Source organism: Cryptomeria japonica, chromosome 4, assembly GCF_030272615.1.
Source record: "Cryptomeria japonica chromosome 4, Sugi_1.0, whole genome shotgun sequence".
Lineage (NCBI taxonomy): Eukaryota > Viridiplantae > Streptophyta > Pinopsida > Cupressales > Cupressaceae > Cryptomeria > Cryptomeria japonica.
The window spans coordinates 559,643,241-559,715,329 of NC_081408.1; positions in this window are offsets into that span (position 1 = coordinate 559,643,241).

Consider the following 72,089-nt stretch of genomic DNA (forward strand, 5'->3'; position numbering starts at 1 on the left):
TATACTAGTCTCTTGAATTAGGAATCTCCCAAGTTAGCCAAAAACAATTCACTGGAATACAATTTGGAATAGGTCTACACTAAACATTCCAATAGTGAAAAAGGAATGAGAAGTGGACCACACCACTGTTGACCCAGTTTGTCATTGCATCAAAAGATTGATCTGTCAACACTTGATATAAACTGTAAAGATATGGATCACACGGAAGGCGGTTAGTCCTTTGTCACGAATCTTAAGGGGAGTGTTGACCATTTTGCCAACAATCTCCCCCTTAGTGTTACCCAAGGGGATTCAAACCCATGACCCAATGCTCTGATACCATTTGTTGGCCCAGTTTGTCTTTGCATCAAAAGATCAATCTGTCAATGCCCGATACAAACTATAGAGATATGGATCACACAGGAGGCTATTAGTCCTTTGACATGAATACCGAGGGGAGCATTGACCATTTTTCCAACAGCCACAATGCACTACATCAATTAAAAACACATTATCCATATGCCACAATCACTAGAGAAAAAAACAAAGTATTCAAGGTCAACCGAACCTGGAATGAACATATCCACAACCATGACTCCAGAGCACAACTTTTGGAGCACCAAATAAATCATTGAAGCACAAAATCAATATGTTGACATAAATGGAAACCATAATGACACACCATCAACTTCACATTTTCAACAATCTTCCCCTTTGTCATTGATGGTATCATTCATAAATGAAAAACACAAATTTAGAATCATAACTCATCTCTCCCCCAAATATATCCAATTTATCCAATATCTCACCCTTTGACATCAAAGACAAAGGTGAGCAACAACTCAACCATCTTCTACTTTCACATAGCTCCCTGATAGGGAGGTAGGGCAAGGGGGTTGCCCAATTAGGCTTGTATTTTTACCAAGTGATAGGTCCTTAGCTAGTTTCAAGGTGTAGTCACCAAAATCAGAGTGCAAATGGCTTGTAGGCAACCTAGAAACTCTCCTTGATCCACCTCCCTAAGTCAAACACTCCCTGGTTGCTCAAGGGCTTCAACTCCATTGTTTTAGGCTTTGTGGTCTAAAACCTTACTCTCTCAATTGGGATTCATTTCCTCTGTCCCTGACCTATTCTATGACTGCACAAGGTCTCCTCTTGATTAATTACAAGTTTGTGTCAAGTTCTACCTCCTTGGGTGTCTTTGGTCTTCTATGGTTTGGAGCGTAGTAATCCTTCACAAGTGCTACAAACCGACTTAAGGACTCTAACTCACCAAATGTGTTAAATGCATGCAAGATCAACTTGTTTCAACTATATTTGATGGGTTTTAGGCTTTACAACCTTCCTTTGTGTACCTGATTTGACAAAAAACCATATTTTAGGCCTAAAACGGGCTACAAGGAATTAGCCCTCCTTTTGGGGTTTTGTGCTCATCCTGCTCCAACGATGGACTTCCAGACAAAAAGAACCACATATTCTGATACCCTTTTGGAAGTTATTGAGGATTTTCTAAGTTTTAGGATCCATTAGGCCTCCTCCATGACTGGCCCAAAAATGGGTGTAAAAAGAAGGGTTTGCTAGGGTTTTGATGGCAAGAATCAACTTTGCAAACTAGAAACCTTCAAAGTGAATCATGCAACCTTAGTTCTACCATGTCTCATACTACTTAGGCCAAAATGAATTAGTTTTACACCTTCAAAGATTAGAGAACAAGGTTTTACAAAAGATACTCATAAGGAGTGTGCAACATTGACAACTTTTCCTTTCTTGCTTTCCACAAACACATCATTGCATGAGTACCAATTACATTCAAAACATGTAAACATGTCTAACATTAGTGACAAAGGAGAACCACATTAGCCCTCACCAAAAGGCATTAGGCAATTACAAAACAAATGAATTATTCATTGTCAAAACTTGTTATCACTACACTTTTCCTCTTTCAGTGCATTTTTACTTCAACCTGCATTTACCACTAACTCCTTTTCAAAGGTTTGTCTGATGCTTTTAATCAATTCTTTTCCTTTTAATATTTGTTGACCTTCATACCTGCTATTTGGAAGATGAAGATTACAAAAATAAGTCAACTAAAATGCAAAAATCAGTCATAATTGACTGTTGCTGCCAGCTGGGAGTTACAACTTTGCCTAAGGTATCATTAATTGATCTTGGCAATCTCAAAACCCAAGGCCAGGGTCAAAAACAAATCCTTGTTCTTGTTTGAAAACAAATAGAAGGAGGTACAAGGCTTTACAAACTCCAATATATGGTGGAGAGTAAGCAAATGAATGGAAACCAACACCAAAACAGTGACTCACTATTTTTTTAACATTTTTTTCACAAACTAAAATATGCAACCCTCTTTATCATGGCTTAGAAAGCCTCTTTTCTTTCACATACAACTTGGACAACAAGACAGGTCTGTCCACTTGATGAATGCATTTTCTATGGAAGAGCAAAGCATCAAACCTCTTCAAAGACCCTAGCCAAATGACACACTTGCCTAGGGCTCCATGGCCACAAAACTTCTTGCACTTGCATTTTTGAAATCAAAAAATTTATTTACATATCTTACAAGTTGACCAACTAGTTCTTGGGAAGCCATGAACATTTAGGGCTTCAAGAAGCCAAGTTGGTCAAGCATCCTTGCCAAATTCCTAGACAAGGCAGTGAAACTGTCAAAACCAAATAATTTTGCTTAAAACTCAAAACTTAATGAAATTTGATGCCACCAAAGGGAAAAGATTCTAGAAGCATAAGAGAACTTGAAAATATAAGAATAGTATGGCCAAGTACAACAGGTGTACGGACTGCTGCTCACATGGAGTTAAAACTAGAGAAAAACAAGATAAAAACTAGTGCAAACTTTCAAAATGCTTCATATCTCCATGAAATCAACCCTTAAAATGGTTAGAGAAGGAGAATAAATACCTCTACAAGTCAGTTATCCTCCTGTATGGACAGGTACATGTCCAAGAGCACTCAAATTTGACATTTTCATGTCTAAAATGACAACTTTTAATGCCTAGATGATGCAAGGTTGACCTCAAAGAATACCAATCACCTAAAAACACTACTCACACCTAAAAACCAAACACAAAGCATGTCTAAAAACTTTTCAAAACAAAAACACATTGAAAACTCACTTTTCCCAATATTTTGCCAGGCAACTCCAAACTAGCAACTTTGAGCAAAAAGATGAAAACAGGAAACATGACCACACAATGAGTTCAAAACTCATCCAATCAACTTAGAACAACTCAAAAACATCTTAGACAAACTTTCCAACTCAAAACTAATAAAAATCAAACCTGCTATCAAACCTGTGATGAAATGAAGCTAGGTGCTCCTACACCACTCCCCCTAAGAGGAAGCCCCAATCATTAGTCTAGACTGAAATATATATATGAAGTTCCCTAGACTAATGCACTACTAAATGCACTAGTTCAAACTAGGAAGGGGTAATACCCCCAACTTCTGTCGGAGATAATCAAAACCATCTTTGCACAAAGCCTTTGTAAAAATATTTGCAACCTCCTCTTTTGTAGGAACATACTGAATTTTTACTTCATTGTCTAACACCTTCTCCCTTAAAAAGTGGCACCAAATAGAGATATGATTTATTTTGGAATGTAGTATCGAATTCTTAAAGATATTTATCACACTTTTATCATCACACATGATTGAGATCAGTTCATCAAACATCACACCAATGTCTTTTAATGTTTGTTTCATCCAAAGTATCTGAGTGCAACATGATGTGGTTGTAATGTATTCAAATTTTGTGGTTGATAAAGACACAAATTATCGCTTTTTACTTAACCACACAACTAACTGGGAGCCAAGGAAAAATGCTCCACCACTGATACTCTTTCTATCATCAACACTTCCTACCCAATTTGTATCAGTATAATCTTTTAGAGTAAAATATGATCCTCTAGGATACCACAGTTCAAAATCTTCTGTACCTTTTAGATATAAAAAAATTCTCTTTACTACAACAACATGTGACTCTTTTGGATCTTTCTAAAATCTTGTTGCAAAGCAAACAACATACATGGTAATTGATTTGGTAGCAATAAGGTATAATAGTCCTCCAATCATTGATCTAGACTTGCTTGCATTAGTCTTAGGAGATTTATCATCATTAGTCAACTTGCATCCAGTTGTCATAGGAGTACATACCGGTTTAGAATTCTCCAATCCAAACTTTTTCATAACTCTATAACATAGTTTGAATAAGAAATAAAAATACCTTTACTATTTTGATTCACTTGCAATCTAAGAAAGAAATTCAACTCACCAATCATAGACATTTCAAATTCTTTTTGAATTTCACTAGCAAACTTCTTAAACATGCCATCATCTCCTCCAAATATTATGACATCCACATATACAACAACAATTAGGATCTTATTTGACTCAACTTTAAAGTAAAGATTAGTGTTGGCAAACCCTTTTTGAAAACCTTGATTCAATAAGTACTTGTCTAGCCTTCCATACCAAGCTCTAGGTGCTTTCTTCAACCCATACAATGTCTTCTTCAATCTATAGAAAATATCTAGATCATCTGACAACTTAAATCCTTTCAATTTCTCAATGTAGACTTTATAGATGAGGAAAAATGGGTGTTAGTTTGAAAACCAAAATATGTATACAATATATTCAAGCTAATCACAGAAACTCAAATTACAAGCTAACTTTCCTAATCCCACCAACAAAGTAATTGAAACAAAACACAAAGTAAAAGTAAACCATCCATTGTGCTTCTTCAATTAGACCTTGATGCACATCCTTTCATCTGTAATGGAGATATATCGCTCTTGAGAGACTAGGTGCACCAAACAATGAAAGCGAAGGAGACGGTGTGCGAGACTTACTAGGAATATGTGATTAAATTATGATTTCTATTTACTAACTATTGATGATTATCTGGATAGAATAACATTACTAAATCTAGATGATTGCTTGAAAATGCACGATAGAATGAAAATACTCAAAAATTAGATGAAAATGTGACATAATAACAAGAAAAAGTTAGATGATTTGATTGAAGGGGAGTCCTCAATTTATAAAAAATTGGAGACTTGATGGATGAACAAGATCGAGAGGATTTTTAGTCAGGTGGATGGATGAGATCAAATGCACGATAGAACTGCCATTTAGGGAATGATGATGAAGATGAAGAAAAAAGTGATGAAAAAGAAAAAGAAATATTTTCGGGGATGCATACCTCATTTTCAAATTAAAAATTGAAAAATAATGAGATATTAAGACTTTCAAAAATCAAAGATGAATCTTGTAACAAAGTTGCCATTTTCAAAAACTAGGAGGATATTTTCAATTAAAAATTGAAAAAAAGTGTATCCTCATGCAAGAAGTTAATCAAGAAAAAATAAATAAATAAATATATCTATTTAATTCAAAGACATAGTTAGATAATTGAATAATGTAAATGAATTATTCAATTATAGGTTAAAATGAATGAACCTTTAATTAATCAATTAAGATTGTTTAATTAAAGGGGATAAATAAAAAGTAATCAAATAAATAAAAAGTAATCAAATAATACAATATTATTTAATTAATTTTAAAAGGGGAAGGAGTTTTGATGAAATGATGAAAGATTAGAGCAAAATAATTAGTAAAACAAAGGCTTAATTAATTAAAACTAACTGGGAAAATTAGTCAAATTGACATTCGAGGACCTTAAAGGGGTCAAATTAAGTCAATGTCAAAATAGATGAAATTGGAAATAACGAGAAAGTTTGGAGGGGAAATGAGACAATTCGAGTGAAAAACTACGAATTAGAGCAAACTCAATAAAATCGAGCAATATCGAGTAAACCAAGTCAAAGTGGGTTACCGGACGTGGAAGGGACAAATGAAATGCCATGGGACTATAAAAGAGGTCAAAATGAAACTTTTTCATATGGATAGGTAGGAGAGGGGATCCAACAAGATTGGAAACGGGAGGTGGGAAGCAACATAAACCCTAAAAAGCAGGCCAAAAAAACCTAAAATCGAGATAGAAAAATGGTCAAAATGGACACTATCGGAGTGAGAGGGGAAAAATCCAATGCAAGGGGGATGAAGTAGAGATTGAAATGCAACTTTCACACTAGGAGTGGGAATAGAGGGGAAGGATTTGGATAGGCATGGAAAAGGTTGAATAGGAGGACCGAATCGGGAGCAAAGAACCCTAATTAGGACGCAATCAGGCAAAACAACACTGCAAGAAAGACAAGGGAACAATATGATGCAAAAGGGATGATGTTAAGGCTAAAATGAAATCTAAAACCTTAAATAGGAAGGGAAGGGATCAATTTGGATAGGACAAGATCACATGAATAAAGAAGATTATATGTGTAAGGTTAAAAATGGAGAATGCAAGTGATGCAAATTTTAAGTGTCTAGATTTGCCCTTCTTTGAGACAATGTGATTTAGAGCATTGTTTTAAATAAAATTGAAAAAAAAAAAATCATGCCACAACAAACCAAGAGATGGAGATAAGAGGCCCTTGAGATATTTTTTGTGTATGAAAGAAATGAATGATCTCTCAAAAGAAGAGAAGAATGTTAGATGAAAGAGGAAAAAATGTTGAAAGATAAAAAAGTAAGTAATGAACAAAAAGACAGGGCAAGGGCCAAATATTAATGATGAGATCCTTGCTTTCATTCATGCACATTTAGTGATAGATAACTTTATTTAATGTGGCAAAATAGATACATCGCATCATAAGGTCAGAGCGAAATTGTGATCCTTTTGCAAATTGTATAGATACATTGTAGACATGGAATGTGTAATGCCCCTCGAGGAATCATATTTAAGATAGTTATGTTAGATGATAATGGAAATCATGTGTGTTTTTCATTTTCTTATTTATAATTTTTTTTTTAAGGCAAAGGTGGCAAGCCATTGTATATTAATATTAATATTACATTACAAAACCTAGTTCAGAGAGCATTGACCATGGATTGACATACTTTCTTTAAATATGAGATGTATCAAGTGTTTGATTTCATGTATGTATTTAATTTTGTATGGGGTGTGAGGGGATGATCTTTCGTCACTCACTTTGGAGAGACACAGAATGTCACGACTCCCTTTCACTGGTGTGCCTATAGTTGTTGAAAATATGTATGTATATTTTTCTTAGTGATGTTGGGTTGTAGGTACAAGAAATTGACTCCACCCGGTTTCTCGAGTTTGAGCGTGCTTACATAATCACCATGGAAGTTGTGGGAGATAGCATAAGGCCCATCTGTTTCTCTAACCCTAGCCTTTTCTCGACACCAAAGCAATTTCGCCTATCTAGTGTCTACCCAATTGGAAAGACACATAGGCAACAGTTCGATAACCCTAGGTATGTTGCGTGTGAGTATGTGTTGTGTTTCATTTGGGTTTATCGTCTTTGTGTTTTGGTAGATTTTTATTATAAGTTTTTATTATAAGGTTATTTGTGATGATTTAATTTATTACTTATGTTTGCATGCGCTAAAATTAAATAAAATAAATATGTATGTATGTTTGCATTATAGTGCCATATTAATTAATCAACAAATTAATATTAATGTTTAAATAATTAGAATATAAGCATGAATTATTAATAAATTAAGTTACTAATTAACATATAAATTGATTAAAGATTATTAAATAAACTTAATGAGTATTATTAGATAAATAAATTTAATGTTGGAAAGTTATTGATTAAATGTAATGGAAATTAATAATAGAAGTTATTAAATTGAAGTAATTAATGGAATGAGGAAGTTTCTTTTCTGGACAAGGAAAATTTGGAAGAACTTTTATGGGATCTTTTCCTTTTTCATGTTTTCTTTTTTTGGGGGGGGTTTTGGGGGGGATTCGATAGAGGAATGGGAATTGGATTTTGGGAGAGGATTTTGGTTGTGGGGTTTGAAAGGTGATTTGCGCATACCCAGGTGCTACAAGATTTGGGCGAATTCGGTGTGAAGCTCGTGCTTTCAATTGAATTTTAATATTTCCTCGATCGAAAATTTTCTGGTAGGGATTTGGAGGTAGGGTTTTATTTGTCATTGTTTTGTTTTCAAATGTGAATTATCTTTGCATTACAGATTATGGATTTCAAGTGATAATCTGTTTGTATTCAAATTATCAAATGAACCCATCTCACGGATTCACATGCATGGATCCATTCAATAATCTGAACGAATTTTCCGTGATTTACATATGTATGATTCATTTGGGGACATTTGTAATTTCTATAGATTATGTTGTTTAGATTTGTCTCCTGTGAATGTGAATTAAAATCATTTCAGCTTTCAACTATATATTTTTAATTCATAATTAAAATCTGTTACTTGAAGAATTTTAATAGAAATTGAATTTGTTATTTTTAATTATAAATTTGCATTATTATTAGATCATTGTAAATTTTTAATTTACAAATTTAATTATTAATTTTATTAATAAAATAATATAATATAATTATTTGATAATGTATTTAAATATTAATTTCCTTAATATATTTTTCTACTATGTTTTATTTCTGTGTAAAGGGGCGTTGCCACTTCCCACATCATGGGGAGGCTTAACCTCCACTCACAAATGTGGGGAGGTGTAGCTTCCACCCACACCGTGGGGCTACCACATGCTTGTTGAAAACTTTTAAAAAAAATACTCAATTCTTTTCTTTCAAATATCTCATTCCCCTAGGTTTTAATTTGTTTTGAATGAACTACTTTATTATAAAATTAGAAGTGTTTGAAATAATTTTTAAACATTATAGTATGGTGCATAAGAATGCCACGTGCAGCTACCCTTAAGGAAGGAAGCAAATAAACTAAATAAAGTAATTAAATTTTAAAATCTAAGGTGAGGATAGGTGGGGGCCACCAACTCCCATGAGAATGAAATCTAATTTTCTTAAAAGTTAGTTTTTTTTTTCCTCCCTCACCGAAGGTAAATATTTAAAATAAACAGATTAAATAAGAATTAAGGGTAAACACTTATTGGGGAAAATTTAGCATATTTAGTATAATATAGTTAATTTTTAATTTATAAAGATGTTTTTATGTAGAATTAATTTCAAATTTAGCTTATTAATTGGAATATTTATAAATATATATTTAATATTATTAATTTTGATTAAGTGAATTAACTATATAATAAATAATACAATAACTTGTTTTTTATATAGGTATCTTTTTGGAAAAGAATTTGTTATTTTAATATATATTTTTTAATGATATGAAGTTTATTATTATAATGGTTATACAAGTTGTTTAATATAATTTAAATGACCATGGTGGATAAAATCAATCACATTTATGTAACTTCATTTATAGGTTGTAAGTGATTATTATTTTTATTGGTTATCATACCTTTGAGTCATTAATGTCAATGGGAGTGTTGCTTGAAATTGAGGTTTTATTATTATTTGGAAATCAAACCCTTGACCCATAATGTTAAATTAGTTTGTATTAGTTGGTGTCAGGGCTTTCTCTTTCCTTGTTATTTTTGCCTGGGTGTCTTTTGGGGGCTCTAGAAGTTGGTCTTTGAGCTTAGTCTCTTTTGTCAATAAATCTATGTTCTTATTGTTCTGCGAGCTTTACTTATGGATGGCTATGGCAGTTTTTCAAGTCTCTTGGTATTTTTGCATTATTCTCCTTATGGGATTGAGCCATGTTGTTCTCTTTGTTGGAAGCTTCTGTAATTGATGTTTATGTGGTTGAGAAGCAATGTAATTCCAGATTTGGTTGGATCTTATTATTTGGTCTATGGGGCTTCCGATCTTTTTATGAGACTCATGAGATTATTTTATGATGATATTTTTGGTGATGGTTGGCTTTGAGTATGTTTGCATGATAAGGGGGAGTGGCTTCCAAGTGGGGTTCGGGGCCCAAAGTGGCTGCCAGGATAACACATTGGAAGTTTCCTTAATAAGTGATAACCTAATTAATGTATTAGGGGGTTGGGTAGTTAATCACATTAAACAAGATAATTAGATGCCCCGCTCATGGCTTGAGTGCTCGTCTAAGCTCAAGATGAGGTGTGGAAGGCTTGGAATGGAAAAACCAACTACCTTGTCCTTATGAAAGGTTTGGTGGGTCTGCATTAGTCTTGTATGGGGGCCATGGGTTGGGAGAGGCTGCTAGAATAACCCAGGATGGGGCCCGAGGCCTATGGAGATCTTCCAAGATAACCCTTATCAAGCTATGTGATGACACTCTTACCTTGTGAGCACTGGTGTTCTGCCTCTCTATTTGCAGCCTCTGGAGTACTCTTGTTTAGAGTTTTGTTTATGTGTATCTTGCTTGTGATTTACCCGATGGAAGTGTGTTTAGTCCATGTGTTGTGTTCCCTTGTTTGTTTTGATTGAGGGCCTTATGCCTATCTCCTAGCATGGGGGGTGGACCTTTTTGGATCCACATGGTTAGGTGGTAGTTGCCTTCTTCCATTGGGGATTTTGTACCGATTTTGCGTGGATTGGCTTCATACTTGTTCCATCTTGCTTCCTTGGATTTGGTTAGACTAGTTCTTTAGATGGCGACTTTATGTATCTGTCAATTGTACTTATGTGTATCAGATGAAACCTATGTTTATACATACCTTCATGGCAATGATGTAATCATGTTGTATTTATGATATAAACTTGATGTATATGGAATGAGTATTAGATGGTAAGTTCTATTTGTTGGATATTGTTGCTTCTAGGATATGTTGTTGTCATTGATGTCAACATATTCATGTGTTTTGGTGTTGTAGAGACTTGCTTTGATGATGTGGTGATTGCAGTGAGTTGATCTGGTTGGTTTATTTGTTTGCTATGCTGAATCAACTATAGATACTTCATTCTTTATTTATTTCATGATGCTATGTGGTGATTTGATCGAGTTGAGGATTCTGGTATGAAGATTGGTGTTTTAGTGTTCAATGTTGTAGTGTTCTGATGTTTGATCTGTTGTTCTCTGATATGTTCATATCTTTAGTTGCGGATTTGGGAGAATGTTTGAGATGTTCATGTGTATCTTCAATTTAGATGGTTCGTGATATGGTGCTCCGCAAGTTATCTTTCTTGTTTGAGTTGCTGTTGTTGAGTGTTCTTGAGTGTCAGCATGTTGATCGATGAATATCTGACTAGTGGTGTTGGTGCAGCTATTGCGGATGGTTTTAACAAGCTTATTGGTGTTTCCTAATTGTGTCCTATTTGTTTTGGTGGTCTGCATTGACCATTATACGCATTATTGAAGATCTTATGGGTCCGGTGATATTCTTCATATTTTCAGTGGTGTAATGTGTTGCGGTTGATCTTGGTGAGATTTCTGGTGGTGTTACGTGTTCGAGGAGTTGATTTGAGTTCATGTTGTCTATGGCATTGTATTGGTCCGATGGTTGATTTATATATCGTGTGATGTAATTTTGTAATTAAGTGTTGAGGATCGAGTCGACCTTGTAGTCAAGGTTGGTTATTTGTATAAATAGGTGTTATATTCATATAATTTGGGTATCGGTATTGTTCTTCATTATCAAAGAGTAGTATATGTGTGAACAAGCGAATTTATCTTTCAGTGTGGTGTATTGAGCAGAGAGTGTTGCAAGGTAGACAATTGTGCTTAATTAGAACTATCATTAGGCATTAGGAGATGTTATTCTTTTAGTTCATCTTGACCAGATTGCAGTCTGAATATCATTGTAAGGTAGTGAACCTTCCTTGAGGGTTGTAGCCTTTTGGGTCATTGTATTTTGAGCAGTGAGCTCTAGGCAGTATGCATGAATGTATGTGCATTCTCCATTGTAATATTTACACATACTACTGTAGAATATCATCTTATTGTGGGTAGGTTCCCACCATGGTTTTTCCCTTAACCAGATTTTCCACATCAAAATCTTGGTTATATGTGTGTTGTTGTTATTGTATTTATCTTTATTCTTGTTGCAGTTGATCAGATCTAAGATTGTTCTTAAATTGCCTAGTCTAGTGAAAATTGATTCACCCTGCCCTCTTAGTTTTCCTTCCTTGTTGTTGCCAACAATTGGTATCAGAGTTATATCCTTCAGAAGAAACTTTACCACTTGAGGAGATCCAAAATGACAACCTATGTGTTTAAGAAAGAGAGCCCAAGATTTGATGGAAATGATTACACTGTTTCGAAGGATCAGATGGAAGTTCACTTGAAGTGTCTTGGAGATGATTATTGGAAGATTACTAAGAATGTCTACAATGTTCTTCATAATGGACTGGTTACTGCTAATGAGATCAAGGACGTTGAACATAACATAAGAGCTAAGGAAGCATTGTTGAGTGCCTTGACCGATTCAGAGATGACTATTCTGATGGGTTTGCATACTGTACATGAGATCTGGAAAAAGTTAGAGACCTTGTATGAAGGAGATGCACAAGTTAAAGTTTCTAAGCTGTAGAGCTTGAAAGGAAAGTATGAGACATTGAAAATGGGAGAAGATGAGAATATAACACTCTTTATGGCTAAAGTGAATGAACTAGTTATGAACATCATGATGGACTTGTAAAGCACTGAGAGGGGGGGGCGGGTGAATCAGTGACACCAAAAACAAAACTACTTTAAACACTAATGAGTAGAAATACTTAATAAGTTTGTTAAAAAATATGCATGCAATCCAAAATGATATAATAACATCCACAATAAGTATAACATCCACCATTACACAAGTGTTTATATGTGGAAAACCCAAATAGGTAAAAACCACAGTGAGATGGGACTCACAAGTTAGCTATCTGTAGTAATAGATAACTGACCGGTTAAGGTCTACAAAGTGCTTTGCTAGGAGCGAATCCTGTTAAAGATCCCAAAGCTTAGTTAAAATCTATACCCTGTAAAAGGTAGTACCCTGTAAGGAGTAACCTTGGTGGAGGATTTCTGAATCCAAACTAATGGATCACCTGGTTAGAGGATTTGTATAATGAAGCTTGTTAGAGCTTACCCGGTTAGGGGATTTGACTGTTGTAGTGATTAGAAAACAACAGGTAGTGTGATCTAGTAGTAGCACAACTTGCTTGGATAGATCCTCGTCTGCTCACTCAACACTTCTTTACCATCATACTCTTCAACTTAATACTTTTTCCTTCGCACATAACATATCTCCTTCACTCATACAAAATAATTCATTGTGATGTCAATATATATACATTTAGATTTCATGTCGGCCTCTAGAAATCATATCACAATTACCTAGGTGTAGTGTATCTGGTCAAACAATCATAACGCATCACAAAAATACTGCCAAAACTTGTCGGTAAGGATAACTCATCACGACTAGTGATAACTCATCACATAATCAATGAATACTGGTTGGGACAATCAATATCGGTTGGAGTTAAACATATAAACCATTTATCTTTTGATTCTCCTTTGATAATCTCCACTAGATCTTCATGTTGATGTCAAGTTAAGTATAATCACTGGTTGTCTCCATGCATATACCGGTTGGCACCATGTACCCGTTAGATATAAACCTCTAGTATACTAGTTGTAATATAAATAACTTTGAAGTCACACCAGTAGACAATATGAACATATGTGTGTGTATGTGTTTCATCAATGACAACATATGATGAATTTAATCATTAAAATCATCATCAAGCCAATAATCTCCCCCTTTGGCATTGATGGCAACACTTAGAAAATTTTACAGTAATACCGCTAAGTGTGCTTACAATTTTTTTTTATACACATATACATATAATCCCCCTTACTTCATACATCATGTAAAATTTTCACAACACACATATATATTTCTACTCCCCCTTTGAAAACAATGCCAAATTGAAAAGAAATATATATATATATATATATATATATATATATATATATATATATATAAAAGTTTGTATCAAAATGGTTTACATATACAAAAACTTGAAAAACTGAATCAAGATTCATGCATTGCTAGTCTCATAAAAATATAATTAAAGTTTCTCTTCAACTAAGATAATGCATGTTCTCATGTCTCCAGCAAGTTCTCAGTGAACTCAAGTGTATACATAATCTAAGTATGGAACTCTTCCATTGAATCAAGTGTACAGGTTTCCAGAGTAGCCAAAATAGCTTCTGCATTCTTGTAGGCTCTTTTCAATATGTCCACTTGGGATGTGAGTAGACTCTTCAATTCCTTTAGTGACCAGAGTCTTTTTGCTTTTTCAAGATCATAGGTATCTAACCTGTTGTGCAAATCATCCACAGATTTTCTAAAAGGAAAAATAGAATCTTGAAGTGGTACATATGCATTGCATATCTTCTCTAGCTCTTGCTCTGTTTGAGTTTGCCCGGTATTGATATCAGAATAAAATAATGAAACATTAGAAGTAGAAGCAAGATATTTCCCTCTTGTTTCAATAGCTATTCTTAATAAATCTTTATTAAGAGATAGAGCAATTTTTCTTGTATCAATTTTTTTCATAAGCTTCTCTCCACACTTCTTCCTGTAACTCTTCTCAACATAAGTTTGCACTGCTTCTTCTAGGGACTTAATTTGGTCAAATGCATCAGCAACCAATTGACCAAGTTTTCTAATAGGTGTTGTCAAATGCCTTGTAGCAGTTTTCAGTAGTAGACTTATCAGAATATCCACAACATTCTGAATGGTTTCAGCTTCCATTCTCTGTTCTTTAAGTCTCTTCTTATGTGCCCTAGATTGCATGATAGTTGCAATCTTCAACATTTCATATGCACTCATATTATCAACAATTATAGGCCTTGATATGCCTAATGAGTTATCATCATCTTCATTAGTATACTGTAAAACTAATGATGTTACCGGTTCAGAAGATGTTACCTTAACAATCTCTTCTTTCTCCGTTTCCTGTTCAAAAATTTGTGTATCAACTTTTTCATCGGATTCCTTTTGAATGTCATGTGAAACCGGTAGCAGTTGGGGTTTCACTGGTGGTTCCTTTGCTGGTGGAATATCCACTCCTGGTTGAATTGCCGGTTTCATATCTGGTGGTTGCATATCTGGTGCAATAATGTCTCCAGATAGATCTATAGCATCCTCACTCTCATCAATAAGTATGACTCGTTGGACAATAGTGTCATCCTTCTTCTTGATAGGATAGACAACATCAACTTGCATAATTTCTTCCTCATCCATTTTAGGTCGATCAACAATATCTTTCTCATCCTTAGAGGAATGTATAAGATCTTCCATCTATTGGATATTACGAGCAATCTGAGGAGTTTCAGTCTCAACATGTTGCACCTTTCCACTAATCAGCTTCAATCTTCTTGTTTTGTAAACAAAATTAAATTTTTACTTATCAACCAATTCATTTAGCTCATCCTTTGACAACTCAGGAAAATATTATACAAATACATCATCTATGATTTCATTTTCTTTCTTTATTGCTTCCTCCCATTTATTCAAAAGAATAGTATACAAGGAATTAGAGATATCCTTTTCAAGATCATGAGGTAATCTATTATAATGGCACAAATAATTGATTACTTGTTGAATAATTTGTTCCTTTTCATCTTCATTGAATGAATCAAAATGATCTTTGACATTATCAAATTTGTTTCTTCCTAATGTCTTCATTGTTCTCTCAAAGGTAGTGTCAGGTTTGTAAGTTGAGATATCAAAAGGCATAGTTTCCTTTGGCACTTCCTTCACTTGCTTAGCTGCTTTACCAGTTGCTTTCATTTTCTTGGGTTCCTCCTCAGTATCAGTACCTTCAGATTCTACTTGGAGAATTAATTTCCAACCTCTTTTCTTTGATGCAGTCTCCTTCTTTGCATATACTTTAGGTACCGGTTCCTTTTTGGTTTGGACACTTCGTGCCACTCTTATACTTTTTATTACTAGAGGTGCTTGCTCAGCCTTCTTCTTCTTCTTACCTTTACCACTTATGGATGGAACACTACTGGTTTCAGCTATCGTAGTTTGAACTTCAACTATATTCAATCTTTCTTTCTTTTTGTCCACTGGAGATGCCAACAGGTTATTGGATAACCGATCAATAAGTCAGAGTTGACCTCATAACTCATTTCTTCCATTTCTTCTTCTCTAGGCTCAATAGCCTCCATCAAACAGAAATCAGTGGTAACTATGAAAATAACGTCCTTAGCGAAGTGTTTTACCACATCCTCAGGCAATCTTACTCTCATACTCATTTTCTTCTGAAATTCATTGAAATATTTATTCATGGCAGCAGAGAAGGTGTTCTTCATAGCTTTGATGTTGTTCTTAATCTGGGTGGATGTCGGTAGATCCTTAGACCATTCAAGATCACCTATTCCTGGTAGGAAATTTTGGAAATAAAAGAATAGACTGTTCAACAACTATCCAAATTTAAACTTTAGACTGTTATCCTTCTTGATAGACTAAAGATTAAACAATAATTGGCTCCTTATGGCCTCACATAGGTCATAATTAGCATTTTCAACTATCATCTTGTAAGCAGTATACACCGCTGCAGATGGAACACTATTCAATCTGCTAGAATAGAATACCCAGTAGCCTATAACCATAACTGCCAATTTTACCATTGGGTCCTTGATGTTATTGATAGAAAAAGAACGCCCATTAGAGGTTGATCCACTTAGAGTGTTTATTGTCTCTTTTGAAATACGCCTCAGCTTAGGTACTTCACTGCTTGAGTAAAAACTAGTTACAACTTGAATAGCTTCCTTGGTGTATGAGTCCTTTCTAAATACATGTTTTCCCCATGAACACGACTCAGAATAATTCAAAGATGTTCCTCTTCAAAATCTTCAAGAAAGTATGTTGCATTATGAAAACCTTTCTCATAAACCCTAATATATTCTAGTTGAATCTTTCTATTTTTATTGCAAAGGGATTTCAACTGAGAATATTTTGACAATGATACTAAATCCTCAATCTTGCAATCAATGTATCTAGACAAATCTCCTTTCACTATGACACCACTAGGAATTTGTGATAAGGAATTATAAGACACAATTTGTTCCACTTCTATAGCTTCCATAGGTTCAGATGTAATCAACAATTTCTCTACTAGTTTAGAAGATGATGCCATTTCAGATAAACTAGATTCGAAGAAGGATTTATCAAAGAAATACCTTATTTCACGTGCGCTACCTCATTTACCGGTTGAATACTCAAGTGCACACCAATTCAGTCTTCACAAACCTTCAAATTAGTTTGATTACTCAAATCACGATACAACTTCAACTAAAATCGGCTAACAATCCTTTCTTAGCTCTGCAAGCGCTCAAAAATTCTTTCTCATATGCATTAGGGTAAAAATAATAAAGTGAAACTCGTTTTTATCCTTTTTACCTACTGCATTAAATGCTCGCCCATTAGGGTTACAAACCCTAATTACACTGCTTAATAATACATACAATTTTGACGGATGTAAAACCGATTGGTAACCGATTGACATAAAGTTATCAAAATTTCATGCATTCAAATTCTCTTACCAATCATTCATCTCAAGGGATCCGGAAGTGGATTTACCATTAAGCTAACCTTAGCCATATTTGAAAAGGCTTAGTTCACCGGTGCAGGATTCTCCACACTGGGTGAAGGAATAGCTTCTTCTCTAGGTGAATCATCACTCTTCTTCTTCCATATTCGATTCATTTCTTCTCTGGTTTCTTCAATATTGACCTTCTTCTTTTCTTTCTGATCTTTAGAAGGATTGATTGGTTTTCTCTTTCTGGATCTACAAAAATTTTCCAAGTTCCTCGGTTTATGACAAAGATAGCAGACCATTCTAGATGATCTCCAAGGTCCTGCATTACCTCTCCTAGTTAATCTTCTGCAATTCATAGCCACATGCCTAAAGTTGTTATAGATGGTGCAAATGACATTTGTTACCTTTTCCATCTCAAATGGACTAAATCGGTTGTCATAGGGTCTTTGTCAGTTCATGCTACCCTAGTTATCATAGTTTCTCATCCAGCTACCATTTGGTCTTGGATGCATATGCAGTACAAGATTATTTGCTCCATATCTGCATTCAACTAATCTATGTCCATACATTTTGCATGTGAAGCAATGACCTTCAAATTTATTGGATACATACCTAGCATTTGTATTGTAGCTTGCATTTCCATTAGGTTTGTTTCTACAAACATTTGCACTATGACCAAGTTTATGGAAAACAAAATAAACAGGTTTAAAGACCTTCTTACCAGTAGGCTTTTTGGCCTTAGGAGCATATTTGTTCTTATGAGTGTTGCTCTTGGTACTGGAGGATTCTCCTTTTTTGGATGTGTGAAAGCCAAGTCCAAAGGTATCATTATTCATCCTTTGTGATTGAATTTGTTCTTCAAGCAAGGTAGAACTTTTGTTGAACTTTTCCAATTTCCCATTTGCTTCATTAAGTTGTTTGGTGGGATCTTCATTATGTTTTTCCAAGTTCTCTCTCAGAGATGATGCTAATTCAAGATCTAGCTACAATTTCTCTTTTTATTCTCTCTTTGCATTCAAATTCTCATGCAAAGTATCATTCTCTTGCTTGATCTTGGCAATCTCATTATCTCTTTCCTTGATGAGATCTTCAATAGTTCTCCTGGCTTCCAGTTCCTGATTCATGCAGATAGTAAGACCTTCTAGCTCTCTCCTCAGATTTAGCTTTTCACTATTTAGTTTTTCAACTTCCTTAGCTAAAGCATCAATATTGGCCTCATCTGAAGAACTATTATCAGATATTTCTAACAGTTGTTCAGTTAGCTCTCTTCTTTTGACTTGGGAAGCTTTTAGTTTAACCCTTAGGGTTTCAAGCTCATTCCTACTAGCCTCAATCTCTCTAGCCATCTCAAAGTAGCTCATATCCCCCATGGTAGATTTAGGGTTTCCTTCCAAGTGATTAGGATTTAAAGAAGTTAGGCTTTGATACCAATTGATGGACTTGTAAAGAATTGAGAGGGAGTGGGTGAATCAGTGACACCAAAAATAAAACTACTTTAAACACAGACCGGTAGAAATACTTAATAAGTTTGTTAAACAATATGCATGCAATCCAAAATGATATAACAACATCCACAATAAGTATAGCATCCACCATAACACAAGTGTTTATACGTGGAAAACCCAAATAGGTAAAAACCACAGTGAGATGGGACCCACAAGTTAACTATCTGTAGTAATAGATAACTGACCGGTTAAGGTCTACAAAGTGTTTTGCTAGGAGTGAATCCTATTAAAGATCCCAAAGATTAGTTAAAAGCCATACCCTGTAAAAGGTAGTACCCTGTAAGGAGTAACCTCGATGGAGGATTTTTGAATCCAAACTAATGGATCACCTGGCTATAGGATTTGTACAATGAAGCTTGTTAGAGCTTACCCAGTTAGGGGATTTGACTGTTGCAGTGATTAGAAAGCAATAGGTAGTGTGATCTAGTAGTAGCACAACTTGCTTAGATAGATCCTATTTTGCTCACTCAACACTTCTTTACCATCATACTTCACAACTTAATACTTATGCCTTCGCACATAACATATCTCTGTCACTCATACAAAATAACTCATTGTTATGTCAATATATAGATATTTAGATTTCATGTCGGCCTCTAGAAATCATATCACAATTACCTAGGTGCAGTGTATTTGGTCAAACAATCGTAACCTATCACAAAAATACTGCCAAAACTTGTCAGTAAGGATAACTCATTACGACTAGTGATAACTCATCACATAATCAATGAATATTGGTTGGAACAATCAATACCGGTTGGAGTTAAACATATAAATCGTTTATCCTTTGATGCTCCTTTGATAATATTTATTGGATCTTCATGTTGATGCTAAGTTAAGTATAATAATTGGTTGTCTCCATGCATATATCGGTTGGCACCATGTACCGGTTAGATATAAACCTCTAGTATACCGGTTGTAATATAAACAACTTTGAAGTCACACCGATAGACAATATGAACATATGTGTGTGTATGTGTTTCATCAATGACAACATATGATGAAGTTAATCATTACAATCATCATCAAGCTAACACACTAGTTGTGCTAGTGGAACTCTTGAAGAAGATGAGATTGTTGCTAGCGAGATCTTTTCCTCCTGCTTACAAAGCTAAAGTTGCTGCTATTGATGAGATCCAAAGTGTGACTACTGTAACAAGAGACATATTAGTTGGAAAGTTTGCTACATTTGAGTTGAGTGAATTTGGAGAATCATATGGTAAATATGAGACTGAATTTAAAGCCTCTGTAACCGGGAAGCCAAAGTATGATCTTGGAGAGAGTTCATCTAGGGTGTCTAGATATGAAAGGGAGATGAGAGAGATGGAAGAACAAGAAAAGGAGTTGGATGAGCTTGAAGCACTTATTTCTCAGAGATTTTCTAAGGGAGATGGTAAGTATGATGGAAATTTACCTTTGAAATGTTTCTCTTTTAATAAAATAGGACAATTTTCCTCTAGGTGTCTTGAAAGAATGTTTAGGTATGATTAGCATGAAAAGCATAATAGATCTGATAAGAATGATAGATATGAGAAGCATGACAAGTATGATAAGCCCTATAAGCCTAAATAGAAGTACAAATATCATAAGAGATGTTATTTTGTTGTTGATAAAGGTGTGATATATGAAGAATTAGACAACGAGAATTCAGAAGTAGAATTTGTATTTATTGCTATCAAGGAAGATGATTTGGTACGAGTGAATTCTACAAGCTGCATTGTTGAGGAGAAAGCTTTGGCTACTAAGATTGAAGAGAAATATGAATGTGTAATTGATAGTGGTTGTTCACATCATATGACAGGTGATAAAAGCATATTTGTGAATATGGAGAGGTATGATGGTGGTATATTAAGATTTGGAGATGATAAAGCTTGTGTGATCCGTGGTAGAGGTTCTATTTCCTTTGATGGTAAGCATACTACTGATGATGTCTTATATGTTTAAGGTTTGAAGCATAATATTTTGAGTGTTGGAAAAATGGTTGATAAGGGATATGATTTTAAATTCAAGAATGGTAAATGCAAGATTTTGAATGCCTCCGGAATAGAGATTGCATCAGGGACAAAGACTAAATGTAACATATTTCACTTGAATGTCAGTGATAAAAGTTATTTGATTGCTCAGATAGATGAAAATTGGTTGTGGCATAGAAGGATGTGTCATGTTAATTTTGATTGCATGATAAGGATAAGTTCTACTCAAGCTGTTAGAGATTTACCTAAGATTGTGAAGCCTTCTAATTCGGTATGTAAAGAATGTCAGTTGGGAAAGCAAACAAGAACTTCATTCAAAAGTAAGTTGTATACATCTAATGGTTTACTAGATCTTGTGCATATTGACTTGTGTGGTCCTACAAGAGTAAGAAGCATGTAGGGTGACACGTATTTTATGTTGTTGATTGATGACTTGTCTAGAATGATGTGGGTTACCTTTCTAAGGGAGAAATTAGAAGCACTAGAGAAATTCAAGATATTCAAAGATAAGGTAAAAAATGAGACAGGGTTGAAGCTAAAGTGTTTGAGATTTGACAGAGGAGGAGAATTCACATCCGGTGAGTTTGATACATTTTGTGAGAGGAATGGAATTAGAAGATAGTTATCTACTCCTAGAACTCCTTCGCAGAATGGAGTTGTTGAAAGAAAGAATAAAACCATTTTGGATGCTACTAGGACTATGCTAATTGAAGGAAATATTGCACAAACCTTTTGGAGAGAAGCTATTAGCACTGTTGTTTACACATTCAACCGATTGCATATAAAAGGTGATTCAGATAAGACTCCTTATGAGCTACGGTTTGGTCATGTTCCTACAATTAGATAATTCAAAGTTTTGGGAAGAAAATGTTATATCAAAAGAGATGAGGATATAGGGAATTTTGATGCAAGATGTGATGAAGTAATCTTCTTGGGATATTCTACTAAGAGAAAGGCCTACCAGTGTTACAATAAGATATTGAAGAAGATGGTAGAAAGTGAAAATGTGAAGGTTGATGAATGTCATGAAAAGAAGATTAGAGCATGCAGATATGAGTTTGATGATCAAGATGTTACTTCAAAACCTATGTAGACTGAGATCTTAAAGAAGAATGATCTAATAGAGATAGTTAACCCGAATATTGTTGCTACTGGTGAAGAAGTTCAAGAACCTGAGAATCAAAACAATCAGAAGACTCTGAGGTATGTGAGATTAAATCATTTAGAAAATCAAATTATTGGTGTTAAAAACAAGGGTGTGATGACTAGAAGAAGGACTGCTGCTGAAGAGATATGATTGATTTCAAAGATTGAACCTAAAGATGTTGCTGAAGCATGTAAAGATGAGAATTGGATAAAGGTCAGTGACTAGAATGTGATTGGCACTAAATGGGTGTTTCGGAATAAACTAAATGAGACCGATGAAGTGGTAAGAAACAAAGCAAGATTGGTATGTAAAGGATACTCACATATGGAAGGAATTGATTATGAGGAGACTTTTTCTTTGATATCTATAATTGAAGTTGTTTGATTGCTACTTGCATATGTTGCTTACAATAATTTCAAGGTATATCAGATAGATGTGAAGTTAGCCTTTTTGAATGGTGATTTGGAAGAGGAAGTCTACATTGAGCAACCAGATGGATTTTCATTATCAGATGAAGATGATATGGTATGCAGATTGAAGAAAGCAATGTATGGACTAAAGAAATCCCTTAGAGCTTGGTATGCTAGATTGGACAAGTACTTGATGAAGTTGGGATTTTGTAAAGGTACTGCTGATAGTAATCTATACTTTAAGGCTGATAATGATAACATTTTGATTATTGAAGTGTTTGTGGATGACATTATTTTTGGAAGTGATGATGATTTGAGTATGAAGTTTGCCAATGATATGCAAAAAGAATTTGAGATGTCTATGCTGGTATTATGGATGTGTTGCATTGGTTTTGTCATTGATGTCAACACTTATCCTTGGTTATGTTCACCGACATGTTCCGTGACTTATGCACAGTCACCGGTATCTAGTTCACCGATAGTTTATATTATTCACCGGCATTGAGGATGATTTGTTATCATCTCGAGATTACTTGGTTATGTCGAAGACATTGTTTGGACACTTGGATTTGGCGATTTGGTTATTGGTATAATCGAGTTTGTATATTTTCTGTTACCAAAAAATAGGTCCAGGGTATGGAACGGTAAGCATTATCTATTTCAGATGAGCAAGACACGTTATGGAGATGTTTTATTGATTGGTTATTATTGTAAATGCATTGAGTTGACATCATGCATGACATATTGATTTGTTTGTAATTGATTTAATTGTAATATTCTTAGTGAGCAGACCTACACATTTGGTCTTAGGTTTTGGTATATATGTAAGATATCATTTGTGAGATAAAATATAGGTAGAAGGTGTGAAAAAGGATTGTAATAAGGTATATGCGAATATAAGCAGAGCTATACACACAAACATCATTTGAAGATTCAAGGAAGGTATGAAGAAGACAATTAGAGCTTAACCGGTACTGAATCAAGCATATGAAGATGCTATTTTAAGCAATACATTATCATTGGATTTAACCATCCAATTGTAGTTAGTGTGACTCCCATTTTGTGATTGAGCAGTGAGCTCTAGGCAGTTGGCCTTTCTACATGTGCAGACCCCATTTGTACACACATACTATCTATAGTAGTATCATCTAATTGTGGGTAAGGTTTCCCACCATGGTTTTTCCCCTTATAGGGTTTCCACGTACAAATATATGTGTTATGTGTTGTGGATGTTATTTGTCTTTCTGTTTCATGCATTAAACTTTACTGACACTGTTATTAACTATTAAACTGTCTATCGACATTAAGTTTGGTTTACTGGTGTTATGCACTAAGTTTGGTTAAGTTATATTTGGGTTGAAATTAATAAACAACTGATTCACACCCCCCCCCTCTCATTTACCTCCGGGTCCTAATAGTCTATGATAGGTGAGATGAAATTCTTTTTAGGATTGCAAATTACATAGACTGGTAAAGGTATTTTCATTTCTCAATCTAACTATGCGAAAGAATTGTTGAAGAATTTTGGGTTAGATGATTCTAAACCTATTGTAACTCCTATGATGACTAGATACAAGTTGTCTAAGAATGATGAATCCTAGCAAATTAATCATACCTTTTATAGATCTATGGTTGGCGGTGTTAGAAAGTTCAAATAACTAGAAGACAACTGAGAATGGGGGGGGGGTGAATCAGTTGTCATGGATTACCAGAACTATTAGAAATTTAAGACTTTAATACCGGAACCCAAAACATTAATACCAGAATAACAATTAAACCAATTAAGCATAAAAAATAAACATAGAATAAAGACCATCCACATGACACCAAGATTTATATGTGGAAAACTCGGTAAAGGGAAAAACCATAGTGGGAAGCCTACCCACAATCAAATAATACTTCTGTAGTAAGTATGTGAATTATGATTCAGGGGCCTGCACTTGTAGGAAGGCCAACAGCCTAGAGCACATTGCTCATCCAGACTACAATCTGGAGAAGTGTTGACCTACAAAAGATAACATCTCTTATGCCTGAGTACAGTTCTGGTTAAGCTCAATGCCGAAGGACTAAATTCTCTTACATAAACCCAATTCGATCTCCAATGATCGACCAAATCCTCTGCCTAAAAGATATTACATTATTTGCACATTAAATTCCTTGACCATGACCTCTAACATAACCATGATGATCTACAATGAGATCTTACATCTATATATACAAACCCTCGACCATAAACAATTAGGTCGACCACCAGATAATAAACCAATTACATAAGTACAAACCATGTCGGCCTTAGACCGGAAATATAATATCCAACACATAAGACATCCTGGAAATACATCAAGAGGTCCAATCCACATGTTACATTAAATCCAGTCCATAACCTAGATCAACCGGGACCCAGTATACGTCCACACACTACAACAATGATCTCCATCCACCAAGTATCGAACATGATCACCAACAGAATCCTGAAACTCTACCAGAAGCTGCACCAACACCACTTATGGAATTTATCAAATATCTTCATCAAAAGCTTTGTCGGTGAAACCCTTGCTGAAACCAAAAACCAAGCTTCTAGGCAAGTAGGTTAGCATTCAATCACCAGACCAAAACCAACTGACCGAATATGAGCATGAGTATCATGAACAAGCCAATTCCATCACCAAACTATACTGGAACCTACCAGATCATGTCGGATCCAAATCAACTAGAAACCACTCAACCTACAGGGACCAGAAGGGTGTCGGTAAAGTATCCAAATTGCTAGTGTTGGCATCAATGACAAAACATCAATGCAACACATAATCAATTCCACCAAATGGCCAACAATCTCCCCCTTTGGCATTGATGGCAACACTAGATGTGAAAAAAATCTAAGTACCAAGAAATGCCAAACAATTCTCCCCCAATGGAAGACAACCAACAATCTCCCACATACAGCTTTGAATGTCAATATCTCTCCCCTTTACTTTTCTTATTCATATCTCTCCCCCTTTGACTTTTTCTTTTTCTTTCTTTGTTTTTTTCACATCAATATCTCTCCCCCTTTGACATCAATGCCATAAATCTGAAAAAAATATCAAAGTAAAAACACAAACCACTAAATCACAAAGCTAACTACTCCCCCTGAGCAGTAGAATCCCACATCAGTGCTAGAATGAATAGTATCTCTGATAATGCATGTCGGACTGATGCCAATCTACATCAATCAAGTCTCTATCGGAGGGGACGAAACTACCAATCTATCTCTCAGGTACTCAAATGATTCCTTGGGAAAATATTTAGTGAAAATATTTGCAATCCACTCTTTAGTGTTCACATAAACATGTCTAACTTCATTTGCTTCCACCTTTTCCTTCAAAAAGTTATACTTGATAGAAATGTGCTTTGTTTTAGAATGAAATACCAAATTTCTTTGATGTATCAATAGCAGTATAGTTATCACAGTGAATAACTACGGGTGCATCATAATCCGCCTTATTGGGACTCATTAATTTTGAAGCAAGTTTTGAGCCCCATTTCAAAATTTTGATATTGTATTTTCAGAAAGGCACCTAGTCTCATTCAGGTGGCCTAGTTAGAAAGGGGGTAGAATGGAGCCAGCTGATTTTCAAAAGGTAAGGCTTTAGAAACTTGTTGTATGCCTTTCATATGATCTATGCAGTGATATGCAACTTTCAGAATTCAGTTTGGATCGATTTATCAGGTACCCATTTTAAGGGTGAGCTAAAAGTGCATTTTAGGCACATATGCAGATTTTATTGAGTAACCTAATTTGAGTTCTTATATCTTTGGCCCTGTTGATCATCATGAATAATTTCAAAGTGTATTGGATTCTATGCATAAATGTGAGTCCGCATGTCAAATTTCAAGTCTTTACGAATCCATTTGCTCAGTTTACCAACCTCAATCTGTTTGCAGTTTGTATGGTTTGACAAGTCCCTGTTTCAGTTGCTAGTTGGAACCCTGTTTTGCACAAGTGTAAAAGTTGCCTCAGTAAGTGTCATTCTAGAATTTTTGTTATGAGATATTGTTGGTATAAATGACAAGCTATGTTTCAAATTTCAAGCCTCTGCCAATCTGTTTGATCTGTTTTCAAAAGGGTTTATTGAGCCATCTTTTTCAGTAATCCATAATTTCATTGCCGTATTAGTTAAAGTAGCCATTTTCATGAGCGCGCCATTTGCACCCAGTCCGTCTTTTGGTCGAACTGAGTTTTCTAAGTTTTGATATGTACTTCAAGGTACCTATGTCTCAAATTTGAGGGTCTAGAGAGGTCGTTTGATATTTTTAAGAAAGGCATCATGTGTTCCCTGAGCGTTGACTTCATCAGGTCCGCAGTGTTGACAAAGCCAGTTGCATTTTTGACCATTAATATCTCTTTGCTTGGGATTTGTCTTGAGAAACCATTTGGTAGATTGCATGCTTGTATATCAGAGTACACACCTGTCAGATGGCGAGGTCCAGAAAGATGTTTTGACCGGTTTGAAAATTACATCTTCGCGATTAAATGTGAAAATGTGGCGTAAGTGCCTGAAAGTTGTAAAACTCAATTTAATGATCTGAAAATGGTGTCGATTGTTTCCAGAGGTGTGTTTAAGGTTCCTGAAGCATTTCAAAGGTCAGTTGAATGAAAAGAAATTTTTTTAGTCGGACCCACTTTGGGGCCCGACCTGGTTTTATTGGCGACTTGGTTCACTGGGAGAAATTTAGATTATTTAAATGTGGATTGTGATCACGAGACATGTCAATAGGGTTCAAGATGTTAATATAACTCTAGGAAATTTCAAATTGGCGATTTTAATGCTAAATCCTCCTTTAGCGACAGAGAAGAGACATTAAAACAAAAGCACCTGGCAAGTAGAGTTTTGGAAGAGGATTTTAAAACTTTCAAAATGCAATTGGCTGCCACAATGCCAATTGACTTTACCCAAATCTCCTCCTTTTTGTAGCTTTTGGAAGGGCATTAGAAATTATCAAAGCAATGAAACTTTCAGCAAATGTGAAAGTGAAAAACCAATGGCAAATGTTCAGTAGTTGAAAATACTACTTAGCAAATGACATTGACAGCATATCCTCCCTATTTTCTATGACATTGCAAGTAGAAGGTGTTGAAAAGGGTTTTAGAGACTTAACAAATGAAATTGCAGCTCCAGCATGTTTTTTTTTTTGGACAGCAGAAACTCCAAGCAAGTCTCGTGGCAGCCATTCTCTTCCTTTGCCAGTCATCCCTCTAATCTCATGTGGTAAATGGTAATTGGCAGCCTACGTGGTATGGTGGAGGAGATATTGTAGAGCTCCCTTGCCAGCATCCCAAACTCCATGTGCCATAGAGAATTCCTCCTCCAGTGATCCCTTATGTGATGGAGTGGTGAGTGTAGAGAGAAGCATAGAAACTAAAGCCCAAATGCAATTAGCAGCTCCTCCCTGCTGTGCACAGAGGTATGGAGATGAAGGTAAATTTGATGGCTCAACTTTGCCTAGAATTAAAATTGAAGAACCTACTGTGAAAAAGGTATTTTCAATTAATACTTCACCATTTATAGGGCTTGAGACTTCATGTGGATGCGTCGTTATTCAAGGTGGCACTTTGAGAAGATCTTTAGCAATTAATTGTTCTCTATCATGGAATTGAGAAGACTATCAACAGCTTCAACAAATGGCAAATTCAATGCCAGTCCAATTTTCCCCTCTGCAGGCTCTCCTCCCACTCACGTGGCATGTTTGAAGACTTCAAGTAAATTTAAAGGGGGTGGCATTAGTAGTTTCAAACAGGCGCCATTAAAGCCCAAGGGAAAAGCTCAGAAATGCATTTCCAAGCATAAGGCTTTATCCCACATTCGCTAGGAAATGAACATTTATGGCATTCATAAGTAAAAATCCACACTACCATAGTGTCAAAGCCTTGGAGGCTTTTGACAGATTGTGCCAGTTGGGCGCCCAAGCGGACCCCACGCGTGTGGGCACGCTTCTCGAGATGACCAAGGAGGCTGACAAGTGGTGACAAGTGGACCCCACGTAGGCACGAATCCCAAGTCAAGTGAGTTTTGGAGAGAAAGAGAAGATTAACTAGTGATAAAGTTGAGGAGATCAAACAGTGCACGTGGATTTGCGAAGGGAAGATGCACGTTGAATAACTATCGTGAAATAGCGAAAAGCACGTGCTCAAATGGTGAAGGTTAAAGACCTTGCAGGTTCAGGAGATCCAATGGTTGTCGCGACTTCATGAAGGAAAGATGATCGCTGGTTAGCCATTGCGAAATGGTGAAAGATAGGTGGTGGGTCCAGGTGGAAAGACAGCTTGCGGGTCCCGATGACATGGTGCTGAGGTGGCGATGATGGGTCGCCAAGTGGCAAACATGTGGCGTACAGGTGGTGTACACGTGGCGGTGATGAGGTGTCATCCGAGGTGGTGCCCAGTGGATCCCATTAGTGAATCATAGATCACCATGTGGCAGGACGTCAGGAGTTAAAATTGGTGAAAAATCAAAGTTAATTATATAGTGTAAACTATATAAAAAATTGGAAAAATTTAAATGACAGGGGCATATTTAGAATTAATTCACCCAGAGGCTTATTTTTGGCCAAAATGGCAAGTATTGTATATTGCTGGAAAGCTCTCTAGATAAAGAATCCAATCATATAGTTAATTTTAACAAATTTTTGATATTTTGGGAGAAGTTTCCATGGGAAAGATGAAGGAAGTGAAATTCAGTTAGAAAAAAAGAGACACTTGGCAATTTCGGTTGCAGACCTAATGTTTTTCCCTCTCCTTCTTATTCTAATTTTCTTCTAATTGTAAGGGTTCCATAATTCTGTGAGAAGTGCTCCAGTTTTCATGGCTTCCATTTCTAAATTTCTTGACCCAAACTTGTAAAGTTCTATGGATCTGTTCAGGGTATAGAGGTTACATTGCAGGATGACAGATTGTTTTCTAGTTGCAGGTCTTACTTGTGTCAAGCATGAGTAAATTTCCCATAATATTGTCTCTGTGCATGTATTTCATTGTTATGAATTGAATCCTCAAGTAGGCTTATAATTTGTCATCTCAAGGAGATTGTATGATTGTTTGTAGGCATTCTTCAGTGAAGACTTTAAATTTTATAATCAGTCATAAACAATGGAATGTTTCCCAGATCTGATAATTTTGCGAATGGATTGAGTAATGCATTAGTATAAGATATTAATGCAGGGATATCTTGTAAGGAAAAAAAAATTGCAGCTATGATTGGCATTTTGTAGTTCTGTGTGTGACTCTATTGCCCAATGAACAAGACACTGGTCTTTGATAGAATTGGGGATGGTTTTAGATATACAAATTAAAGACAAATCTATTTCCCTTTGTGTTTAGGGGTTGTGTTATTTCATTCCAAGCTCTTTTTCATCTATGGTTTATATAGATTTAGCCAATCTGTATGTGTTATCTAATTTGGTGAGTCTGTGGAATGATCTATCTACTTATTGTTGATGCAGTTATGTGCCTGTAATCATTGTATTTAATGCATCAAAAGGGTGTCCCCCCTAGGTCTAGTAGATCCTGAAGTGTAGGAGGATCATTAGTATCCTATGTTATGTTGTCCAAGCCCTGAAGTGTTTCATTGATTGAGATTGGCTATCTCATATAAGGATTGCAGGTGTACTTGGGTTAATCACTTTTGGTGAACAACACACCTTTATATCCTTCAACATTTGCTTCATCCATAAATCTTGTGTACAATTAGTACTATAGTAGCAACATACTCAACTTCAACAGTAGATAAAGAAGTACATGATTGTTTCTTACTGATCCATGAAACCAACTTCTTTTCAAGAAAGCAATCTCCACCAGAAGTGCTTTTTTGGTCATCAATATCTCCAACCCAATTAGCATTTGTATATGCACATAAAGTAAAGTTATCATCCTTAGGGTAACTCAAGCCATATTCTAATGTACCTTGCAAGCATCTAAAAATCCTTTTCACTACAATATCATGATTTTCTCTAGTATCAATCTGAAATCTTGAAACAATACAAACAACATTCATAATGTCACGCCTAGTCTGAGTCAAATAAAGCAAACCTCCAATCATAGATTTGTATCTTGTAGGATTTACTGCTGCAGAAGCATCTTTTCTTGTCAATTTCTCACTTGTAACCATAGGAGTACTTACCGGTTTAGAATCTCCCATACCAAATTTCTTCAACAGTTCCTTAGCATATTTAGTTTGACAGATGAAAATACTTTTGTCAATCTGAGTAATCTGCAAACCTAAAAAAAAATTCATCTCACCAATCATAGACATCTCAAATTCTTTCTCCATATTCATAGAAAATTCTATGCATAACTTATCTTCACCTCCAAAAATAATGTCATCATCAGTGATCTTATAATATAAATTACTGTCAGTACTACCCTTAGTAAAACCAAGCTTCAAAAGATATTTATCCAATCTTGCATACCAAGTTCTAGGTGCTTGTTTCAATCCATATAAGGCTTTGCTTAACCTTTAAACCATACTTGCCATCATTTTGCTCAACATAAACTTCCTCATCAAGATCCCCATTAAAAAATGCACATTTAACATCCATCTGATAACCTTGTAGTTTTTATAAGCAGCATAGGCAATAAATAATCTTACAGCTTCAATCCTAGCTATAGGTGCAAAAGTTTCTCCATAATCAATTCCTTCCTTCTGAGAATATCCTTTACAAACCAATCTAGCCTTATTCCTTATTGTTAGATAGTTTAAATAACCAAAAGACAACTGAGAGGGGGGGGAGGGTGAATCAATTGTCACAGATTACCGAAACCATTATAACTTTAAACTTTAATACCGAAGCCCAAAACATTAATACCAGAACAATAGTTAAACCAATTAAGCATAAACAATAATCATAGAATAAATACCATCCACATGACACCAAGATTTGTACGTGGAAAACCTAGTAAAGGGAAAAACCATGGTGGGAAGCCTACCCACAGTCAGATAACACTTCTGTAGTAAGTATGTGAATTACAATTGAGGGGCTTGCACTTGTAGGAAGGCCAACAACCTTGAGCACACTTCTCATCACAAAAGGAGCCTCACTGACTACATAGAAATCCAGACTACAATCTGGAGAAGTGTTGAACTGCAAAAGATAGCATCTCCTATGCCTAAGTACAGTTCCAGTTAAGCTGAATACCAGAGGACTAAATCATCTTACATGCACGTAATTTGATCTCCAATGATAGACCAACTCCTCTGCCTAAATGATATTACATTATCTGCATATTACATCCCTTGACCATGACCTCTAACAATAACCATGATGATCTACAATGAGATCTTATATCTATATATACAAACCCTTGACCATAAACAATCAGGTCGGCCATTAGACAATAAACCAATTACATAATTACAAAAACCATGTCGGCCTTAGACTAAACAAATAATATCCAACACATAAGACATCTCGAAAATACATCAAGAGGTCCAATCACACATTACATCAAAGTTGGTCCATAACCTAGATCAATTGGGACCCAATATAGGTCCACATGCTTCAGCAATGATCTCCATCCACCAAGTCTCGAACATGATCACCAACAACATCCAGAAACTCCACTAGAAGTTACACCAACACCACTTATGCAACTCCTCAAAGATATTCATCAAAAGATTTGCTGGTGAAACCCTTGCTAAAACCAGAAACCAAGCTTCTAAGCAAGCAGGAGAACATCCAATCACCAGACCAAAACCAACTGACCAAATATGAGCATGAGTATCATGAACAAGCCAATTCCATCACCAAACTATATCAGAGCAACACATAACATCAATGCAACACATAAAAAATTCCACCAAATGACCAACAATCTCCCCCTTTGGCATTGATGGCAACACTAGATGTGAAAAACATCTAAGTACTAAGAAATGCCAAACAAGTCTCCCGCATACAGCTCTGAAATAAAGACCAAACTCCTCCTGTAAATAATATCTCTATAAAGCTTTGAATTTCTCCCCCTTTTTTCCACTTTCATTTTTTTCTTTTTCTTTTTTCACATCAATATCACTCCCCCTTTGACATCAATGCCAGAAATATGAAAAAAATATCAAAGCAAAAATGTAAACCATTGAATCACAAAGTTAACTACTCCCCCTGAGCAGTAGCATCCCACATCAGTGTCAGAATGAATAGTATCTCTGATAGTGCATGTCGTACTAATGCCAAACCGCATCAATCAAGTCTCTACTAGAGGGGCAAAAACTCCCAATCTGCCTCTCGGGTACTCGAATGATTCCTTGGGCAAAAGTTTAGAGAAAATATCCACAATCTTCTCTTTAGTGTTCACATAAACCAGTCTAACTTCATTTGCTCCACCTTTTCCTTCAAAAAGTTATACTTTATAGATATGTGCTTTGTTTGAGAATGAAATACCAGATTCTTTGATATATCAATAGCAGTAGAGTTATCACAGTGAATAACTACTGGTGAATCACAATCCACCTTTATATCCTTTATAATTTACTTCATCCAAAGAACTTGTGTACAGTTAGTAGCAACAACAACATACTCAGCTTCAACAGTAGATAAAGAAGTACATGACTGTTTCTTGATGATCCATGAAACCAACTTCTTTCCAAGAAAGAAAGCTCCATCGGAAGTACTTTTCCGGTCATCAAAATCTCCAGCCCAATCAACATTTGTATATGCACATAAAGTAAAGTTATCATGCTTACAATACCACAAACCATATTTTGATGTACCTTGAAATTATCTAAAAATCCTTTTCACCATAATCTCATGATTTTCTCTAGGACCACTCTGAAATCTTGAAACAATACAAACAACATGCATAATGTCAGGCCTAGTCTGAGTCAAATAAAGTAGACTTCCAATCATAGATTTGTATCTTGTAGGATTTACCAGTGCAGAAACATCTTTTCTTGTCAATTTCTCACTTGTAACCATAGGAGTACTTACAGGTTTAGAATCTCCCATATCAAATTTCTTCAACAATTCCTTAGCATATTTAGTCCGATAGATAAAAATACCTTTGTCAGTCTGAGTAATCTGCAAACCTAAGAAAAATTTCATCTCACCAATCATAGACATCTCAAATTCTTTCTCTATATTTAAAAAAATTCTATGCATAACTTATCTTCACCTCCAAAAATAATGTCATCAACAAATACTTCAATAATCAGTATATCATCATCAATGATCTTATAATATAGATTACTTTCAACACTGCCCTTGGTAAAACCAAGCTTTAAAAGATATTTATCCAATCTTTCATACCAAGCTCTAGGTGCTTCTTTCAATCCATATAAATCTTTCTTTAACCTGCAAACCATATTTGTATCATCTGATAGTGAAAAACCATCATGTTGCTCAATATAAACTTCCTCATCAAGATCCCCATTAAAAAATGCACATTTAACATCCATTTGATAAACCTTGTAGTTTTTAAAAGAAGCATAGGCAAGAAATAATCTTACAGCTTCAATCCTAGCTACAGGTGCAAAAGTTTCTCCATAATAAATTCCTTCCTTCTAAGAATATCCTTTACAAACCAATTTAGCCGTATTCCTTATAACTTGACCATCCTCATTCAATTTATTCCTAAAAACCCATTTAGTTCTAGTAATATTTTTATTTTTAGGTTAGGGAACCAAGGTCCATGTGTTATTTTTCTCAATCTGATCTAATTCTTCTTCCATAGCTTTCAACCAATATTCATATTTACATGCCTCATTTACTGATACCAGTTCAATTTGTGAAATTAAACATGCCTCATTAGTTTCCAGTCTTCTTCTCGTCATCACTCCATTTCTCTTATCCCCAATGATTTGATCTTCTGAATGATTCAATCTTACATACCTAGGAGTCTTCTGATTTTCTGTTCCTCTTCCCTGTTCTTCAGTTACTGTAGAATTCTCTGATACTACCGGATTAACTGATTCAACACTCTATTTTGGTAAAGGTGCTATCAGTTAAGATATAATCATTTCCACTATCGGTTCCTTCTCAAAAAGTCTGATTTGACTTCTGTTCAGCTCATCTACTTTGACATTAGCACTCTCCACAATTCTCTGCAATCTCTTGATATAACATCTATATGCTTTGATTTCATTAGAATAACCAAGAAATATGCTTTAATCACATCTAGGATCAAATTTCCCAATGATATCATCTCTCCTAATATAACATTTACTACCAAATATTATAAAATACTTAACTATAGGTGTATTTCCAAACCATAATTCATAAGGTGTCTTATCAATTTCTCCTTTGATATGTACTCTATTAAATTTATAAACTGCTATGCTCATTGCTTCTCTCTAGTAGATATGAGGTATACTTGCTTCAATCATCATTGTTCTAGCAACATCCAAGATAGTTGTGTTCTTCCTTTCCACAACTCCATTATGCTGAGGTGTACGGGGAGCAGAAAATTGTCTTCTTGTACCATGATTCTCACAAAAGTTATTAAACTCACCGGATGTGAATTATCCACCATGATCTGACCTCAAACATTTAATCTTTAATTGTGTCTCAGTTTCCACTTTAGCCTTAAAGATTTTAAACTTTTCAATTGCTTCAGATTTTTCCTTAAGAAAAGTAACCCACATCATTCTAGAATAATCATCAATGATTAGCATGAAATATGTATCATCTTGCAAACTTTTAACTCGAGCAGGGCCACATAAATCAGTATGAATAAGATCAAGAACATTATTTGATTTATCTTTTATACTCCTAAAATAGATTTTGACCTATTTACCCATTTGACATTCTTTACATACCGGATTTTAGGGCTTCATAATATTAGGTATATCCCTAACTGCCTTAGTTGAACTAATCTTCACAATGCAATCAAAATTCACATGACACAACCTTTTATGCCATTGCCAACTCTCATCAATCTGTGTAATCAAACATGTTTCTCACTGAAGTTCAGATGAAATATATTACATTTTGTATTTGTACTGGTTGCAATCTCCAAACCAGATCTGTTAATGATTTTGCATTTTCCATCCTTGAACTGTAATTGAAATCCCTTATCTACAAATTGTCCTACACTCAAAATATTATGCCTCAAACCTTCAACATAATAAACATTGTCAGTATTGTTCTTACCATCCAATGATATAGTTCCTTTTCTTTTGATCATACATGCTTTGTCATCTCCAAATCTAACTAGACTGCCATCAAATTCTTGCAAGGACATAATCTTCCCTTTTTCACCAGTCATATGATGTGAACAACCGCTGTCAATTACCCATTCATCCTTGTCTTGAATTTTAGTAGCAAGTGCCTTCTCTTTGGGTACATTCTCTTCTAGTGCTGGATCATCTTCCTTGATAGCCAGGAACACCCATTCCTTCTCATTGCCTGATCCACTAGTAGAGTCTTCTGCTAGTTCATCATCAAAATCAACAATGCCTTCGTCATCCTCTATGTAGCATGATTTGTCTCTATTTTTCCTATACTTAAACTTGTTCTGATATCCAAGGATAGGTTTAAATGATCTTCTAACTCTTTTTACAAATCTTGAATTCCTTTTAGGACATCTAGATGCAAAAAGACCAATCTTATTACATGCAAAACATTTAAAAGGTTCTTTTCCTTCATACTTACTTCCTACCAGTCCTTTAGGTACTCTTCTAGAAAATAGTGCTTTAAGTTGCTCAAACTCATCATCTTCTCTCTTCATATCTTCTAATTCATTTGCATACAAAGATTTCTAGTCTTTCTTACTAGTTGTAGATGTAGATTCATGAAAAGCAGGTTCAGTCTTCACAGCTCCAGAAGGTCCAAATTCTTCAAACTCAAAAGAAGATAGTTTCCCAGCCAAAGTATCTCTATTGATAGATGTATTAGCCATTGTTCTCAACTCATTAATAGCAGTAGCCTTCATTTTGTAAGCCGGTGGTAGGGCTTTCAGGACTTTAGAAACAATTTCATCTTCACTCAGAGTTCCACCACAACATTGAATTCCCATAACAATCTCATTTACCCTTTCCATGAATGGATTAATCCTTTCATCTTCTTCCATCTTTAGGTTTTCATATGTCACCTGGTAACCATCAAGTTTAGCAATCTTCACTATAGGGTCACCTTCATTAAGAGTCTCCAACTTACCCCATATAGCCTTTCTAAATGATTTGTCGGTTAATCCCATTATTTTCTGATCAAAAAGTGCACACAAGAGGGCTTCTCTTGCTCTATAATTATTCCCAAGCTCCTTGTCTAGGTTTGCTAGAGTAGGATTTCTAGATCTTGGACTATAAGGTGTGACATTGTTCTATGTGATCTCCCTAACCTAGCATTCGTATTGGTTTTGACAAGTGCCATCAAATAATGCTTAGGTTAGAGCTATTTTTTTCTCTTAAACCCTACTTGCAAGGGTTTTACACCAAGTTGCAAAGAATGGATGATATCTCAGCAACTACAAACAATAAAACTTGCAAATCAAACTTAATGAAAAAAAATTCAATGAACACTCATGCCCTGCAATGAGTTTGTACAACCGAGTCTGTACTGGACTGTACCAAACAATGAAAACAAGAGAAAATTGTCAAAAACGGTGAAAGGCAAGTTTGTTTCAAAATCCAAAAACTTGTTCTTGCATTTCCAATCCTCCAACCCATACAATGAAGTGAATTTTGGCTTTTATGCTCTTAGATCAGTTGTTTAAACTAACTTTTCAATGCCATCTACCAAAAATGCAACTTTTGCAATAATTACAAAATGTTGCTCAACAACGTTTTACATCTTTTTACTCCTAAGATGCAACTTTGCATTCTAATGCATTTCAAGACTCCTGAAGGTCCTCAAACACCCTAGAAGACCCAAACAGAACAAAATTGACCCCTATTACATGAATACATTCATCTGGAGTACTTCTCCTGTGAAGTACCTAAGCATCTCACTTCTTAAGCTGACAACATCCTGAACACAAATGATTCAAATCAAAACTTGGACAACTCAACCATGGCTATACTGAGTCCCAAATGGTTGGTCCATTATTACATCACAAAGACAACACACAAAAATTGAAAGAAAACAAAAATTGCATGCTTGGAGTGTTAGGTGCCTTGCACTAGGAAGCCTACCCACAGTCAAATAATACTTCTGCAGTAAGTATGTGAATTACAATTGAGGGGCCTACACTTGCAGGAAGGCCAATAGCCTAGAGCGCACTACTCATCACAAAAGGAGCTTCACAGACTACAAAGAAATCCAGACTATAATCCAGAGTAGTGTTGAACTACAAAAGATAGCATCTCCTATGCTTGAGTATAGTTCTAGTTAAGCTCAATACCAGAGGACTAAATTATCTTACATACACCCAATTTGATCTCCAATGATCGACAAACTCCTCTACCCAAATGATATTACATTATCTGCATACTACATCCCTTGACCATGACCTCTAACAATAACCATGATCATCTACAATGAGATCTTAAATCTATACATACAAACCCTCGACCATAAACAATCAGGTCGGCCATTAGACAATAAACCAATTACATAATTACAAAACTATGTCAACCTTAGACCAAAAAAAAAATATCCAACACATAAGACATCCCGGAAATATATCGAGAGGTCCAATCCACATATTACATCAAATTCGGTCCATAACTTAGATCAACCGGGACCCAATATAGGTCCACACACTTCACAATTGATCTCCATCTACCAAGTCTCAAACATGTTCACCAATAGCATCCTGAAACTTCACCAGAAGTTGCACCAACACCACTGATGCAATTCATCAAAGATCTTCATCAAAAGCTGTATCGGTGGAACCCTCGCCGAAACTAGAAACCAAGCTTCTAAGCAATCAAGATAGCATCCGATCACCAGACCAAAACCAATTGACCAAATATGAGCATGAGTATCATGAACAAGCCAATTCAATCACCAAACTATACCACAGCCTACCAGATCATGCCAGATCCAGATCAACCCAAAACTACTCAACCTATTGGGACCAGAAGGGTGTCAGTAAAGAATCAAAACAACTAGTGTTGGCATCAATGACAAAACATCAATGCAACACATAATCACTTCAACCAAATGGCCAACACTTATAACTTGACCATCCTCACTCAATTTATTCCTAAAAACCCATTTAGTTCCAATAACATTTTTATTTTTAGTTCGGGGAACCAAGGTCCATGTGTTATTTTTTCAATCTGATTCAATTCTTCTTCCATAGCTTTCAATCAATATTCATCATTACATGCCTCAATTACTGATACCGATTCAAATTGTGAAATTAAGCATACCTCATTAGTTGCTAGTCTTCTTCTTGTCATCACTTCATTGCTCTTATCCCCAATGATCTGATCTTCTGAATGATTCAATCTCACATACCTAGGATTCTTCTCACTTTCTGTTCCTCTTCCCTATTCTTTAGTTACTATAGAATTCTCTAATACTATCGGAGTAACTGGTTCAACACTCTATTCTGGTAAAGGTGCTACCAGTTCAGATATAATCATTTCTACTGCCAGTTCCTTCTCATAAATTCTTATTTGACTTCTGTTCAGCTCATCTACTTTGACATTAGCACTCTCCATAATTCTCTGCAATCTCTTGTTATAACATCTATACATTTTGCTTTCATTAGAATAACCAAGAAATATGCCTTCATCACATCTAGGATAAAATCTCCCAATGATATCATCTCTCCTAATATATCATTTACTACCAAAATTTTTGAAATACTTAACTATAGGTGCATTGCCAAACCATAATTCATAAGGTGTCTTACTGGTTTCTCCTTTGATATGTACTCTATTGAATGTATAAACCGTTGTGATCACTACTTCTCTCTAGTAGATATGAGGTAGACTAGCTTTCATTATCATTGTTCTAGTAGCATCCAAGATAGTTATGTTCTTCCTTTCCACAACTCTATTCTGGTGAGGTGTTCGGGGAGTACAAAATTGTCTTCTTATACCATGCTTCTCACAAAAGTTATTAAACTCACTAGATGTGAATTCTCCACCATGATCTGACCTCAAACATTTAATCTTCAATCCTATGTCAGTTTCTACTTTAGCCTTAAAAGATTTTAAACTTTTCAAATGCTTCAAATTTTTCTTTAATAAAAGTAACCCACATTATTCTAGAATAATCATCAATGATTAGCATGAAATATCTATCACCTTGAAAACTTTTAACTCTAGTAGGGCCACACAAATTAGTATGAATAACATCAAGAAAATCATTAGATTTACCTTGTATACACCTAAAATAGGTTCTGACCTGTTTACCCATTTGACATTCTTTACATACCGGATTATAGGGTTTCATAATCTTAGGTATATCCCTAACTTCCTTAGTTGAACTAATCTTCATAATGTAATCAAAATTCATATGACACAGCCTTTTATGCTATAGCCAACTCTCATCAATCTGTTTAATCAAACATGTCTTCTCACTAGAGTTCAAATGAAATATATTACCTTTTGTCTGTGTACCAGTTGCAATCTCTAAGCCAGATCTGTTAATGATTTTGCATTTTCCATCCTTGAACTGTAATTGAAATCCCTTATCTACCAATTGTCCTACACTTAAAAGATTATGCCTTAAACCTTCAACATAATAAATATTGTCAGTATTGTTCTTACCATCCAATGATATATTTCATTTTCCTTTGATCATAAATGCTTTGTCATCTCCAAATCTAACTAGACCGCCATCAAATTCTTGCAAAGATAGAAACTTCTCTTTATCTCCAGTCATATGATGTGAACAACCACTATCAATTACCCATTCATCCTTGTCTTCAATTTTAGCAGCAAGTGCCTTCTTTTTAGGTACATTCACTTCCAGTGCCTGATCATCTTCCTTGATAGCCAGGAACACCCATTCCTTCCCATTTCTAGAACCACTAGCAAAGTCTTCTATCGATTCATCATCAGAAGCAGTAATACTTTCCTCATCCACAATTTAGCATGATTTGTCTTTGTTTTTCTTATACTTGTACTTTGATCTCATATACAGGGTTAGGCTTAAATTATCTTATAACTCTTTCTTCAAATCTTGAATTCCTTTTAGGACATCTAGGTACAAAATGACTAGTCTTATTACATGCAAAATATTTAAAAGGTGCTTTTCCTTCATACTTACTTCCTACCAGTCCTTTAGGTACTCTTCTAGAAAATAGTGCTTAATGTTGCTCAAACTCATCATCTTCTCTCTTCATATCTTCTAATTCCTTTTCATATAAATCTTTCCAGTCTTGCTTACCAGTTGTAGATGTAGATGCATGAAAAGAAGGTTCAGACTTCACAGCTCCAGAAGGTCCAAATTCTTCAAGCTCAAAAGAAGATAGTTTGCCAATGAAAGTATCTCTGTTTTCAGATGTATTAGCCATTGTTCTCAACTCATTAATAGTAGTATACTTCATTTTGTAAGTTTGTGGTAGGGCTCTCAAGACTTTAGAAACAATTTCATCTTTGCTCAGAGTTCTGCCACAACATTGAATTCCCATAACAATCTCATTTACCCTTTCCATGAATGCAATAATCCTTTCATCTTCTTACATCATTAGGTTTTCATATCTCACCTGGTAACCATCAAGTTTAGTAATCTTCACTGTAGGGTCACCTTCATTAAGAGTCTCCAACTTATCCCATATATCCTTTCCAGATGATTTGTCGGTTAATCCCATTAATTGTTGATTAGCAAGTGCACATACAAGGGCTTCTCTTTCTCTACAATCATTCTCAAGCTCCTTGTACAGGTTTTCTGGAGAAGGATTACCAGATCCCAAATTATAAGGTGTGACACCATTCTATGTGATCTCGCAAATCTCCTTGCCAAGACATCTCAAATGAGTCTCCATTTGAATCTTCCATGTTGTGTAATTTGTTCCATCAAGCCTCAGAATATCCCTCTGAAAGATAGCTCCTGAAGAACAGGATAAAATTGAACTGTTAGTCGCCATAGGATCTTCCTCAAGTAGTTAAGGTTTTCTGCAAAGAGGACCAAAGCTCTGATACCAATTGTTAGACAGTTCAAATAACTGAAAGACAACTGAGAGGGGGGGTGAATAAGTTGTCACTAATTACTGGAACTATTAGCAATTAAAGACTTTAATATCGAAACCCAAAATATAAATATTGGAATAGAAGTTAAACCAATTAAGCATAAACAATAAACACATAATAAAGACCATCCACATGACACCAAGATTTATACGTGGAAAACCCAATAAAGGGAAAAACCATGGTGGAAAGCCTATCCACACTCAAATAATACTTTTGCAGTAAGTATGTGAGTTACAATTGAGGGGCCTGCACTTGTAGGAAGGCCAACATCCTAGAGTACACTGCTCATCACAAAAGGACCCTCACTGACTGCATTTAAATCTAGACTATAATCCGCAGAAGTGTTTAACTATAAAAGATAGCATCTCCTATGCCCAAGTATAGTTCTAGTGAAGCTCAATATCGGAGGACTAAATCCTCTTACATACACCCAATTTGATCTCCAATGATTGACCAAATCCTCTTCCTGAATGACATTACATTATTCTCACATTACATTCCTCGATCATGACCTCTAACATAACCATGATGATCTACAATGAGATCTTACATCTATATATACAAACCCTCGACCATAAACAATTAGGTTAGCCACCAGATAATAAACCAATTACATAATTATAGACCATGTCAGCCTAAGACCAAACAATTAATATTCAACACATAAGAAATCCTGAAAAATACATCGAGAGGTCCAATTTACACGTTACATTAAAGTCGATCCATAACCTAGATCAATTAGGACCTAGTATAGGTACACGCTACAACAATGATTTCCATCCGCCAAGTCTCAAACATGATCACCAACAACATCCTGAAACTCCACCAGAAGCTGCACCAACACCACTTATGCAATTTATCAAATATCTTCATCAAAAGCTTTACCGGTGAAACCCTCGTCGGAACTAGAAACCAAGATTCTAAGCAAGTAGGATAGCATCCAATCACCAAACCAAAACCAACTGACCGAATATGAGCATGAGTATCATGAACAAGCTAATTCCATCACCAAACTATATCAGAGCCTATCGGATAATGTCGGATCCAAATCAACTAGAAACCACTCAACCTACCAGGACCAAAAGGGTTCCGGTAAACCATCCAAACAACTAGTGTTGGCATCAATGACAAAACATCAATGCAACACATAATCAATTCTTCTAAATGGCCAACAGGTGGATTGATGTACCTAGCTTAGACTAGACCAGACATTATGCATGATGTGTGTCTTTGTGCTAGATTTCAAGTTGATCCTAAAGAGAGTCACGTTACTGCTATGAAGAGGATTTTCAGATACTTGAAGGGGAGAATTGACTATGGTTTATGGTATTCGAAGAATGATGATTTCATGTTGTGTGCCTATACTGATGTTGATTGGGTAGGTGATGTTGATGAATAGAAGAGAACAACTAGTGGATCTTTCTTTTTGAGAAAGAAGTTGGTTTCATTGGTGAGTAAGAAACAAGATGCTATATCTCTATCTACTGCAGAAGTTGAATACATTGTTACTGCTAGCAACTGTACTCAGGTATTTTAGATGAAGCAGATGTTGAAGGATAGTAGAGTAATTTATGATGACCCTACTATTAGATATTGTGACAATTCAAGTGCTATTAATATTTCTATTAATTTGGTATTGCACTCTAAAATAGAGCATATATCAATTAAGTATCATTTCTTGAGGGAGAAAGTCTGTGATGAAGAAGTCAAATTGGAGTACATATCTACAAAGGATTAGATTGCAGATATCTTTGCTAAACTTTTGCTTGCAGATACATTTGTCTATTTGAGAGACAAGTCTTTTCTCCTCCCGATGAGAAATAGATGCATTGAGATGCATCAATCCAATGGACTTTAGAGAATTATCTTCTTATTTGGATTGATGAGTTGGTGCTGCTACTCAATCAGAGTAGTCAGTGAGTGATCATTGGTTTAGATTTGTTAGTTTATCCTATGGGGGAGAGATTTTCCTCCTTAGAGGGAGAGTATAATGATTTGCATTTTCTCTTTTGCATTGTTGTCAAAGGGGAAGAGAAGCATGTGAAAAACTACCTTATCTTTGGAGCTTTGTGTGCATGATTTTAGGGGGATTTTGCTGGTGATGATTTATTCCTTTGCATTGATTACTTTTCACATTCATATGTTGCCATCAATGCCAAAGGGGGAGATTGATGGATATTGCTACTACTAGGATATTTTGTTGTCATTTATGTCAACATATTCCTATGTTTTGGTGTTGTAGAGAATTGTTTTTGTGATCCGGTGTTTGCAATGAGTTTATTTGGTTGGTGTAAAGCGGAAAATCGCGATCGAACCCTAGTTGCTCTCCCCTCTTCCAACTCCAAGGAGAGAGAAGGGAGATTCACTAGGGTTGATGGTTTTCACTTAGGGGAGAGACTTTACATTCAAAAGAGGGGTTGAAACCCACAAGATCCAATCCCACACAATGCAAGATTGGATGCTAAATGTGTTTCAAGGGTTAAGAAAGCAAGGCTACCCTCTTTTGTAAAGAATGTTGATAGAAGAATTAAGCTAGGAATGCATAGAAAGTGATAAAGATTCGCTTATAAACTGAGATAGGGATATAGGATGAAGCTGCAGACCTGGAATTAGCAGTAAAATGTCAATACAGCGCTGTCCTGCAAATTTGAACAAAAGTTGACGGGACGATGGCACCCGGCGTGCACACGGTCCTCCGAAAAATCCGCGAAACGAAGGGGGATCTGTTCGTCTCTGCACAAGGATTCCAGATCTTCAATTTCAGCCACGTACCTGCAACCTACACACAAAAAAGCGAAGATGATTGGGGGGTTAGGGATTAGGGGTTTGCCCTTAGGTCAAACCCCAGTTTTGGAATTAACCAAGAAATGAGAAATGTTGTAAATGTAATGTAAAACAAGTACTAATACCTTGTTGTAAGGATGTTTGTATCCTTATGTGCGAAGGTATAGATGTTGTTGTTTGTTGTATTGTTGTATGTTGTATGTTGTATGTAGCATGTAGTAAGTGATCTCCTCTTCAATGGTTGAATCCTTGTCTTGAATGCAACACTTAGCCTTGAATGGAGACTTGGAATGAATGCTTGAATGCTTGAATGCTTGAGTATAGTTTCCACGCTTGTACACATATCTCCTTCTTTTTTTTTTCAAATGGGAGAGGCAAATGTAGTTTATATACTTGTCAATTAGGGTTGATAGATTGATTTTCCCAACCTTAGGCCGACTAGGAAAGATAATTTTCCAATTTGCAAACAAAAAGACCCGAAGTCCAAAAGAGACCGGGCCCAAAATAGGACCCAGGGACCAGGGCGCTGGGCGCCATGGTCCTGGGGGACCAGGGCGCTGGGCGCCTTGGTCCTGAAGGACCAGGGTGCTGGGCACTCTGGTCCCACCTCCCGGGACAGCAGGGTGCAAAGGAGGTTCAGGCCAGGGTGCAAGAAAATGCAGTTTTTGGTGTCATAATCAGGTTTCGGGGTCTCCATTCAGGTTGCATGTTGCGTCACGATCGTGAAGACCCAAATGCGGTCAAAATTGCAAGTGTCACAATTTTAGGATGCTACATTTAGCCCCCACTTTAGCGGGAGTATAAGCGTACGCTCATACTTCCGGTAAAGTACAAGGAAACAACATTGAAAGACTTTCACCACGTGAAGGAGGCAAGATACACCAAGCCCCCAGTGGACTAAGGATCTTATGACTTCGATTGACAAAGTAAAAGGGAAGATCATGAGGGAGAACCATGACTGTCAGTAGTAAGGTTCCCTCACTATGAGTCATGCAAGAAAGATATCAAAAATTTTCAAGGCAAAGCTAAATTTGCCAAGAAATTTTCAAGTATCTTGCAAAGATATGAACGAGATGTATGCCCCCCTACGTTAAAGCGATTGCACACGCCTCACCGGGGGTGATTGCTTTAAGGTAGTGATACATATAAGAATGAGAAAGGAAAGGAGCACGTTATCACAAGGATTTAGCCCCCAAGTGTGAGATAAGCCCAAGGATAATAGACACAAAACACAAAGCACAAGGTGACTTCGCTTTCCTCGGGGTCAGTATGCTGTATGATTATTCATGTATATCATATGTATGTATGCATAATTGTTCTTCATTCCCCAATCAAGGAAGGTCACCTAGAAGAAGGGAACACATGTGTCTTTTGAGTCAACATGAGAGAGACCAACAGAGATCTCAATGCTTTGCATCGTCCTCAAGTAGACAACACTAAGGAAAACAAATAGAAGAATGAGAATAACATATAGAAGAAGTAACAAAAGAGAGGAGGAGAGAATCTTCTATGCTAATGAAACTAGTCTAGCACGTCATCTACCCCCCGATCTTGCTGATCAGTATTTCGGGAAGGTAGGGAACACGCTAGAGGAGGAACATCCAACATAGCAGATGGAGCTATCACAAGATCCAAACAAGGGCTATGTTCATGTTCCGAGCCACATTGTTCTTGTCTAGGAGCTAGGATAAGTGCTTTAGAAAATTCATTAGATAAATGGTTATCAATATCAACAAGTTCATATTCACTATCAGAATGAACAAGAGTAACATTTGCCACATGAATAACATTTTCATCTATATCATCATCAAGATTTATAAAAATAGGATCTTTGACTCGCACAGGATCAAGACCATCATGCATCTCATGTTTAGGAGATTTCGGCTCAATCGTCGGCTGGGGAGAAAATGGAATAATGCTTGTTGAAGGTGTTTTTGGGGATTGCAAAGTTTGAGCTCTAAGACGACGCTTTCGTCGGTGTTCACGTGCAGAACAATTTCATCTAGTCTTAGTAGGAAGTTGAGAAGATTGAGGAGGAGGAATGTTCTCATCCTTATCACTTGGGTGTTTAGGTTGCGGTCTCTTAGGCTGAATAATAGGAGAAGAGGAAGGTCTCTTCTCTCCATAAGAGGAAGGAGGAGGAACTGCTCCATATAAGGGAGGAATATTTGGTTTAGGAAGGAGACCAAGTCCATCATGATGAGGAGGTATAGGTCTACTCTTAGGAGGTTTATTAGATATAGGCATAGTCACATCCATAGGGATGGGTTGGGAATCTTCTTGAGGAAAGACATTAGTTTTATCTTTCAAAGGAAGAACTTCCTTCTCAAGAATGATAGGAATGTCAAGTTTGGGTGTTCTAGGTTCACTTAGAGAAAGGATCATATCTTTTTTCCACCTTTGATAAGATTTGAAAAGATGATCACTTCGCGGAGGAAGGGATTGGAATTGTTTAAGCCAAAAATAATCAATAGAAACACTAGAAGTTCTTTCAGCTGGTTTAAAGAGACTATGATTGACAGTAACAACTTCACCATTATGGGGAAATTTCAAACACTTGTGAATAGGAGAAGCAATAGCTTTCATGGAAGATAGCCAAGGATAGCCAAGCTTGACACGAAATTGTTCGGATGAAGGAATAATAGCAAAGTCCACATCAAGGGATTTATTATGGACCTCAATAGGTAATGTAATAGAACCAATTGCAGGAGAAGAAAATGCATCAAATAGTTTCACAACCACATTTGTTTTTTCATAGATCACTTGATTCAATTGCAAAGTAAAAAGAGATTCTTCAAAAATGACATTAACCATGCACGAAGGATCAATAAGCACTCCATGGCAAGGTGTGTTCTTGACTTTTGCAACTATATATAAAGGACCATTAGTTGCCCTGATAGTTTCACTGGAATCAAATGTGATGGAAGGTTCTTTAGGGATTTCTTGCTGCTCTACAAAGTTAATCACATTAGGAGTCATAGACACAAGATCATTAGGTGAGACAGAGGAATCAGTAGTATCAATCGCATTAGAGGTATGAGAAGGTAATGGATCAGTAAAAATTTGAAGATTTTGGTTAGGAGGAGCTACAGATTTGTTGCCTTTATCATTCACACCAGAAACAGAGATAGTATTATTATCAATCAAATCTTGAATTTTACCCTTTAAAGCAAAACATTTTTCAGTATCATGCCCAGGTTGACGATGAAATTGACAAAAATATTTGTTATCAAAATAAGTGAAGTAATCTTTGCAGGATCAATTTGCCTTATAGGAGGAAGAGTAAGCACATTTTGTTCCAATAACTTATTCATAATACTATGCAATGATTCATTCAAAGGAGTAAACTTTCTTTCTTTCTTGAAAAACTTAGAAATAGGAGACACACCTGATGCTGCATTCACATTGTTGTTGATGATGTTTTCATTGAATTTAATGGACTCTCTATTCGGTTTAAACTTCCCAAATGGTTGTTGACTACTATCACCCTTGTCACTCGGAGCCATAGGATGTGATTGTTCCATTTGACTCACAGTCAGTTGATAATTGTGAAGAGTTGCGCACAACTGTTGGAAAGAAGTAAACTCAGAAAATAGGAGTTTGTCTCGAATATCTTTTTGTAAATTAGAAATAAAGATTCTTTGAATATCATTGTCAAGCACTGGAAAAGAAATTTGAGCATACAAATGCTTATATCTACCAATGAAATCAGTCACTTTTTCTTTAACACCTTGTTTACAATGCATTAAATCAATCAAAGTAACTTTAGGACTTATATTGTTTTGAAATTGTTGAATGAAAGCATTTGCAAGTTGTTCGAAAGAAGTAATAGAATAGGAAGGCAATGAGCAATACCATTGTAGGGCTTTGTCTCTTAATGTTCTAGTAAACAATTTTGCAAGCAACCTTTGGTCATAAGCAAAATTAGATATTGTTTGAAAGGTCTTAACATGTGTTAGAGGATCACCCTTACCATTATAAAGCTCCAAATGTGGAATTTCAACATGTTTAGGGGGGATAGCTCGAACAATGTCAAGAGAAAGTGGGCTCGCAACATCAAATGTGGGCACACTAAACTTAGATTGATTCATAGAGGCAATTTGTTGCTGTAAAGAAGAGACAGTTTGTGCAAGATTGTTAATGGTCGCTTCAGTCGAAGAGTTCATATTAGACGTGTTAGATTGTGATGGAGGTGTTATGTTATTGAAAGATGGTAGAGAGTAAGGTGGTGGGACACTATGATAGTTAGTCATAGGAGATGATTGTACAGGAGGAACACTACAAGGAGGAATGGAATGATTAAATGAGTTGCCCCCTTGCGTCATGTTCATTTGTGGTGATATAATAGGAACACTCATTGAAGGAATGAATGAAGAAATTGGATTGAATGAAGAAGAGGGATTGCCCCCATGACTGGTGATCATAGGAGGAATGTCTTGTGTTGAAGTAGTCATTATATTTGATGTAAAAGTAGGTATACTAGCAATAGGAGTCGTCAAAGGAATAGAATGATTGACTTGAGTAGGAGGTTGTGTATAACCTAAGGTTTCAGCACAACTTTTCATAGGCATCACATTTGAATCCACAATGTGTGCAATACCACGCAAAATATCAATTCCATTCTTATCACTTTGAAGCATACGTTTTAGACCCTCAATTAAAGGAAGAGCTTGACTATCAGGGTATTCTTGAGACATCCATTGTCGAAAATCATCAAATTGGTTATCCAATTTTGAAAGTTGTTCTACAGAAACCTCATGGAGAGCTTCTTCATCATTAAGAGGATTAGAGGAATTACCCATGTCCTCGTTAAAAAGACCATTCAAATTAGGTTCCATCTCCTCAGTAATTAAACCTTGGAAGGACTTAATTCTAAGGCTTCGTCTAACGGGAATAGTGTAAGTAGGACTTATTGTTGTAAAACTCATGCACTAAAGAAAGAGAGAAGATTTTGAATTTCAAAGCTAGCAAATTTCAGTAAAACCAGCCAATCTTCCAGATTTAAGCTGTTAAATACAATCAGGACAATCTCCCGAAATTTCGGAAAAAATGTCCGGGACCGTGGCGCTCGGAGTGCACACGGTCCTCGCAACTTTTTTCGAAATTTGTAGGGATGAAAGTTATGATGATTTTACAGCTAGCCTGAAAAAAACTGAGTGATTTTACGATCTGTAGATAGGCCAAATTAAAGTTGCAATCTCAAAATTGAACCCTACCTAGATTGTCGAAAAATGCAAAATTTGAATTTTGAAAAAGAGAGGGAAACTGAAATTTTGAATTTTATGATTTTAGAGGGAATACCAAAAGCAATGCAAGTTTTGAAATTTGAAAATTGACTCAATTTCATGCAAAATTCAATTCTGAAAGCGGAAATCAAAGTTGTTGTAATTAAGCACTTAATTTCAAAAGTCACAAATTGCAAAAATTTGAATAAATCACTGAAATTTCGAATGAATGCTAACACACTTTTTAGCTTTAGGACTGTAAGAAACACAATTTTGACATAAATTTCAATTTCAACAATTTTTGAATGATTAGAAGCCTCAATCCAAGCAATCGCTAGACCAACTTTGACTGTAATTTTGAAGGTGTTAAAATTGATAAAATCAGCCAAAATTCTGGATTTTAGCAGAAAAATACAGTAAGATCTCGCTCCTGAAATTTCAGAAAAAATGTTGGGGACGATGGCGCTCGGAGTGCACACGGTCCTCGCAACTTTTTTCCAAATTTTCAGGGATGAAAGATATTGTGATTTTATTGCGGAATCCAACGTTACAGCCGATTTGGAGGTGTTTTGATCAGTGAAATTGTTGGACAAAGGTTGAATCAAGAGGGTTTCAAAAATTAGGGTTTTGACACTTAACCACTTAATTTTCAAAATTAAAGCACAAATATGAATTGATAATTTGTAATTGAAGGGCAGATCTGAAACAAGCATTAACAATTAAACATTTCACAGGTTTAATTACTTAAAAAGAAAATTTAAGGTTTTTATGCAATTAACCTCTAAAATTTTGCAAAAGATCAAACATGGAAATGTAATCAAGGAATCCAATTTTCAGATCTAATTATGAATAATCAGAAAGGATGTTCACGTCGGGTTCACCAAAATGTAAAGCGGAAAATCGCGATCGAACCCTAGTTGCTCTCCCCTCTTCCAACTCCAAGGAGAGAGAAGGGAGATTCACTAGGGTTGATGGTTTTCACTTAGGGGAGAGACTTTACATTCAAAAGAGGGGTTGAAACCCACAAGATCCAATCCCACACAATGCAAGATTGGATGCTAAATGTGTTTCAAGGGTTAAGAAAGCAAGGCTACCCTCTTTTGTAAAGAATGTTGATAGAAGAATTAAGCTAGGAATGCATAGAAAGTGATAAAGATTCACTTATAAACTGAGATAGGGATATAGGATGAAGCTGCGGACCTAGAATTAGCAGTAAAATGTCGATACGGCACTGTCCTGCAAATTTGAGCAAAAGTTGACAGGACGATGGCGCCCGGCGTGCACACGGTCCTCCGAAAAATCCGCGAAACGAAGGGGGATCTGTTCGTCTCTGCACAAGGATTCCAGATCTTCAATTTCAGCCGCGTACCTGCAACCTACACACAGAAAATTGAAGACGATTGGGGGGTTAGGGATTAGGGGTTTGCCCTTAGGTCAAACCCCGGTTTTGGAATTAACCAAGAAATGAGAAATGCTATAAATGTAATGTAAAACAAGTACTAATACCTTGTTGTAAGGATGTTTGTATCCTTATGTACGAAGGTATAGATGTTGTTGTTTGTTGTATTGTTGTATGTTGTATGTTGTATGTAGCATGTAGTAAGTGATCTCCTCTTCAATGGTTGAATCCTTGTCTTGAATGCAACACTTAGCCTTGAATGGAGACTTGGAATGAATGCTTGAGTATAGTTTCCACGCTTGTACACATATCTCCTTCTTTTCTTTTTTCAAATGGGAGAGGCAAATGTAGTTTATATACTTGTCAATTAGGGTTGATAGACTGATTTTCCTGACCTTAGGCCGACCAGGAAAGATAATTTTCCAATTTGCAAACAAAAAGACCCGAAGTCCAAAAGAGACCGGGCCCAAAATAGGACCCAGGGACCAGGGCGCTGGGCGCCATGGTCCTGGGGGACCAGGGTGCTAGGCACTCTGGTCCCACCTCCCGGGACAGCAGGGTGCAAAGGAGGTTCAGGCCAGGGTGCAAGAAAATGCAGTTTTTGGTGTCATAATTAGGTTTCGGGGTCTCCATTCAGGTTGCGTGTTGTGTCGCCATCGTGAAGACCCAAATGCGATCGAAATTGCAAGTGTCACAATTTTAGGACGCTACAGTTGGTTTATCTATTTGCTATGTTGAATCAACTAGAAATACTTCATTCTTTATTTATTCCATGATGCTATGTGAAGATTTGATCAAGTTAAGGATTTTGTGCAATAAAATGTGTTCATGATGAATGTAGCTTTAGAAATATTTATATTATGAAATGTAAATGTATGATTCAATGATGTGCTTAAATGGATTAGTTTATTTTATTATTTTGTTTAAGTACAAGTATGTATTAATTTTATCTTTAGTTAGATTAATTTCCTTAAGTGATGTATGGTTAGATTAAGTAACCACGTTGAGAAACCCTTTAGGAAATGTAGTATTAGTCTTCCGCTCGTGCATTACTATTTAAACTTATCCTATTAATGTAATTAAATGTTCATTAATTAAAATATATATATTTTCACTCTTTCTGGAGTGTGTTAGTCAAATCCTTTAGGGTTTCTTGGTGGGGAGTTACAAAATGTGTCCATGGTATGTTCTAAAAAATTGGTTTGTATGTCAAGGGTCAAGGTATGTGAAATAGTCATAAAGTGACCAAACCAACACAAACAACCAAGATGCACATTTGTCAGAACATCATGAACAATGTCCCACAAACAAAAAATAATAACAAAAGGGGTCATGAACCATCCTATCCACTCTCATCACTCGGTGATATCCTCAAGTAGCGTAGGAAAATAACCAAAGATAAATCAAGAAAAGATAAGACTCACTAGACCGAGAAAGGCAACAACCATTCCGATCTTGTTGTCAAAGTTGATAGTTTGATTGTTTATGTTTGATAGGACAATAACGATGTCTGGTTTCAGGAATTAAATATCTTGTATAAGATGGACGTAATCTAGTTTTGAGTATATTGCAGCCTGTATAAGACACAATATTTTCAAGAAAAGGACAAGTTGATAGGTTGATTAATTGATGCAATAAGTTTGATATGTCTGACTTGTTGATCCGATTGATAGTTTGTATGTTGATGCATGATTTTTAAAGTGCAGCATTACAAATTTTCCATCTACGTCTGCTCAAGTATCTATTCATTTGTGAAGGACAAGTTTATTGATTAAAGAATCGATAATGATGATTATTGCTTTCAAATTTTTTTGGAGATTTTTTCAGAGATTTTTTCAAGACATTTTACAATTTTAAAGATTTTTTAAAGATATTATGTGATTTTTATGATTTTTTCAGGACATTTAAGCTATGTACCACATCATTATCCATTTACACAGTGAGAAGGAATCCATCTATTTATCATGATAAAGAAGATGCTCCTAGTGTCTAACAAGGTAGGGACATTATGGATGGATGAATGTGATGAATACTAAGAGGGGGGGTGAATTAGTATGCCAAAAAACACTGCACTAAAACACTTCAATAGTCTAAAGATAAACTGGTAAAACAGTTTAACAGACAGACCGGTTATCACACATGCAAACCAAAATGCAAATAAAGTGTTCACCCACAAAAGAAATACAACCATAACACAAGATATTTGACGTGGGAACCCAAATGCAAAAAACCACAGTGAGATGGAACTCACAAGTCACTATCTACAGAATAAAACCCAGACCGGTTAAGGTCTTACAATGTTCTTCACCAGAACAGATCTTGTTAGGAATCTCAATCTCTGTTAGGAGATAAGTCTGATCAAGGACTACCTTGCTAGAGGATTTTAGATTCAAAGAGGTGAACCACCTTGTTAGAGGATTTTACAAAGGCTACTGTGAGCCTACCCAGTTAAGGGCTACATACTTGTCAAAGAGGTGAGTAATCAACAAGTGTGTGATCTACCAGATAGCACAAATTGCTTAGTTAGATCCAGTGTAGCTCACAGCTAATGCATTCTAGCATTACTTCAGTCTTCTCTATCTCTCACTTAGTTACAACTTGATCTTCTCAGATAAGATCGCTCTTACAACAACTCATCAACCACCTTAAACCCTAGCACAACATAAACCCTTTCATCAACAACCTAAAACCCTAGACATGATGTCCTTTTAAAGGAATCTGATTTCATGTCAGTCCAATAGGATTACATTACAATTTCCTAGGTTCAATGAATCTAGACATACTTAGTAACACGGCACAAAAAGCACCGTCAGTGTGTCGGCACTGTCAAACAATCGGTGGATTGATAACTCATCATAGAATGCTGGTTGGTAACTCATCACAGAGTATTACCGATTCATACAAAACATCGGTTGCCGGTTTGAAAAAAATGAAGATTGGTAAGAATGTGTTATGCCGCTTTGCTCCCTCGTACCGCTTGAGATCTACGAACCGCTTGGGGTCGACATGCCACTTCAGACTGGGAAACACATTCTGCAAAATCACCAATAGTCTAAAGACTAGAATACAACATACCAGTTTGAACAGATACCAGTTGAGCTCTAACTCATACATATAAAGAGGATCTTAATGCAAGTGTGTGTCCATCAATGACAGTCACAACATAAACATCAAAAATGCCAACAATCTCCCCCTTTGGCATTGATGGCAACACTTAGGAAAATAAAATTTTGACATCTAAGTGTTTACAACAAAAATAGGCCATTAACAAAATTGCTCCCCCTAAGCATATACACTATCCCTTAATCAATACAATGTATAGCAATTTTGCATACAGAGCATAAACATTGAGATATTAGAGCATATAGCATATATCAAAGCATATAGCAAAATTTTAAAACTAGATACTTCTCCCCTAAACTTCTCCAAAATAGAGTACTTCTCCCCCTTTTCCAACAATGACAAAGTACCGCCGAACAACCTTGTTTCCATTTGATATTAAAATAATAAAATTTGATGACAAAAAGGAATATTACTTGTCAAAAACCGATTTATAGTCCTGCAAAAATTGTTTCATTGATAGAGACCAGGACTCAAATAGGGAGGTGGCCACTTCTTTCTCTGTTTGCATCTGGGAGACCTGTTCTTCCATGGCATCAACTGTGCTCATCTCTTATGTAACTGTCAAGGCATCCAAGTTCAGATAACACTTCTGAAGAATTTGCAGATGTGGAAATAAAACAAGTTGTAGCTCCTACAAATCTCTAGACCGTGTACTGATCTCTTGCTCCATTTTGGCTGACTGGATCTAAAACTGGTGAATGGTTTGCCCATAAGTTGCAAAGGAATCATAAGGTGGCTTAAATGTGCTCAAGTAAGACTATAAGTCCATTTGAAGCTTTTTCTTCTGAGCTAGCACATCATTGTAGAATAGATGGGGTTGACAGATTTTTCTTAGTAGCAGGCTTCCCTCATCCAAAGTGTCCCTTATAGCCTTTTGGTCTTTCAGCAGTTCAGACCAGAGTTCATTCAACTTCTTCACTAGAGCAATGTTAAGAGCCTCTTGATGATCTTTCTTGACATTTGCCTCAGTTGCTTCTTCCAGGCTCTGCACCTGATTATCCACTACTGTACATAGTAGCTTAAGTTGTGCTAGTGATGATTTAGTGTTGGAAAGATTGGTACCGGAGATCAAACCAGTAAGGGTGTCTACAACTTCTTGAATTATATCTTGCTCCTTTTTCCTTTGAATGATTTCAAGGCGCTCTTGAGAAACCTTGATGCTCTGCATTAGCTCTGATTCACTTGCATACTAGAGATCAATAGGATTGGTGATATCAGCCAGTTTGGCTTGACTCCCAGTTGCCTTTGAAGTCTCCATCTGTGTGCTCTTCACCGCTTCCGCTACCTTGTCCTCTTCCGCTTTCTTTTTCTCCGCTTTTCTTTTCTCCGTTGCCTTGTCTTCTTCTTCCTTCTTCTTTTTCTCTACTTCCTTCTTCTTTTCTTGTTCCTTGTCTTCTTCTTCTTTCTTTTTCCTCTCAGCTTCCTTCCTCTTCTCCTCTTCTTTCTCTTCCTCTTCCTTCTTCTTCTTTTCTTCTTCCTTCCACTTTTCCTTTTCTTTATTTTCCTCTTCCTTCTTCTTCTTTTCTTCTTCCTTCTTCTTCTTTTCTTCCTTATCCTCTTCTTCTTTCTTTTTCCTCTCATCTTCTTGCTTCTTTTTCTCTTCATCTTTTCTTTTCTCCTCTTCCTCTTTTCTCTTCTCTTCCTCTTTCCGCTTTCTCTCATCTTCATCCCTCTTCTTCTTCTCTGCCTGTTCCTCAGCCACTTCCTGTTTGTCCTCAGCTTGCTCACTACCCTATTCGGCCTATTGCACCTGTCCTATTCCCTCAGAAGGTATGTCCTGAGTGACATCTTCTACGTCTAGGGCATTGACATCAATAGTGTCGATTGGTTCTTCAACCGGGTTTCCTTCTTCATCAAAAACTTCATCCGGTTTGGATATAACCGGTTCTTTTTCCACTTGTAGGTTTGCCATACGTGCTTTGTGAGCATGGATAGCATGATCCATATGTTGATGAGTGTCTTTTTCAACATCGTCAACTCTTCCCTCTAATAGCCAGAGTCTTCTTCTCCTTGTGAAGAAGAGTCCTTTATTTTGGTCCAAAACATCAAATAATTCTGAGTTTGAGAGGTTGGGAAAGTACTATGCAAAGACTTTCTCCCTAATCTCCTATTATTTTTCTATGGCAATGCGCCATTTATTATCTAATGCCTTATATAAGGAATCCGGTGTCTGAGATTTAATCTCTGATGGCGACCGGTCATTTTTACACAAATAAATAATAATCTCCTGTAGTACTTCTTCTTTCTCCTCATCACTAAAATCATCATAATAATCTACTAAGTCATGAAGTAATTTTCTCCTAATATTCTTTATTGTTCTTTGACAATGTGTCAAAGGTTTATATGAGGAGATATCAATATTTACCGGTGCAGACACTGCCGGTTCATTCTTCTTCATCTTCTTCGTCTGTCTGGCCTTCTTTGGCATATCCTCAGACTCAGTCTCTTCAGAGTCTGGTTCATTTGACTTAGTCTTCCTTTTTCTTTCAAAGACTTTTGCTGGTGCCACTTCCAGTTTCTTCTTTGCAGGTGACCACTTGGTCACTCTTGGAGTTGCAGTAGCAGCCGGTGCCGATGCTGCAGGCATTGCCTTTGCCTTCTTTGCTGCTGGTTCTTTTCCTTTCTTAACAGAGGGTTCCTCGATTGGTGCAATCCTTTCCAGATAGGTTCTAGTCCCCTTTGCCTTAGGATCAAGAGGTGAGGCAATAAGGGTTGAGGCATACCCTTCCAGCATATCGTACATCAACTCATAGCCCATTGGCTCCACTTCTTCCATTCTAGGCTCAGCAACCTCCATTAAGCATTTGTCCACCTGGATGGTGAAATAGATGTCATCTTCATATTTCTTGACGATGTCACCTGAGATCCTCATCCTTTGACTCATTTTCTGTTTGAACTCATCAAAATACTTGTTCAACACATCAGGGTAACCGGTTCTGATTGCTTGAATGCTTTCTTTGATCTACTTGGTTACCGGTTGGTCAGGAGACCACTGGACATCTCCTACTCCAGGAAAGTAGCCTTGGAAATAGAAGAACAACCCAGCCAATAGTTGTCTGAACTTGAATCTCAGTGCATTATCCTGTTTGATCGACTTCAGATTAGACAGGAGTTGCCTCTGCATACCAGTGCAAGGTCAAATGATGCATCCTCTTTAATCATCCGGTAAGTGGCATTTACCGCTGCAACAGATATAGAGTTAATTCTACTGGTAGAGAATGTTTGGTAGCCTATCACCAAGAAAGCATACTTAACCAGATCATCCTTGATGGAGTTGACTGTCATGCCTCGTGAATCACTCACTGAACTGGTGAGCCTTGACATTTCCATTTTGCTTATTGTCCTTAGGGCTGGCACTTCCCCTGTGTTGCAGAAACTGGTGATTGCATGAATTTCCTATGGCGTGATATCATGCGTCCTCTCCAGGTACATCTTGTCACCATGGACTCTACTCAAAATGATCCTAATATGATCCTCTGTAAAGTCTTCCAGAAAGTATACAACATTATGGAGTTTCTTCTTCTCTAAGATACTATATTCTGGTTTGATTTTCTTATCCTTTCCACAAAATAGATCTAGTTGGGAGTGGATGGCTAGAGACCCTAGGTCTTCAATCTTGCAATCAATATAGTAAGAAATTCCCTCTTCTACTATCACTCCAGTCGAAACTTGTGATAGGGCATTATACTTTGACTTCCTTTGAATGAAACTTTCAAACTCAATGGATGCACTAGAACTGGTATGAGATGCGAACGCCATTGTAGAATATTTTAAGAACTCGAGAAATACCTTTAAAATGCAAATTTAGGGCTTTTTGATTCTCCTTCACTCCACACTCTATCGGCTGCTGAATCACCACTTTGTGTTCTCCACTTGACCATTTGCAATTTGAATTTGAATTTCCTTCATGATTTGTCAATTTCTTGAAATCTCAGCTCAAATCGCCTTTTCTTCACTATGCTCTTTGAAAAACTTTTCTTTGCTCAAAAATAAATAGTGAGAAATGATTTGAAAAATGCTTTTATACATGTCTCTCACCTACCACCATTAATGCTCCTCTATTAGGGCGTAAACCCTAATTTGCTTTTTTACCGTTTCCAATCTTCTACCAAGCAACAGGTATCACATACCAGTTAAGGACTTTTACCGGTGTAGATCGGGGGTTCGAAAACATTTCACCATTTGCTCCCCCTAAGTCTTTTGAAGCTTAGTTTGCCGATTCTGATATTTCCGCACTAGGTGTAGAAACTGGTTCCTCTTCCAGCATTGTTGGTTTCTTCCTCCAGATTTTGTTCATGTTTTCTTGAATTGTTTCAACATCAATTTCTCCTTCTGGAGTGATCGGTATATCATTAGATATACTCTTTTTGCTTCTGCAAAATCTTGCAATGTGACTCGGTTTATTGCAGTGATAGCAAACCAATCCAGGTGCTCTCCAAGGTCCATTGTTCATGTTTCCATTCTTCCTTCTGCATGTTGCAGCAGTGTGACCATGACCATGACAGATCATACAATTTTCTCTCCATCTGGTTGCCACTTGATGGCCACCGCTTCTTGGCTGATGATTGAAGACTTTAAACTGGTTGTGGTTCCGGTTCACAAAAGGTTTAGGACCAACTTCTTGGGTCCTTTGAGGATATCTTCCAGTGTTTTTCATCATAGACCTGCATTCAAATGCTCTATACCCAAAATTTTTGCATGCATAACAATGACCATTGAACTTATTGGATCTAGGTGTATTGTTAATAAAGTAAGGAAAATTATTGTAGGCTTTGCTCCTACATGCATTGGTAGTGTGTCCTTGTTTAAGCTAGTTAAAGCAAACAGGTTTGAATTTTTGCTTACCTTTTCCTTTGAATGTCGGTTGCTTCTTTGATGCTTCAGCATTTGTTCCTGAGGATTCTCCTTCCTCATGTCTAGAGAAACCAAGTCCATTGGTATTCTTTACCTATCTAGATGACTCAAGCTTTTGCTCTAGCTTAACTGTGCTCTTGTTGAACTTAGCAAGTATTTCCTTTGACTCAGAGAGTTCTTTGGAAATAGTAGTATTTGTCTCCATTAGGCTTGCATTTTCAGAGATGGCTATGTTTAGTTCATCTTGTACTCCTTTTTCCATTCTGCTCTCATGAAGGTGAGTAATCAGTGCACTAATCTCTTGTTTCAACTTGGAGATCTCATGATCTCTATCCTTCACCAGATCTTCAGCTTTCCTCTGGTTCTCAAGCTCTTGACTAAACCGAATAGTCAATTCTTCCAACTCCTTTCTCAGGTTGGATTTTGATTCATTCAACTTATTTTCTTCTGCTATCATGGCTTCCATGTCTGCTTCATTTGCAGAACTATTTTCAGATAGCTCCATCAGCTTTTTTGCATGTTCTCTCCTTTTTGCTTGAGATGCCTTGTATTTGACCATAAGATCATCATAGGCTTGCTCAGACTAAGTGAGCCATTGAGTAAGTTCCCTCAAGGTGTATTCCCCCATATCTCTTTCCAAGTGGTTAAAATTATAGAAAGGTAGGCTCTCATACCAATTGATGAATACTAAGAGGGGGGGGTGAATTAGTATGCCAAAAAATACTGCACTAAAACACTTAAACAGTCTAAAGATAAACTGGTAAAATAGTTTAACAGACAGATCGATTATCACACATGCAAACCAAACTACAAATAAAGCATTCACCCACAAAAGCAATACAACCATAACACAAGATATTTTATGTGGAAACCCAAATGGGAAAAACCATGGTGAGATGGAATTCACAAGTCACTATCTGCAAAATAGAAACCAGACCAGTTAAGGTCTTACAATGTTCTTCACCAGAACAGATCCTGTTAGGAATCTCAATCTCTGTTAGGAGATAAGTCCGATCAAGGACTACCTTGCTAGAGGATTTTAGATTCATAGAGGTGAACCACCATGTTAGAGGATTTTACAAAGGCTACTCTGAGCCTACCCGGTTAAGGGCTACAAACTTGTCAAAGAGGTGAGTAATGAACAAGTGTGTGATCTATTAGATAGCATAGATTGCTTAGTTAGGTCTAGTGTAGCTCACAGCTAATGCATTCCAGCATTACTTCAGTCTTCTCTATCTCTCACTTAGTTACAACTTGATCTTCTTAGATAAGATCGCTCTTACAACAACTCATCAACCACCTTAAACCCTAGCACAACATAAACCCTTTCAGCAGCAACCTAAAACCCTAGACATGATGTCCTTTTAAAGGAATTTGATTTCATGTCGGTCCAATAGGATTACATTACAATTTCCTAGGTTCAATGAATCTAGACATACTCAATAACACAACACAAAAAGCATCATTAGTGTGTCAGAACCATCAAACAATCGGTGGATTGATAACTCATCACAAAATGCCGGTTGGTAACTCATCACAGAGTATTACCGGTTCATACAAAATACCGGTTGCCGGTTTGACAAAAATGAAGACTGGTAAGAATGTGTTATGCCACTTTTCTCCCTCATAACGCTGGAGATGTGCGAATCGCTTGGGGTCGACATGCCTTTTTAGACCAAGAAACACATTCTACAAAATCACCAATAGTCTAAAGACTAGAATACAACATACCAGTTTGAATAGATACCGGTTGAGCTCTAACTCATACATATAAAGAGGATCTTAATGCAAGTGTGTGTCCATCAATGACAATCACAACATAAACATCAAAAATGCCAACAGAATGGACTAATGGATTAGAAATGGATAGAGGAAAGATAATGGGAGATTATGATGGTATTGAAGCTACTTTGATTGTCAAAGACTATTTGACGATGGGATAACATGTTTTTTCCAAGCTAAGGGATTGGACATGACAAGATAAGATGATAGCATGATGCACTAGATGGCACATGGTCCACAATAAGGGACATGTCAAGAGGGTTTTTGAAAATATATTTTTGAATTTTTCTTATTTTTCCTTTTCTTTGATTAAGGTCAACGATGGATTAGGGGGATAACAATAAGCCATGGATATGATAAGAAAGATAAAAAATGGATAAGGGATATGGATATGATGAGGGTGTGATAAGGGGAACCAATATGGACAAAAGAGATGTGGACAAGGTGAAGTAGATGGGATGTGTGGTTCTTAGAAAGATCCTTAGCCTTATCAAGATCAAAGATGGAAAAGGGAATATGGATGCAGATAAGGATGAAGGACATAAGGGATGAAGGACAATGAAGGATGATAGGATAGGATGTGATAAGATAGCTTGGACATGGAACATGCCCCCAAGTATGGAATGCAAGAAGATGAAGGATTACACATGATGTTTGTTTGCCAAGTTTTCATCATGATACTTGTCCAAGGTGCGTGTTTGCCAGGTTTTTACCAATGTATTAGTTATTTCTCTTTAGCTTTTTTTAGGATCCTTTTCAAAAAGAAATTGTACCTTTTTTTTAGGGTCATTTTTTTATTTTTTCTTTTTGTTATTTTTAAACAAAACTAATAGATGCATGATAGGACATAGAGAAGGGACTCAAGTGTCTTGTTTCTTGGATGGTTCCCTTGAAACACGTATTGCAACAGACTATGGCTATGAAGATATGCTCAAAGATGTTGACAGGATAATGAAATGGATGATTGGGTAAAATGGGATTTATGCAAAGGATTGGATAAGAGGAATGTAAGAGTGGAAAAGAGGTGTTGGATAATCAATTGGATGTTGGAAGACTTGTGCATGAGTGGAAGAAAATGTTGGCAAAATCAACATTGGAGTAATGGAGGAAAAGTGAATTTTGGATTTTGAGATTTTGATGGAGGAATCGATATGGATTTTGGGACATAAGAACCCAAAATGGATTTGAAATGTTGATGGCATTTAGGAGGGACAACAATTTTAGATGCCAATTGTGATTTTACTTTGGGATGTGCTTTGAGGAGCCTCTTGGGAATCCATATGTTTTTTGACTTTTCTTTATTTTGTAGTTCCTTGGAACACATTGCTTGTACAAGTGACTTAGGAATCCATATGGCTTCTGAATTTTCTTTATTTTTTGCAATGGGCCTTCAAAATATTTCTTTTTCTTTTTCTCTTTGGATTTTTTATTTGTTTTTACATGTCTATTAGATGGGACATGTTGGTCCTTAAATGCATGTGGATTGTTATACTTATGGATATTATGCTTGGCATACAAATTTCTTCCAAAGGGAATTTAATTTATGGGTGGATAGGGATTATATGAAGGTATTCTGGATGGGTCAATGTAAGTAGATTGTGGGAAGGTTCTCAGACATGTGTGTCTTTGCTGATCTTGATATATGATAGGATATATGGGTTGTAAGCTAGTGGATGGAGGAATGTATGGACCTAAGATGGATGGAAGGGATGAAGGCTTTGATTTTGGGATATGAAGACCCAAAATGGATTTGGAGGATGAGGAATATGCATGTTTGGACTTATATGGATGGATGTGGGATTTAGCAGGGGTATCAATGTCTTGAGAGTGAGATATGTAGCCAAGGCCATGAACATCAAGATTTTCTTTGATATAGAGAGGTTCCAATATGCCTTGTTCATGTAGGCCTAACCCTTTGCCTTGATAATGCATCCTTTGACAAATATTTTTACCAATGGGGTGATTTTTATTTTTGAAACAAGACACAAGTCTTTTTTGAGGGGGATATGGTATGGAAGAAATGTTGGCATTATTGTCATTGATGTCAACATGAGATACCAAGATGTCAACAAGTGATGCAGAGGTTGCAGAGTTCTAGTCATCCAATAGAGAGATCAGATTGATGTTAACTACATGCAGAGTGAAGCCAAAGGTTGCAGGTTGCAAAGTAAGTGATCTGACAAGATACAAAGAACTACGTGTTTAGGGATGCACAGTGATCAAGGTTAGACAAAATGCATCTCTGACATATGTGTCATGACCGAAAATTGAAAACCCATTCATTGTTATTTACCATCTATTTGGGTCTATGTTCTCTGTCATTACCCTCATATATAGGGCTTAGGTTTTATGCATTTTAAATAAGACTATGTCAAAAACCCTTAAGTCTCTTAAAACTATTATGTTTCTACATTACCTTTTTCCACTTAACTCCAAGGGTCATTAGTGATTGTGTGGGGCCATGTTTCCCTTGTCATTTTTCTCCTAGGCATTAATATTTTTGTCAGGCCCGTATTATTTTCCTAAAGTCCATTGCTTCAATTTATTTCCCCCCTGCAGACTATAGTTCGACTGTTAATTTTTATTAAGTCCTAAATCCTAAGGCAACAAAATTGGTGATAGCTCGAGCTACTAAAGGTACACAATTTTACACATGGGTTAACTAAACGACTATGTCTAAATCACATCAAAAGGGTGCTCAGTGGTTATACTATTAAGGTTGACGGTCATTGCAACAGGGAAGATAAAGTCTGAGCAGATTTGATGGCTCTCATTATCTCATGATGGAAGATGCAGGGAAGTTAACCTTCGCGGTATCATGTAATGCTGCCACGTGTCCCTGTCAGATGGTCAAGTAGTTAGGGTTAGAAGGTGGGACCACCATGTAGAGCTGTAAAAATGTGACTGACACAAAATATTCCTATTATCAGAGAGTTGAGTCACTTGCCAGCATGGAGGTCAATGTCAGATTGACCATTGCAGATTGTTCGATCTCCCAGCATGGAGGAAGATCTACGACTGAGTTAAAATTTCTTTTAAAATTGTTTTGTGTTATTTATTTTTAGCAACTCAGAAATGGAAATGGTTGATAGGAACAATAGTTGCAGAGACCTATGCGAAATATGATCGACGTTTGACCAGGTGATTTGGATGCAATATATGATGACGTGTGGTAACCAAGTAGACAACTAGGAGATCCGATGTGCAGGTCAGTTCTTAAAGAGATGAAGGATGATTTAATAAGGTATTTGTCAATCCTTGGAGCGTAGGTCGAGAGGGCATGAAGAACACATTAATAACAAATCTTTTGTAGGTGTTTGATGGGCTTGAGATGATTTATTGTGATTGGATCAGATTCACTGGGCAAATCAAGTTTACTAGAGACAACAACTTAATGTAGAAGGTGAAATATACAGATACCAAAAAGAGGAAAACACACAAGAGTCATGTGATGCATGTGTTCAATTCAAGAAGGAAAATTAAATATGATTCATGCTAGGAAAAGAATGAATCACTCCAAGTGGAATAAAAAACATTCCTTGATGCAGAGTTGTTAATACATGGAAGTTAATGTGATTTGACTGAGGTAGTTGAGCTTGTTGAGACAGAGTGGGAAACATAAAAAAAGGGGAACAACTACACTAGTTGATCATTGTTGCTGTGTGAAGTGAGTGAAGCATTGTAGTCAAGTGTAAAATGAAGAAAAAGATTTGAACAAAGACAGTGATAGAGGAGCAACAAATTTTAGTTATCAGAGTAGAGAAAGCCAAGACAACAAGAAGAAAGAAGGTGTTGAGTAAAGGCAAAAAGGTAGAGAAGGGAATTAATCAGAGTAAAAGACACATAGAGAACCTAGATCAAAAAGAGACAAAGAGGAAATAACAAAGAGAGTTACTAGCAGAAATAGAAAGAATAGTTGAAGAAAAGAAGAACATAATGAAGTGGAGAGGGTAGAGAGAGAAAGGAAAGACAAAATAAAACCAGCAAGGTGCTACAAAACTTCATTTGTAGTGACGTATCTAATTTGTAATTGAATATATACTAATTGTGAACTCTGAGTGGGTGCTTAGAGCAGGGGTAGGTGCTTTTTTGAGTTGTAGATTATAAAATTAGGGGTTGGTGCTCCTCGAGTTGGTGCTCAGAATATCAGGAGTTGGTGCTCCTTAGGTTGGTTCCCTAAAACTCATTGCAACTATTATTCTTTGTGAGGCTAGATTGGGGCAATAGACTGCAACAACTATTATCACCGAGGTTTTTCCCACATTAGGTTTTCCTCATACATCTAGAGTTATGTGATATGCCTCTTATGTGTGTGTTCTTATATGTTTGATGCCTCTACTCATTGCTTCATAATTAATGTTATAATTGCTTATATCCTTTAGAAGGTAATTTTTTTTTATTGATCACCACTGATTCACCCCTCTCGGTGGTCCATTGTGTTACTTCAATTGGTATCAGAGCCTATGCTCCCTAGTTGAAAATCTTTTTCTAGCTTAAGTAGATCCTTCTTAGTGAGCACAATATCCAGAAATGAATCCTCTTCTAAAGAACTTGTCTTTGATGGTACCAACTATTCTAATTTCTTTTTGGAGTAGAAGAATGGAAACTTACTTGTCCTCCTTAGGTTTTGATGTCTGGATGTTAGTGAAGAATGGTTACACTATTCCTCAAGTTCCTCCTAGTGACCCTGATGCAAAAAGGGAATATGAGAATAACGCTAAAGATAAGAATGCAATCTTAAGTGGTCTATCAGATACAAAGTTTGTCAAATTCATGCATTACACATCAGCAAAAGAAACTTGGGACAAGTTGCAAAAGATATATGAAGGTTATACCAAAGTAAAAGAAGCCAAACTGCAAAATTTAAGAGCTTAATTTGAAAGTATAAAAATGAAAGAAGAAGAGAAGATAGTTGATTATCTGCAAAGAGTGGATGAGACTATGAGTGCTATAAGAGGACTTGGAGAGGAAGTCAAGGATGATGTTACTGTCAAAAAGGTTCTGAGATCATTAACTTCAAAGTATGATACAAAAGTCTCAACTATTGAGGAAGCTAAAGACTTAACAACTTTCTCTAAGGATGAATTGTTTATCTTTATGTCTGCCTATGAAATGAGAACAATATCTTAGGAATCCCACAGATACTGAGAGGGGGGGGGTGAATTAGTATCTGACCGGTATTCAATATTTCTTGAATTAAAACATGCAGAACATAATATAATAGTGTACCGGTATGCAAGAAATAATGCAATAAACAGAATCAAGAACATCCACATGAAAAACACACCATAACACAAGGTTTTAACGAGGAAACCTGGTGTGGGAAAAACCTCGGTGGGATTTGTAACCAACAATATTCACTCACTGGCCAATAAGAGAATATTACTAATGTAGACGTCTAAAAATGGTCAATGCTTGTGGAGTCGTACTTTAACATTTGCGCATTGCCTTATTTTAGGGTTTTTGCATTGCATTAACATTTCCTCTATGATTCGCACTTGGTCTTTATCATTTGCGAGCATCGAGTCCTTCTACATTCCTCATTTTTCTCGCTTTCGAATTTGGTCTTGTCAATAACAATATTTGTCATGATTTTGGTCAATCTTATCCTATCACATCAATGTGCGTATTCATTTCTCATCATTTTGGACATCATCAATCCTAATTAGGGTTTTGTCCTCTTATCAATCTTGTCATCATGCGATCGATTTGTCATCGATCATTGTCATTTTCAATCTTATTATCTTGTGATTGATTTGTCATCGATCCTTGTCCTTTGATCAATTTGTCATCAATCTTGTTGTCTTGTGATCGATTTGTCATCAATCGTTGACATTTTCAATTTTGTCATTTTGCAATCTATTTTGTCATCGATCCTTGTCTTCTTGTCAATTTTGTCATTTTGCGATCGATTTGTCATCGATTGTCGTCTTTCTCAATTATGTCAATTTGGATCAATTAGTCATCGTTCCTCATCAATTGGCACATTTATCAATCAAATCACTTATCAGCATTGGTCATTTATCAAGTCAGAGTCATGATCAAATTGAATTGATGTCAATTATCTTTTGTTAGGACCTAATTGTCATCCTTGCATTTCTAATTCATCTTTTAGGGTTTCATGATTTTATTCATTTAACCCTGTTTGTCATTTCCCCCTCTAGGATTAATAAATTATTTATTTATCCTAAGTCTTCATGTCACAATTAAATGTTTATTTAATTGGCTAACTAATTATTCCTCTTTTTGTGAATTAATTAATAAATGAAAAATTATTAATTAATTTACCTAATTTTCCAATTTAATAATTTCTCCTAATTTCCTAATTTTCTAATTTTCATCAATTTTCAAATTTCCTAATTTCTAATTCATCTAATTTTCTAATTTCTCCTATTTTCTCCTAATTTCATGGGAATGACATTTCAATTTGTCATAATTTGTCATAATTGACAATCAATCAGTTTTGACATAGAAATTTGTCATAATTTTCAATCAATTAATCTTGCATAGAAAGTGCAAATTTGTCATAATTTGTCATAATTGACATTCTTGATTTACAATTTCCATTCGAATCTCTTCATGCTAATTTGATCATTTCTCCAATTTGTCTATAAATTGGATGAATTTCTTCAATCAAGGCCCTTGATCCCTACTTGGTCGAATCAATCACACTTCGAGTATTCTTGCGCTACAATCTTGTCTACTTGCTTTCACATCATGCTTATGCACTAGTAGGTGAGATCCACAAACAAAGCTATTTGAAGGAGAAAGAAGGACAATGGAGCCACATGAAGAAGACATTCAATTTTGCTTAGTTTTCGATCTTGAATTGATGTCTTGTTTTCATGTCTTTATTGAGTGTAATTAGGATTGTTATCATTACATTTGAGCTTTCATGATTGAGCTAGATTACTAATACTATTTGCTTTGATGATTTCCAATTTCCTATCATACATTAATTGGTGAACCCGACGTGAACTAACCCCCTAATCATGCTTTTGAGTTGATTTGTAGGTTAAAAACCCAAGAAATAAAGTAATGCAGGGTTTTCTAGGAACTTCTGCGCCTGTGTCAAGCATTCTGCGCCTATGTCAAGCATTTTGCACCTGTGTCAAGGACAATCTATGCCTATGTCAAGCATTCTGCGCCTGTGTCAAGCATTCTGCGCCTGTGTAGGGACAGAAACAAAGGTAAAAGGCAGTTTTTTGTTACTTGTAAATTGTTCTGTTTTGCATGTTGTTTATGCTTTTTGGTTTTGCTTTGGTACTAATTCTCTATGCAGCACCTTGGCATTATGCATGACAAAGACAACAAATGAAACTACTAACACATTTTATGTAGGTTCGCTAGTCAAAGACTAAGCAAATTAAACTTCTGACTTGGTGATTTTGCAGGTTGCCTTATACTCCAACTAAACTTGGTGTTTGTAATTCATAATTAGGCACCTAGTATGATTGCTAAATAGGATGGAATGAACATGTGTTTTCTTTGATTGTTGAGTTTGACATTGGAGTAGGAGAGTATGCTCTCATCCTTCTTAGGGTGATCAGAAATCCAGATCTTCGATACCATTCTCATGGCTCGGATTGTTTGTTACCTTTAGAGGGCCTGCCTTCCCGACCATTTGCTTTCTTTTGCAAGCAAGTGACAATTGTGAGAAGGGTATGACCCAAAGTGAGTACGGTTAGAATACCTTGGCATTCTAACTCACTATAAACAAATACTTGATGGGCAAAAGCTTTGAAGGAAGGGTTACGTGGGAATTGCAGTTACTTGGGAAGTGATGACCCTTGAACTCTTTCTCATATCAACATCTAAGTAGGACCTCACGGTCTAAATCATGCTTGCGCGACTACATTTGTTTGGTATCTGGGTGGGCTTAATGTCTCAATCATGCTTGCGTGACACCAAGGAGTAACGCTTAACATAAATCCTTACTAAACACCTTGTATTTAGAGGCCAAAAATCCTTCTAGTTGCTTGAGAAGGACAAGTTCGGATACTTGGAAGAGATACTAAGTTCACCATGGGGAGATTTCCATTGGGACTGATGCTTGGCTGCCCTGAGAAGTGAGTGTCATGGGGTCAAGCATCTATGTATTCTCCTTGAATCTCATAACGAGTCTACCTCTCAAGTACCTACTGTCCTTGCCTACCATAAGAAATGTGTGAATGAGCATGATTGTATTGAGTCTAAGTTGAAATATCTTGTCTTCTTTGCTTGTCAAAAGTTGAATTGCATCTCATTTAAAAAACAAGACAAATTGATTCAAAACAAGGTTAAACACAAGAACATTTCATCCAACAAAGTTCAAAACACCTTCAAACATGGTTGTCAAACATTTTTCAAAATCTTGTCTCAACATTCATGTCACTTAGATTTAGGTTCATCTTAGGTTTGCATTTTGCAAAGTCATTGTCAACTACCAAGGTTAGGTTTCACCTAGGTCATACTCCTTTGCATATCGATAAGGGTCATCCATTTGCATGTGTCCTCTTGCATTAGAGTAATACCATTGTCATACATTCATATTTGCATATCCTAGGTTTCTTCTTTAAGCTTAGGTCATTATCATATCATATTAGGGTTATTTGCATAGTAATTGTCCCTTTGCATATAGTGTCAAAACTAGGTTTTGTCATACTTGAGTAGTCCAAATCTTTGATAAAACCCTAAGTTATTGTTAGGAAGTCTTGACCTTATCAACCTTTTCTCTTTTTGTCATTATTGTCATTTGGTCAAACCTAGCTTAGTATCCAAGCATATAGGGGAGACATTGTCATTTTTTCCTTTTGTCACTTGGTCCTTTTGTCCTTTGAGGTCTAGACATCATTTCAATTTCCTAAGGGTCTCTTTTAGATTTGCATTCCAAAAAGTTTGTCAAAATCTTGAAAAACAACCAAAAACATAGGTTGCATTCTTGCCATAGATTGCATTCTCATCTATTTAGTTTGCATTTAGTTGCATATCATATATTGTCCTTGAAAATTTCCAAAAATATTGCATTTGCATAAGTGACATGCCTATTGAAACAAGGTCAAAACCTAAGAAGATGGGAAAACCAACGTATCAACCCATTGACAACATATCAAATTCACAATTTCAAACTAGTCAAACAGTACAAATTGAAGGTTTATCAAACACATCACTACCACCATATGGAATGGTTCAACTTGGACCACCTCCATTATATGAACCAGTGTTTGTACCTATGAAACCAGGACATGGGAGTGTTCCACTAACACCAAGAGGAAATGCACCTTTCGATTGGAATCAACCAAACCTACAACATGAAATTCAAACATTACATGAGGAACAAACTCTTTCACAAGGATTTGGTTCAGATCAAGGCATTCAACAAGAAATGAATCCAAATGTCCAACCAGATTCTTCATCAGATTTCAATGCTTCTGATGATGTTGATATGTTCCTTCAAGATCCAAAGTTGACAAAAAAGATGGATAAATTCTTGAACAAGGTCTTTAAGATGTTCCCACAAAAATATCTTAACATGATGAGTAATGTGACCTCCTCAAGTGAGCAAATCAATGTGCAAAAACAACAAGGTGGTGAGCTGTTAAGTTTCTTTTCACATCCAAATGAAGAAAATACGCAACAAGAAACTCAATCTACCTTGATGAGTAAACGTGCTTCAAAGGCATTGACAGTGACTATTCCTCAAAAGTCACCATTTGAGACAATAAATAATCCATTATTCAACACAACACCTATAACACAAGATCAAATGAAGACCACACAAATATTGACAACTATCCCCCAACAAGAAGTGGTTCCTTAAATGCATAAAATTGGATCAAAATCTAAGATGCAAGAAAGCTTCACAACTGGAATGCCTGATATCACCAATGTCCAAAACAATTCCACGATGCAACAAAGTTCTTATGTCCCGTTAAGCTCAATATATTTGCCAAACACTATTGCGATGGATCCTTCGATAATGGCAACACAAAGAGCTATGGATAGTGGTTTGCACCAACAACAATTGTTGCAACAATTGAGTAATACACAAAAGGTATAATCGAATGTGCAAACAAGCAATGTACAACAACAACAATATCGTATTCGACAACAAATTGCAGCGCCTTCTGCCCCATTACAAGTTAATGCAAACTTGCAACCATCACAATGGATTGGACAAACAACACAACAAGTTAATGCAAGTGACATACCCCATCTTAAGGAGAAACAACAAAAACCACCCAAACAAAGTTTTTTGCAAATTATGGGATTTACACTGCGAGAACAATTGGCACAAAGTCAGCAAATTCTGATTCGTCAGCATCAACAACAACATGTGCCTCAATATGTGCCAAGACAAACAAGCTATCATACTTCACAACCGCAATTGACATCTGTGCAATATCAACAACATCCTCAATTGCAATATCAACCTAGGCTACAAACAATGATTCCACCACAAGAAGCATAGCAACAAGGTCAATATCAAGGCATGGCACAACCACAACAACAAGAGGTGTATCAAGAACATTATATGTCGGAGACACCAAAGATGACAATTTCAGAGCATCAACAACCGATTAGAAACACGATGTATCGACAAAGAGTACCCACCAGGGTTAATGATGGACCTCCAAAATCTGACACAATTGCGCAATAGCTTGAGAAGTTGCAACGACAAGTCAACGCATTAGAAACCAAAGGAACAAAGAAGTTGTACACAGATCAAGATTTATGTCCTAATCCATTTGACAAGAGCTTATACATGCCTCCCTTCCCTAAGCATTTTGAGGCACCTAATTTTGAGAAATATAAAGGGAATGGCAATCCAAAAGATCACATTCGAGCATTTTTCACAGCGTGTACTGAAGTGAGTTATGAGGAAACATATTTAATGCGCTTATTTGCACGAAGTCTCACTGGACAAGCCATGGATTGGTATTCGCATCTGCTAGGAAATATAAAGACTTGGTCTGAATTGGCTCAAAAGTTTATATCTCACTTTGCATTCAACATTGACAGTGACATGACCATGTTAGATTTATGCAACACCAAGCAAAAGCAAGGTGAACCATTAGTGACTTTCTTGCAACAATGGCGAAGCTTGTATAGTCATTCTTCCCTAGATATACCTGAAGAACAACAAGTGAATTTATTTATCCAAAATTTGGTCCCAGAAATGATGTATGAACTCAAATTGAAAAGTCCCAATACTATTGAGAAACTCATTAAGAAAGGGATGATTATTGAACTGCTCTTGAAGCTAAGGGAATCATTAAGCTTAACAAAGACAGTGACAACACAAACAATTTAGGGGACAAAAATAGATTTTGGTATAAAAACAAAAATGTCACTAATGATAGAGTTGTTGATGCAAGAGCGGTGAATGCAAATCAACCCCCGTTCACAATCAAGAAATTGAGAGTTCCTAATATGTCAACTATGGAACAAAATCAAACA